The 72,089-nt window shown below is 34.7% G+C and overlaps 4 protein-coding genes across 4 annotated transcripts; 1 reads left to right on the top strand and 3 right to left on the bottom strand.

The window, feature by feature from the left end:
* Window positions 1-5,623: 5,623 nt before the first annotated feature.
* LOC145017910 (ubiquitin-conjugating enzyme E2 36-like) lies at window positions 5,624-7,807 on the bottom strand. Its single transcript, XM_078975861.1, has 8 exons — window positions 7,652-7,807; window positions 7,490-7,517; window positions 7,066-7,152; window positions 6,448-6,506; window positions 6,278-6,319; window positions 6,129-6,202; window positions 5,928-6,025; window positions 5,624-5,823 (listed from the first exon to the last, which is right to left on the bottom strand). The coding sequence occupies exons 1-8, from the start codon at window positions 7,685-7,687 to the stop codon at window positions 5,786-5,788; spliced, it is 462 nt and encodes a 153-aa protein (XP_078831987.1). The 5' UTR covers window positions 7,688-7,807; the 3' UTR covers window positions 5,624-5,785.
* Window positions 7,808-14,249: 6,442 nt separating this feature from the next.
* Window positions 14,250-17,059, bottom strand: LOC145014218 (AAA-ATPase At3g50940-like). The gene is made up of 3 exons (XM_078972590.1): window positions 16,907-17,059; window positions 16,322-16,473; window positions 14,250-15,650 (listed from the first exon to the last, which is right to left on the bottom strand). The coding sequence occupies exons 1-3, from the start codon at window positions 16,936-16,938 to the stop codon at window positions 14,389-14,391; spliced, it is 1,446 nt and encodes a 481-aa protein (XP_078828716.1). The 5' UTR covers window positions 16,939-17,059; the 3' UTR covers window positions 14,250-14,388.
* Window positions 17,060-20,531: 3,472 nt separating this feature from the next.
* Window positions 20,532-41,556, top strand: LOC145016880 (uncharacterized). The gene is made up of 18 exons (XM_078975050.1): window positions 20,532-20,613; window positions 20,755-20,915; window positions 21,044-21,252; window positions 21,331-21,451; window positions 21,521-21,700; window positions 21,786-21,854; window positions 21,938-22,143; window positions 22,207-22,222; window positions 22,284-22,431; window positions 27,586-27,747; window positions 27,886-28,143; window positions 28,240-28,675; window positions 28,807-29,735; window positions 29,851-30,193; window positions 30,469-30,929; window positions 31,196-32,523; window positions 41,385-41,414; window positions 41,521-41,556. Exons 1-18 carry the CDS (start codon window positions 20,532-20,534, stop codon window positions 41,554-41,556), a joined length of 5,175 nt encoding a protein of 1,724 aa, XP_078831176.1.
* A 22,579-nt stretch (window positions 41,557-64,135) lies between these two features.
* On the bottom strand, window positions 64,136-66,185 carry LOC145015207 (14-3-3 protein 9). The gene is made up of 7 exons (XM_078973653.1): window positions 66,047-66,185; window positions 65,208-65,514; window positions 65,039-65,126; window positions 64,841-64,950; window positions 64,611-64,759; window positions 64,465-64,511; window positions 64,136-64,315 (listed from the first exon to the last, which is right to left on the bottom strand). Exons 1-7 carry the CDS (start codon window positions 66,117-66,119, stop codon window positions 64,313-64,315), a joined length of 777 nt encoding a protein of 258 aa, XP_078829779.1. The 5' UTR covers window positions 66,120-66,185; the 3' UTR covers window positions 64,136-64,312.
* Between the last annotated feature and the right edge of the window lie 5,904 nt (window positions 66,186-72,089).

The following is a 72,089-nucleotide window of genomic DNA, read 5'->3' on the forward strand; positions in this document are numbered from 1 at the left end:
GTGCCATTTTAGGGCATAAGCTTCACATTTTATACGAAGGCAAGGTGAACAGTGTGAACGTGGCCTCTACGTTTCACATTCCAAAACGACGTCGTTTGAGTCCAAGACGTAAATACAATTTCGCCATGTCATCGATGATGTGTCAAATTGGGACGATGTGGCATGGTTACCAGGTATAATAAGTAAAAGAGACTAAATTGCTAGGTTGCAACACAGTTCGTTCTCTGATAAAACCAATAAAAAAGTTGAGTGATTAAAAGGGTTTGCCTAGAAAGCTCATAGATCGTATGTGTCATTTTCCCTTATTTATATATCACTAACATTCTATTTTTATTTTATTATTACAAGTTCGAAACACTAAATTTTCGTTTTTTTTAATTAATAGGGAATCATATTTTGAAAGTTTATCCAATTAATATTGTACTTTCATTGTTGGCTTCCTTTGACTATTTGGAGGTTTGTGTGGGACTGTCGGTACCTATGCAATAAGAATCTATGTTTTTCATATATGCTACCATGACAATTTGACATCATTTAGGTACAACTTTTTTTAGTGTTTCATGTAGTCCTTTGTATCCAACCATATAATTCCATGTGTCCCTTGTCAAGAACTTTTTTCTTTCTTTTCTTAAATCAATGCCTATAATACTTTACAAATGATATAAACTCTTTTCAAAGGAAACTTGATATATACTTAAAATAAAAAAAATAAAAAAATAAAAAATTGTTCCTTATGTCAAGAACTTTTTTCTTTCTTTTCTTAAATCAATGCCTATAATATTTTACAAATGATATAAACTCTTTTTAGAAGAAACTTGATATATACTTTGAGAAAAAAAAAAAAAAAAAAAAAACTTGTTCGTTATTTTACTTTTATAGTTCTATTATACAACAATAATTTTTAATCATTTATATTGTGATGATTTTGTAAGACATGAAATATATATGGTAGATAACATATATTTAAAACCCTGACATACTCAGTTCTTGTGGGCACGAAGACTCGTCTGCAGTGACTCTCGACCAGAGATATAACCTGATGTTTGTATCAGGAAATTAGTATAGTCGGTACGTGAAAATTTGTCTCAAAACTCTCATTAAGGAAATTTTCTTTAAAAAAAACAATAGTTTTTTGTTCACTACTCCTTACTTATAAGCAACACAACCAAATATGCAAAAATCTTTTTTCCTTTTGAAATCCAGGACCAAAAAGGCTAAAAAGTTGTTTGTAGTTCTGGTAGAATGATCATTGATCAAAGCAATTTTCATAACGAATAAAATGGAAAATATGATTCATTGAATGAGGATAGGAGTTGGTTTTAATTTAAACATGTTAACTTGCCCCACAATGTAGTAATGTGGGGTGTGCAAACATGTGTTTGCCATAAATTTTCAAACTCCCATTTATAATCGTAATGTACTTCACCCCCTTTATCAATTACAAAAAGGAGAAGAGGCCTCATATGAATGTATTAATAATTACTGGAAGCTACAAATGTATACAACTTTATTGATTGATATATTTTCATATTATGTATTAACTCATTTCTCATGCATTCAAATGTCATATACATATTTAGAACATAGTTTGGTACCTCAATACAGGTGCTTCCACTTACCCTTAGCTTTGATGGAGTCATAAAAAAATGCAAGATATATTTTCAACTTTATATCTGAAGTCTTTTATTTTATTTTTCCTTTTAGAAAAAGAGATTGATATTTTAAATATTAAAAGAAAAGCGTTGTGACCTGAGGTCTCCGTTAAATGCTAGACATAAATTCATGGATAAAATAAGTTAAGTTTTGTATCTATTTTCAGAAAAATCATTGTAATTTAAAAATATTTATTATTATTAATGTTATTAATTGCCATTATTGTTATTAGTTGTTGTTGCTATTATTATTATTATTACAATTGACAATAATTGTTCTGTTTTTGAACAACCAAATGGATTATATATAAAGAACACAATTGAAAAGGGATAGCTAATAAATGGTTTTGTATTTAAGTAACTCAACTACTGACTTTAAGTTTGTTATTTCTAATATCAAACCAATTAAAATAAATAAAACGATTTTATTATCAAATAGAGAATGTCTATGCAACCTTTTAGCACCAAAGACTTAATTATTATAATAACTCCACAACACCCAAATAGTGGTCCCAAAAAGGCATTCATCCTCGATCTTTTTAAACAAATACATTTCTGGAATCCATCACGAACATAAATCACCAATTGCCGTTTCTTTTAGGTTTCTTTTAATGGTTTGATTTTTCATTTACATATATCATTTTTTAAAAAAAAAAAAAAAAAAAAAAAAAACCGACTATTTTTTTGGGTTTCGTTATCCGTTTATGTTTTTTTGTGTTTTTATATGATTATTTGTTTTGTCAAGTTTCTCAATTTCTCGATTTCTCGATTTTATTTGTTTTGTTGTAAAAGTAATTGTTCGAATTTATAAAACTATTTGGTTTCGGTTTAATTTATTTTTTAGTTTGTGTGTTTTATCATTAAGCACATGTTTGTTGTTTCATTAAAGCAATTAAACACCGTCTTATTGACACATAGTGTATACAGTAAGTAAAGACATTTGACAAAAATGTAAATATACACTTTTATTTAGTATTCTACATGTTAAATTTTAGCTGCATAAAAAACTTAATGCTTGAATTTTTGAGCGTTTTATGACATAAGGTGAAGAAAATACATTATTTAATTAACATTTACTTGGTAAATTAACATTCGGGAAACTATGGTATGCAATTAACCTAAAATAAGATATCAAATCAATTTTTATTATATGGCGTATATGCAATGATTAAAGATATATTCAAGAAACATATTAAAAAGAAACACTATGATATATCTAACCTAATAAACTTACACATATCATGTATATTTTTGATGTGTTCGATAAAACTAGCTCGTATCTAATAGTTGGTTGTTGGTAACTAGTATCTGATATCTAACACTTGATAGTTGTAGTTTTTATTTTGTTATATAAGTGTTCAATAAAAATAACTGAAAACATTTAGAACAAGTAAAATTACATAAAAAGATGTCTTTGTTACATATAAAATACAAATATAATAATGAAAATTTAATTATATAAACTATTCTTTTTCAAAATTGGAAAGTTTTTCATAACTAAAAACTATTACAAAATAAAAATTGAGACAACATAAAATATATAGTAATAAAATCATTTATGTCAAGTATTCCATATTAAAATAATAATATAATTACAGACACATTTTGTATTATTAGATAATTTTTAAAGTCTTTCATTGTTTGTATCACCACAACGGACATCATGAAGTTCATTATTTGTTATGCAATCAGGATGTTCAACAAAATTAAATAAAAGAATTATGACAAACGTAGTTATACAAAGCAAATACGGCCGTAACAATATGACTTTGCACACTAAATAAGTAAATTTTACCATTTCGGTATCTTCCATCTATTCTTTAAAATTTCCCCTAAATCAAAACCATATGAAAAATCAATTTTAAAATCGAGTTCGCATTTTTTTTTCTATTCATATTTTGGGTTTAAACATTTCGGCATTTTTTATGTATTTATTTTTTTCTCATAACTTAAATTTTAAGTCTATGAACTAATATATATGTTAAATATAAAGTTTTGAAAATCGGACCGGAAATCAAATCAGTCATCTTACGGATTAATGGTTTAACTGGTCCAAGTTGGACCTGTCTCAGAAACCAAAAAACCGGATGATGCCATTATTGATTTTAATTATATAAAAAAATACAAAAATTGAAAAAAAAAATTAAAATTCCCAGTTTTATTGGTTCGCATGACGAATATTTTTTGACCTGAAAAGACCAAATTTGGTACCGGTTAAACTGGTCTAGTCCAGTTTTCAAAACATGGGTCGAATAGTATATCATATGACGTCCCACGATTGGAACCTAATGCTTAAGAAGTAGAATTTCAAATAGGAGGTCAAACATTCAAACTTTGATAAATCTAAAATACTCTAGTGTTCTACGATTAATCTCTCATGTAAAGCTTAGGGCATGCTCATATGATGGTACGCTTTAACATTTATTTACACCCATTGACTAAGTGCGATTTAACATTAAATGGTTGTGTTTGATATTTTTTGGTATTTGTATAAAGCTAAAGCCAAACAAAAATGTTTGACATGTTTTCTAAGTAACTATTACAACTTATAAAGTGAATTACATATTTGGGACAACAATAACTATTATGCGGTTCTGTTTCGTTTTTGGTCAAAACCGAACTAAAAACCGCAACTTCAATTTTTTGAAGTTTAGAAACCGCACCGTTCGAATTTTATACGGTTCGATGTTTTTTGTTTTTTTTTATTATTACTTTTTTTGCGGTTTTTTTTTAAAACTAAAACTCAGGTAACTTAATAAGTTACTTTGACTCGGATGAAGAGTACTAATCATTTCTTGAGAAATTTTATATAAAGATGAGGAACACCAAAACAATGTGGTACTCTTCAAAGATGCGGGTTAAAAGTCATAGACGTGACTCTCTTATATAAAATGTGAGAATGGTGAAAGTGTTATCTCAAAGATGATGTGAGATGTTCTTATAATATTAACAAAATTAAAACCCAAATGATATTTTGAAGATGAACCTATATCATCACCTTTTGGTTTGAAATCAAATGATATAACTACTCACCTTTTAATGTTTGAATATAATACTAATTAAACCTAATATTTATTTCACATGTACATTTGATAATATGAATTAATGTATTCATAAAAATAATATTATCATTACAAATACTCTTTGTATTTAAATGTTAAATAATATCATAAACATTATTTGTTCTTGTGAATATTATTAAATGTATACTTAAAAATATACAATTATTTTCTGAATTTATATTTATAAAAATCTTAATTGTTATGATTTCTTTATTCTTACAAATATCAAACATTTATATATATATATATATATATATATATATATATATATATATATATATATATATATATATATATATATATATATATATATATATATACACACACACACAGTGTGGTTCAGGTTTTTGCGGTGTTTACAAGAATAAAAACCACACCACACCTAACATTTTTTGTTTTTGCAAAAACTAAAAACCGCACATCGGTTTAGTTTATACATTTTTTTTAGGTTTTTCGGTTTGCGGTTCGGATTTTTACTCAACCTTAACCTTATGATCAAAATGCTTGTGTTAGATCTTTTTGAATTTTTTGCTTAAAGTTTAACCAAGCTTTTTGACGCATTTATAAAACAAGATATAAAACAAGATGTATCATAGTTGCTAGTTGAGTTAGATACGACAACTGAATTTTCAAATTCAATATTGTTGACATTTTATTATCAATTTCAGATTTGTTTGTATGCAACTTTCATTTTCTCACTTACAACTCCTACACCATTTGTTTCAGTAACCACAACAAAGAAATAACAGACGTTTGACATACATTCAACCTATTTAATAAAACTAATCTGTGTTGAATGATTCCAACCGAATGATTAAGAAAAGGTAGGGTTCTTAAACCGTTAAGAGGTTTTTGATTCGTTCAGAGGTTATCAAACATCGCATAAGTAACCAACCAATATCGAACAAATAAAAAATTACAATTTTCCTTTGTTCCACCCAATGAAAAATATAACATGAGAGTAATTTATCTCAAAATAAAATGAAACTTTTATCCCTAATAGAAATTGTGAATTAAAATATCTAATTATACATATTATTTTCTTAAGAGAAAAAAAACATGACACCTGTGTTAGGCTCCACTAGCATACATATGGGTCCATTCCTTTGCTGTGGGTTTTACAGATAAAATTATAATGTCATTTTCTTATTAAAAAAAAAAACAGAATATTTTAATTTTAATCAAATGTACAAAAAAGAAAAATACAAATTACCTGTTTCAACAGCTTCAGCTTCATTAGATTTCCAGTGTTTTGCTATGTTTTCAGATAATGGATCATCTGGGTTTGGAGCACTCAAAAGTGCTTGAATACTAAAACATAAATTTCAAAATTTCAAGAAACTAATTTATTTTATTATTTATTATTTATATTATCACCTAATTATGAAAAATCATGGATATTTAATAACTTTACCTTAAAAGTACAGTGCGAATTTGAAGAGCAGGGCTCCATTTATCTTTAAGTATATCAAGACATATTCGGCCAAGCTGTATAGAAAAAAATATAGTATTAAAAATAATAATTTAAACAATAAAATTAAAGAAATATGTGAGTAGACAAACCTTGTCAATGTTAGGGTGATATATCTTTGTGAGAAATCGAACCTGTTAGAAAGTTTATAACAAATAAAATACCAAAAAAGGTTAAATGTTGTAAAAGAATTATTCAAATAGGGATATGCTAAAAGATGTTTTTTTTTTTTTTTTAATAATTTAAATGTATATATTTGAACCTTGGGGGCAGCCATTGGATATTCTTCAGGCAAAAATAACTCCAATTTGAAGACTCCTCCTATAGAACAACAACCACAAGCAACATGAGAAAAAAAAAAAAAAAAAAAAAAAAAAACAAGTATTTTTAGTAAATAATGTAAGGTTATTGAATTAGAACATAGGAAATGATTTAATGCAATCTTGCTTCATAAGATAACATTACAAAAACTTAATAATCACTTCATTCCAAAAAACTAGCTTTAGTTTGATTTTGAAGGATAAAATTGACCACTTTTGAAGAATATATTTGTGTCTTATATCTTAAGTTTTTGAATCTTTTGATAACTACATTATTGTATTCACTCATGCAATACACAATCAATATAAGAGTTCTCTTTGAGAAGTAGATTAGTACTTTAAAATTGAATGAGAAGCATTTGGCAAGATTATATAGATCTGCAGTCTATGTTCAAGAGATGTGTGAATTCTTTCTTCACTGAGGAAGAAAGTAAACAGAATATAACTTATAAGCATAGTTTTGCAGAAAGATTGCTTACTTTAAACAAAAGAAGCAACAATAATAGCCCTATAAGTCAATATTACAAGAAGTCAAGAACAATAGAAGCAAGTTAATTTACCTTCATAAGGAGATTGTGATGGACCAAGGATCATGACATTGAAATAACGCATATTCTCTTCTGATGGTGATGCACTTATCCCAGGAGCTACACAGCAAATTCATGAACATCAAACCCAAATCCCTTCTTTTTATAAATGAGCCCTAATACAATATACAAGGGGGTAAATTCCTAGGATTTAAGATCATGATTAGCATCATTCTGCAACTTAGGCTAAATCCGTATTCCAATCGATCTTCACTCATTTCTGCAACTGTACCTTTACTCTCCTAACGATCTCGTTTTGTTAATATCTTGCATTACAATTAACAATACTCCACCAAAACAATTTTGTTAATCGCTAGAATGCTCAAACATAGTCGGATTGAAATTCCGAGTAACAAACACACAAAATTAACAACTAAATAACAGTGTTCAAGTTCACCTGGTTCGCTAAGCAACCGCTGTGTCTCCTGAACGAAAACAACAAAATCAGAAGCTCAGTTACTGCTTTCAATTTACGAAACTGATCGGATGAAAAAACAATAGAAAACGAGATATGCGAAATCAAGAAACCGCGATGAAAATCGCTTGTTGAGCACAGTACCTTGATGATTCTTCGAGGTAGATTGCTGTTCGCCATGGAAGGAGTAGAAGTTACGCTAAAGGAGCTTTTGGATTTTTGAGAAGAGAAATAGAGAGGGGTTTTAGAGAGAGAATGTGAATGGGGGTGCTTTTGGATCTTCACCTCCGTTTACGGGTCGGAAAAAAACCCGAATTAAAGAACTAAAATAAATTGGGAAATGGGGACCATTATATTATTAACTAATAAATATTGATAAATAATTATATAGAAAAGCAATAAATAATTAAATATATTTTTATAAGTATAAGATAATATGAATAAAAATTAAAATATTATTTTAAAAGCAACATGACATATAAAAATTATAATCAAATTATTACAAAAATATACCAAACAATATATAGACATGTATATGGATTATCTGGTTAAGGTTGGTTCATGTTTTTATTTTGAATTCAGTTTAATTTAATAAATAATATTAGAATAAGTTCGGAGGTAAGTGTTGTATTGTGTTTATTGTTGATTTTTTAACAATAAAATACACAGTAAACATAAAATCAATATTGTCAAAATCGGGATCTTATGTAAAATTATAATCGTAAGATCGGATCGGGATCGTAAGATCCTACCAAAATGAACGCATATTCAGTTTTTTATTGTTAGATACTAGTTGTGCAATATGCATTACAATTTGATGTTGATTAAGATGTCGATATGGAGTTAACGTTACCTTTTCAAACATAAACTATAATTTTTGTTGTTGTAAACTGTAAAAATTAGAAAAGAACAAGATCATTATGATCATATACAACTAAAGGCTTAAGATCACAAATGGAATATCATGAGTATGACCTACCCAAATCGAAATAAATCAGTGAAACTCTGTAAGGCTTCTTGCAAGCTGTAATATTCTATTTCAAGTTGAATAAATGAATTTTTGAGGTTCGACTATATAATAAAATAGAGATGTGAAATTAGATTGTTTTAATATCTCAAGATCCTAGCCGGGACTTTAAGATCTCACTATAGATCTTGCTTCACATAAATCCTAGTGAGATTTGAATTGATTTTGGCTTGTAAAATCTTAAAATCATTAGACCTTAAAATCAAAATCGGGATCTTAAAACTAATCTTTCAACACGTTTAATATGTCGAAACAGTTATTATAAAGTAAATTACATGAATCTAATCGTTCAAGTTATTTGGGTAGTGTGTATGTATTTTGTCTCTATTATTTTTTTCATTCAAACTGTCCTTATGTTGTATTATTGTTTTACGATTTTTGTTTATTTAACAAATATAAAATGACAGTTATATTTTTAATCTTTTTTACCTTTTTTTATTGGTGTTGATTTTTATAATAAGATTAATATATGAGACTCACTTTACACCTATCCTTATCTGATACATCACTTTTAATCGACATTCTCAAACATAAATAAATCATTCCATCTTATATTCATTTTTCTCACTCGCTATTTGATGGTTTAGAAACCACAAATCAAACTATTCGGTTCAAGTAGTCAAGAATCAAACTACTGATACATTTAAACCCAAAAAACTGTACTCAAAAATCAAACTCTGACAGTACTTTACTCTTGATTATATAATAGAATCATTTGACGAAAATTTATGAATAGCCTTTTATACACATTGAACAATGAAAATTACTTGAACGTTGAAATTTAAGTCTCAATCTTTAATATCATGTTTTTGACTTTTTTTAAGGAAGAAAATGGGAGGAAATGTATCTTTTTGATTTTTTTTTTAAAATTTTTTTAATTAAGGAGGGGAATGGAAGGAACCCAAGGTTCTTGGAATGGAAGGAACCCAAGGTTCTTGATTTTTTTCAAGGGGAAAGAAAAGAAAGAAAATGAAATGTGTTCTTGAAAGAGAATGAAAAGAAATTGAATGATTAGGCGAGAAAAGAAAATTCTTATTTTTCATCAAATCTTTCCTCCTATTTTTGGGATGATTATGGAAGAAATGAGGAGAACAAAAATGAATAAGTAAAAGAAACTTTTATTTCTTTCCCATCCATTTTTATTTATATATATATAAAAAAAACCTAATATGAAATAGAATACAATAATAGCCTAAATTATAATTTGAGTTTTTTTTAACATATCTAGTCATCGAAACATATCTTATTTATGTATTTGGTTAAGAAACAACTTGATTTTTCGGTTGTTTCATCGCTAACTAGGTGTGAGATCCGTGTATTATATGGGTTGATTTAAAAAATATTAAACATTAAATTAAAATGTAAACAAAAAGTATTTTTTTAATGTACAACTTTATAATAAGAAAAAAATAATCATATTTATTGCAATTTAATATTATATATATAATATTTAATACGTATCATTTTAATTTTAATAATTGAAATGTGACAACTGCCAATTCAGGTCATTCTTGGACTCATGCATCTTTATAATAACCATTCATGCACAACATGTCATGACCTAGTAGTATAAATTAGGTCAAAAATCTTGCATAAACTAGGATCCAACTAAGGTCTAGGACTAATATACTTGATACTTACAATTCTAGTAAGTTGCTTAGCTACAATAGGAAATGCCAATACTATAATTAGAATAAAGCTTCAAGCTTTGTTATAATTGAAATAGGGTATAAAACTCTAAAAATAAATTAAAACATTCTAATTATACTTCAACATGTTGTTGAATATCAATCAATGTTCCAAAAACTCTAAACAGCCAAAAATCCAAATTTATAAATCTTAAAGCTTAAAAACTTTATAAAATTTGGCTATAAACTTTCTAATATCAAATTTTATTAATCAAATTATGGATTATACCAATGAAATAGAAATATAAATTACAAGTATTAATCATAATTTATTAGTTAAAAACAAGATTTTTAAATAAATCAAAAATTGCTTAAAGAATCACTTTTATAAAAATTAGATTTTTATAAAAATTAGATTTTTATAAAAATTAAGGAGGGATTTTTTATAAAAATTTGAATTTAGGAGAGAGGAGGCTTTAATGCCTCAAAAATCTGGCCATCTCCCCTCTCCCCATGCACTCTCTTCCCAAAACTCATGATTAAACTCAAACCCACACTCCACCTCTTCTCTCTTCACTCTTCTCACTTCACTCTCTTCACACACTTCACCCTCTTCCTCTCTCTCTCTAAACTCACGAAATTTCTCTCATTTCTCTGCCAAATTTCAAGACTTTGAAGACCTTGAAGTGTTCTTACTTCTCTCAAGATCATAACCAAGGTAAACAACATCATCTTCTTCCATAGTTTGATGATTCTACTTCTTTTCCTTCTTAGTTTTCTCTTCTTTTAGGATTCTATGCCTTTCCATGGCTAGAAATCTTTATTCTCCCCTTGTGGTTTGTAGATTCTCACCATAACACAATGCATGTGTTTGAAATGGTGAAAATCCGGGATCAAACCCATGCAAGGAGTGAAAAAGATGCACATATGATCATGTGACATCAAAACATAATATTTCATGTTCTTCTCCATTTCTTGTGTGTTCATGCATGAACGAAAGCATTAAACCATTTCTAGTACATCTTGGATGCTCATTCATTCCATGCATGTGTTAGAAATCGGGCCTTACCAAGGACATGCATGATGTTCTTATTGAAATACCCTAAAAATGCACACAAGCAAACATGCAATCTGCCAGATTATTTTGTTCGACTTTGAACAGTCATAACTCAGTCATTTTTTAACCAAATCATGATATTCTTTTTGTATTGGTTAGTTCCACGAGTTAACTTTCAAACCCAACTGGTCTTACTGTAAAATATTAAATATCCGATTTTTGGCAGATTTTACAAAAAGGTTGCGCATACAGCTCTTTTTCTGTGATCACTATTTTTATCTTGCTTAAACAATGGTCTTAAACCCAACCATAAATCTTAGGAAAAATACCTTAGAAACTTAACATATCTAGTGAGTTATGGTTGAAATTTCGTGGCTTAAAACCTCACTGAATGGGCTACAAAAATTCATGAACCTCAGCCACATCTACACTTCATGCATTATTGCATGCAACTTTTCTTAAATTGTTTGGAATCATTACCCTTATTTCTCTTCTGAATACATTCTTAACATTTTTACTTTTGAAAGCCCTTGCATGCATGAGATAATCTGGAAAATTTCAAGAGCTTTTGTTATTTATTTGATTTATTAGAATTATTGCTAAAACCAAGGGCATAAATCATATAAAATACTTCCAGAGGTCAATAAATCCTAAATAAATTCATGGATGATACTTATGGGGAATAATGACCCCTCACCAAATTTCAGCAATTTTTGTTACTGTTTCATATGATTTCTAATTTTCTTTTATTTAGGACATGATAAATTACAAAACCACTTTTTAGGATGTGAAAATTTTATCTAACAATTTTCGCATACCTTACTTGTGATGGGTGACTCAAGAAAATAATTTCAAGATTTTTCATCATGTCTAGCTATTTTTCCCAATTTTTGGTAATTATAATGGCTTAAAAATGGGAAAAATAGTTCTGATTATCCAAAATTCATGAAAATTTGCCAGGATATCATATTATATAGTAGGAGGTTACATAAAAATTTTGAATATTTTTCTCCACTGTAAACTATTTTTCCCTTATTTTCTAAAGTTAATTGCACTAAAATTCACTTAAATATACATAAATACCCAAAACCAGTTTATACATTATGAAAACCACTTTTGATATTTTTCCCAAGATATTTATACTGTAAATGATGTTACAAAAATTTATGGTAATTTATTTTAACTGTTTAATAATATTTCTTTAATTAATGACTATTTAAAGGAATAAAACAAGGAAAAATACAAATAACCACTGAAAAATATATTTTATATTTTTCCCAGCCTATTTATGTATAATAACAATTAAATAAAAAGTTTGGGTAATTTTGGAAACTGTTTACTATTTATTTCAATTTTTATTGAAATAAATGCTCAAAAATTATAAAATATAATTAAACAGCTTGGAAATCCATTTTTATAATTTTCCCAGCTTAGTGTTGTGTATTAACAGTTAAATAAAAAGTTTGAGAATTTTTATCCCTCGAATACTATTTTTCGTGAATTTATGTTGTTATTGAGACTTAAAATTTGGAAAATTAACCTTCCAAGGTTGTAATTAATCGCACGACTTGTAAAATTTCAATACATCAGAAAAAGTGTAACAAAATGATATAAATCCAATACTAAAACATAAATTGGCATTTCCCTATATGTAGAGTTTAGTATATTAGCATTAGATATCGACATGGAAACTCACTAGTGCGTGTGTTTGGTGTCGTAGGATCCCGGTAGTAAGACGTTGGTGCATCCCGAAGTACCGCTTGTGTCTACACAAAACATCGTGAGTATTCACGCACTCCCCTATTTTCGTTTTTTTATGTTTTGGGGTGGAAAAGCATGTCCAGAAAAACTATTGTTTGCATGTTGTACTTAAATTGAATTGTATCAAACATGATTGCTATTGTATTGCTATGTTTCTTTATGTATGTCTATGCAACACGGAACATGAGAACTTATCGTACAAAGGCCCTTCCCTTATCTCTAACCATTAACTCTTTGAGCCAATGGTCGTTATGGATAGCGCTATTAGGAATTGACAACTCCTCACTCGCCCGAATCGCTGGAGTGCATGATACCATATTCATCTATGGAACGATAAGCATAGATCTCGATAGGGCTTCAGTCATAGGTTTGGTTGAGACTCATTGTTTGCTCATACACATACAAACGCGTTTCTCGTTATAGCAATAAACTTGTATTCATTAATAGCAATCAACTTGTTTATCATTGAAGCAATGTACTTGTATTTACAAAAAGCCTTATTGTACGCTCGATTTTATAAACTTGTGATACTCACCAACTATTTTCATAGTTGACGCTCGTTTTACATGCTTTTTCAGGAAATAATTAGTAAGTGGATGTAAAGATTCATCATCATAGAGCATGCTGCATCGTGTTGAAGCTATTATGAAGCTATATTTTGAACAATGTTATTTTGAAAAACTTGTATTTTGTTCTTTTGAAGCTATGGGTTGTAAACTTTTAAATACTGCTATGGTGATGTATCTTTATCTTTTGCAATGAAACCGTTATCGCTGTCATACCTTGCGTTTCCGCTTTAGCGGGGTGTGACATGAAACAAATGAAAAACTCACAAAGGGATAATATTTATTTTAAAAATACCACAAAATGATAAGTATAAAAAATCATGAGAAATTGACATGTGATCAAAAAAATATTCATTTATTATGGATAATGTTCTTTAACAAAGCAATAATAAACAATTTACATACTATATTAGTTAAAATCAACAAAATACAAACAATCATCCTTATATTTTTGCAAATATCTTTCATTGGTTTTTTTTATCAATATACTTTGCACATGATTTAATTTTACATTAACATAATACTTTGCACATGCTTTAATATCTTGTATCAAACCAATGTTTAATGAAATAATTCAAGAAAGTCAAATTGTTTTCAATTATATCGCCTAACCGACTTTTTTTTTTTTTTTTTTTTTTTTTTTTTTTTTTTTTTTTTTTTGTAAAATACAAGCTATGTATGAAAAATATAGAACAATACAGCAAATGAAAATTTGTTAGTATTTTACTATTTTATGACATTGTCCTTAAAAACTATTGTTTTTCTATGTGTTGTAAAACTAATAATCTACTATATTCACATAACATGGGATGTCGTAGTCCTTCATTGCAACGTGTCACATGTTACAACCTTGTTTTTTTCTCGAGGTAGGCAACAAGTTTCTCGAGCGACATAGTCACATCCTTTTTGTACTTCATAAGCTCTCCCGCAACTTCAGCAGGTGTGGCGTTTACACTTTGCAACAACTCTTCGACTCTTTTAAAGAGTCGATGATCTTCAAGCTCCAAATAGTTAAAAGCCAACTGTTTGAATGCTGAAAATGTGCAATAAGACATATGAATATGCATGTCCAATCGTCCTGGACGAAGTAATGTGGGGTCAAGTGCATTTATAGATTTGGTCGTGAAAATAAAGATTCGTTCTTCTCCACAACACGACCAAATCCCATCCATAAAGTTAAACAATCTCGAAAAAGTCTTGTCTCCTATTTGATTTATAAGTTGATCGAAATCTTCAAACACAAGTATCGATTTGCTAGGCATTTCTAACAAAATGTTTTTAAGTTGAGAGTCTGAATCAACCTCTGTAAGATCTATGTCGTAGATATTGTAGTTTAAATAATTAGCCATGCATGCAATCAAGCTGGATTTTCCTGTGCCAGAAGAACCGTAGATCAGATAACCTCGCTTCCATGCCTTACCGATTCGTCGATAGTATTCCTTTCCATTCTTGAAATTGTTTAAATCCTCCATAATCATCTTCTTTACCTCCGGCTCAATTGCTAGGGTTTTGAAGGTCATCGGGTTATCAATAATGACAGTTTTTGACTCATGATAATCGGCGTCGATCATATGAAGCTTTAATCCACTTTCTTCGGCTTTAATCTCATCAGATCGCTTCAAAATGAACGGCAAGTATGACTCTAGGATCTTGCATCTATGTCGATTGTGGAAAGTTAACTCGTAAGATTTCAATCCTGTTTGTACATTACCTACTTCGGTTTTTGTTGTAGATCTCCATTTAACTTGAATCCCATCGAATTCGTCGATGATTTCTTCATCTTCGTTCATGGTAATAGTCAATGCTTCCTTGTTTTTGCACACATTAACCTTTCGAATACATGATTCGTTCACTTTAGTGCCTAAGTAGGTTTCAACTGCTTGATACATTTCATCTGTGGTGTTGGATTGTGCTTGATATTCGTTTATGACAATTGTGAACTCGCTATCTTTGTTACGGATGATCTTTTTCATTTCGTGGATGTAGTAATCTTGATACTCTCGTGGGATGAATTCGTCTGCGAGGGTTCGTAGTTCTTTACCGACGGTTAGAACATCATTCGCGACACTTCGAGTCAGCATTGCAAAAGCAGCAAAAGAAGCAACTGTCACGAAAAGAAAGTGTTTAGTATCCAAATATTTGTGGATTAATGTTGGTGATTCTATCACCAAATATATTTTAGTGTAATGGACTTATCAAGTGTTTCAAGAATAATGTTTTTGTTATAATACAGGTTAGGAGGTGTGGGAGTACACACTTGTATTTACTAAACATTGTTAGTATCGAATCCTAATCTACTTTGTCAAGTCGGGGATCCCGCTCCTAGGTGAGCGAGCGGGGTTTTGGGCAGCACCCCGATTTTTTTTTTTAGAACAGTACAAGGACTAATTTGTCTTTCTTGAAAGATGCAAATTTAAGGACTAATTTCTCTTTCTGCAAGATGTAAACTGTTCTCGGTTATCCGTTGAGTGGAAATCCGGGAAAAAAACGATTCATTTGAAACACAGAAAACAGAAAAACGCTAGTTTCTTCATCTTCTTCTCAAAATTGATTCTGATTTTGTGCTTAAAATCAGAATTGTTACATCATGAATTATTTCAGTTTCGATTTCGTGACACCCAAGGCATATAGGGTCGAAATATCAAACAACGAAAGTGTTTACACGATTCCTGTTTGTTATCCAGATTTTCATATCTCTATTTTGAATTCCCCAACAATTAATATATGGGTTGACATTCGAACTTCGAAATCATAATAAGATTTGAAACGTCGTACCATATGAAGAGGCGCGATGACTAGCGTGGGGGATTTGGACCCAGTTTTTGTTGATGGGGCTCAGATTCGGGTTCGGATTTGACCCAAGTGAGTTTAATGGCATTGATGTCCCGAAAAACAATCGTGATGGGTTCGACACATGGGTGCACTCACTGCAATTGCAATGCATATATTTAGTTTAATTAGAAGTTAAGCTTTACTAATTACATTATAAGCTCTAAAACATCATCATCAACTTTCAACAAGAAACAAACACTAATCAAAACTTCAAATAGCACAAAACAACTCATAGCATCGTTTCAAGAACTCTATCATCTACAAATGACACCATGAGTACAACAAATTTCCTTTAACGAAATACGTAAAACACATGTTAAAAGATAGAAAATCTTCTCACTATTCCAAATTCGAACTCATGATCTTTGATCACCTTGATGTTATCCTGAATAACTACCTCTTGATGATCATCAATTGATTATACCAAACAACTATGTACCTTAAAACGTATAAGGACTTTATAACAATTAACGTACATGTAATTCAGTTGACAAAAATTGACAGGTAGTTCTAGAAAAAGTATCAAACCTGTTCAGCATCTTCATGTAAAAGAAAGCCATAGATCATAGATGAGATAACACCTTAAGTTCTTCTGTTTCTGTTATCTGTTTTAATTCTATTCTAAAAATAATAACTTTGCGTTCACTTATATAAAAAGGTGTCCGTAAAGGTTTAGTGCAAGTAAGAAAAAAGAACAGAAACAAAACTGAAAAAAACAGAAAGCATTTAAAGGTTGATTGCTTCCTCCTGAGAGAAAAGAAACCCATACGTAACAATTACTTTATAAGTTGTCAAATTCCCTTTTTTGGCACTTATACATCTTGTGTGTTTTAATCATCAATATACATATCGATTTCTAATATTGAGTTAAACGGGAAGCAATATTTTCATGAACATATTCTAAAATGTTAAGAATCTAGCTAGTAAGTAGTAAATCACGTCACGTTGCTTAAATATGATACGTAAGACCCGTCCGTGTTGTTTCACCAAAATGGACAAGTTTTTAGGATAAATTATTAGTTAAAATCATATATTAATGAATTATTGGATGAATTAATGAGGACCAAGAACAAGGAGAAGGTTACTGTCTTGCCGGATTGATAAGTTTGGTGTAGACACAACGAAGAGACTTCGCGTACACTTTCTTGTGTACGTGTGTGTAATAGAAGTCATCTTATGGTCACAATACGTCAACAAATATAGTATATGAACGACCCTTATCCTAATTCTAATAAATAAGTACAACTCGGCCACGTGGCATTCTTCAAGGCCCCCAAAATAGAGTTTTCTCGCTCATTTTATTAATCTTTATTTACATAAATACCATAGAATCTAAATGAAAGAATTCCGGAAAAATCCGCAAAGAAATCTTTTCAAAATATTAAACCAAAAATTTTAAATGAATAAAAGATATGGAAATACATTGAAAAAATATGTTAATCAATCTTCAGATTCGAAAAACACGCATTAATTTTGAAAGTTTGTTTATTTTGATTGCAAATTAAATCCCTAAAAATCTGCAATATTATTCTTTTTCAAACGTAATCTTCTTAATTCTTATTCTTATTTATTCAAACGTAAATAGCATTCATACGGTTATTTTCTTTTTACCATTCTGCTCCAGACGAATTCTGTTCCATAGTAATATTTGCAAACGTATTCTTCTTCATTCTTCTTGATTCTGCAAGGCTTCAAAAATTATAATATCAGGTTAGTGTATTAAAATATCAGCATTACTAATATTTCTAACCTCTTAATTGTCTGATTTATCAGTTTCTATCATTTTCTCATTTTATTAGTGATGTTCTTCTTCTTTTTGCTAATTCTTCTTAATCATGTTCTTCTTCTACCTTTTCAGTTTAAAAGACGTAAATGTTAATGAAAATGATAACAAAATACGGAATTAGTAATATAATTGAGAACTTGATATGAAATTATTTGATATGAATTATTGGTTTTTGTTTGGATTCCATTTTATTATAAACAGATTAATTGAATAAACGACCATTTAGCAGTACAAATTGAAGATGAATAAACGATCATTTAGCAGTACAAATTTAAGATATCTACATTACCATTAATAATTTTTATGTTATCTATTAGTGAGTTGCAGGGGCATTGTCGGTATAATTATTGTTTATATGTTAATTTTATATTTAAATATATCATGGTTGTAAAAATCGCTCGACGGTTGCTCGGCGGTTGACTGGAGTCAAGCGATTAATCGATTTGGCGGGGATTAATCGGAGACCCTAAATTACTAATAAAAATATTTTAAAATTTAATACATCCTAAGATAATTAGTATTTGCATATTTAAAATTTTGAAAATTTGAAACTTTTAAATATTTGGTATAATATTTGAAATTTTCAATATTTAAAAATTTAAAAATTTAAAATTTTGTTAATTTTTGTGTAATATTTGAAATTTTGAAAAATTTCCCGCCTAGGAGCGCCAAGGACCGCCGAGGACCGCCAAGGACCGCCGAAGACCGCCGAGACCGAGTATAACCAATTTCCGCCAAACACCCCTAATCGTAATTAGTTGCAGACCGCCAAGCGCCTAGGCGGCCGCCTAGACCGATATTTACAACACTGAAATATATCTACATGTTAAATATATTGTTTTGCTGTAATTGTTGAAGGTTGGTAATGAAAATTATAACAAAATACGAAATACGATTACGAAATTAGTAATAAAAATGAGAACTTGGTTTTCTTTAAAAAAAACTGTTCTTCAAAGCTTTAATTATTACAATATGTTTTTTTTGTTTTGCTGTTTCATTTACTTTGATTTGCTGTTAAGTTAAACCTAATTTATGATGTCAATTATTATTCTTATTCAGATGATGACGAAAAAACTAATGAACATGAAATGCTTCATTTTCTTTAAATAAAATTATTATTCTTATTCAGATCTAAAGCTGTTATTGTTAACTATAATATAATTTAATTGTTATTACTTTCTGTATTTACATATGAAGTTAGATGAATAAAGGACCATTTAGCAGTACAAATTAAAGATATCTACATTACAATTACTAATTTTTATGTTATCTATTAGTGAGTTGCAGGGGCATTGTCGGTATAATTATTGTTTATATGTTAAATTTATATTTAAATATATCTACATGTTAAATATATTGTTTTGCTGTCATTTTTAAAATACTATTTCATATGAATTATTTGATTTTGTCATGTGCTTATTTATGAATTTTTTGTTTTAGTTGTTAGTTTGGATGTTGTGTACATTGTTGAAGGTTGGTAATATTCCTTACAATTCTATATGGTTTAAATTTTCTTGCAGAAAATGAATATAGGAAATAAAGTTTACCTAAATAACATTGACCAGATAGATGAAAAATCATATATCAAAGTTCGGGTCCTTAAAATTTGGAACTTTATCAGAAATAATAAAGTTTGTTCAATGGAAATGATCCTGATGGACGAGGAGGTTTGTTGTATTTCATATATTTTTTATTCATCATTCAATATTACACATGTTTCAACAAAATAATAATTTTTAATTTTTTTTTAAACAAGGTACACAATACCATGCTCGTGTCTTCAATCAGAATTTCTCCAGATTTCGTCATCTCTTAAAGGAAGATGAAAGTTGTATAGTTATAAAACCAAATATGGCTGCTGTTACTAATGGTTTTAGTTATACAGGTCATAAACAGACCTTAACTTTGGATTGGAAAAGCATCCTAAAAAAATGTGATGATTTCTCGGGTCCGATCAATGGATTTATGTTTGTTGACTTTAATTCTATCATAGAACAAACATGCCAAAGAGAAACATTTTTTGGTTAGTTATTAAATTTTAATCAAATCATTTTTTATCATTTGTGTTTTTGGTTATACATTTTATTATTTAAATATTACGATTTTAATCGTATAGTTTATCTTGTGTTATCTTTTGTGTAGATGTTATTGGATAGATCGTGTCATTTAGGCCTCTTGAAACTTCAAATCTAGTAGCATCGAAGCATTATATAAAACTCACTCTTAGCAACCTAGAGTGAGATTATATTAAATTATTATTTATTTATTATCTTTAATTAATCAGAAATTAATATTAATATACGATTTTTTGGTTTATTTAGTTCTGTACATCTGAAGGTTACTATTTTTGGAAGTCAAGCATATCAAATGTCAGAATACCTACCAAATAACCCGACGGTTAATTGTGTTGTTATCGTGATGCAGTTTTTGAAGCTAAACATTTGGAATGGTTTGTATTCAATCTTTATATATATATATATATATATATATATATATATATATATATATATATATATATATATATATATATATATGTTTATAATTATTGTTTATTTATAATTTTTATTAATTGGGTATACATTTATTACAGGTATTGGTGAAGCCAAAAGTCATTTTGAAGTAACGAAAATGTTCATAAATTCTGATATTTATGAAATAAATGAATTTAAAAATAAGTTAATCGGTATAAGTGAAAAAAACATAACTACACTTCAAAGCTACTATTCTTCATATATACAGATGACTTTAAGGGCAATTTTCCATTAAAAACAATTTGTGAGATCACATAACCAATTAAGGTATATTGCATTTTTTGATATGTTTTACAAATATTTTTTTCATAATTTATTTTAATAACTTTTACATTTAATTTGATACAGGAAATGAAGTTTTTATTAGTTGCTTCAATTGTTAATATAAGGCAGAATCTACCATGGTATTATGAAGCATGCAAAAAATGTGGAAAAAAAATAATCCCTGTTCCCAAAGCCAATCATTCGTATACCGACCCTGAAAAAATTTCAGAAACTATGGTTGTCGGGTGTACAAATGCACAATGCAAAAAATCTGAAATTCAAACAGTTATAAAGTAAACACATATTTATTTCTATTAATTTTATCAATCTGTAAAACAACACTAACAATGACATAAATTTTTTTATTTTAGGTGTATAATTCCAATTAACGTACAAGATTGTACTGGAACCAATGGATTGACTCTTTTTGATAGGGAAGCAAAGAGGCTGTTAAATATAAGTGCATACGAGTTGAAAAAAATACATGATGCGGTATATTATTCATATCTTAAAATCAGAAAACATTTACTTTTTTTTAATTTATTTAAATATATCTTACAGGCCGGAGACAGTGATGGACTATTTCCAATGCAACTTAATGTGTTGAAAAACCGCAAGTTTGGTTTTCTTGTAGATATTACAGAATACAATGTCAACAACTATAATAATATCTACACAGTTCTCAGAGTTACAGAAGATATGTCTATTGTTTCTGAATTGGAAAGTAAAATAGAACTTATGGTATGTAAGTTTTTATTGTTGAACATTTATAATTCTTTACTTTTAAAATACATAACGATTAACATATTTCAATTTTATTTTTTAGAGTATTCAATCTGTCTCCTTAAATCAAGTTGCTTTGGAATCCGATGATGTTGTACAGCCTGTTCAAAAGGTTTTTCAATTCATTTTATTAACTTTTATTTATATTAGAGTTTTTTTGGAATTAAACATTTATTATTATTTAATTTAAATTAGGATGTGATCTCACAAATAGATGAAAGTTTTACACCCTCAACAGTTGATAAGTCAACCGCAACAAGTCCAAGCAAAATATCAAGTTCTTTAAAGCGCAACCTCCAAGAAATTTATGATGTTGATTCTGGAGATGATTTAAGTTGCACTAAGTCTAAAAGAAAGTCAACTGGAGAGGAAGCTCCACTCTTAATTTCAAAAATGGAGAAGTGAGATGGTATTGGTTATAACACGCATTTAATATATTTTGATTATTTGTTTTTGTTTTAAAGATATTTTGATTGCTTGGTATGATTTTTATTTTGGGATATTTAGGATGTTAACTATTATTGGTTTTGAATATTTTTAGATATTTTTTTGTTTTAAAATGGAGAAGTTAGTTGAATTTGGTTTAGAATTTTGTGTCCATGTGCTTCTGTTCTTCATTGCTTTGATTTTGTTATTACAATTTGTTTTGGTTTATAACTTTGGTGTTATATCTTTAACTTTGAATTTGGGTTTTTTTGACTTTGATTTATAGGATTTCGTTGAAATCGATTATTAGGTTTTCTCAAGGAAAGAGATGGATTGTGTTGGGGTTTAATTATACTCCTTGACCATGAAAAACAGATGCGATAAATTATACAAGGGCAAAACGGTCATTTTCATAAATTTTACAGTTTGGTTGTTATAGTTGATGGTTCAGCGACCAAAAGTGTTGGGAAACCATTAACATAACGACCAAAATTGTAAAAAGATTTATTTTTGGAGGTAAACTAGAAAGAAAAAAAAAAAACAGATAATCACAGGAATTTGATTTATTCATGTGATTTATCAAACCTGTTTAAATAATAAACAAAAAAAATACAAATTTCATTTTAAAGTTCCTAATACACTATATCCCATTTTTAGGAATCTATTCTCAAATTGCAATACTATAATCTGGAATTGATTATCTTTTAGTTTATTTTTCTAAATATATGTGTTATTGTCTATATGTACGTATCTGTTTATATCTGTTTTTGCGGATCATAATTTTTCTGTTTATATCTATTTTTGAAAAGTATGTTTACAGGTGATAATTAAATATATAAATCAATCAGTGGTTTACGATTTTCCTGTTTATATCCTAATTTTGTTTGTTAAATATACAAGTTATTTCTGTTTAGTTTATGATTTTTAGTTTTTTTCTCATTATATACCCTTAAGGGTATATCCGTAATTTATCATCATTTAGTTTAATTTTCTAAATATATGTGGTTGTCTATGTATGTGTATCTGTTTTTACGATTTTCGTGTTTATATCCTAATTTTGTTTGTTACATATACAGGTTATTTCTGTTTAGTTTTTGATTTTTAGTTTTTTTCTCATTATATACCATTAAGGGTATATTCGTAATTTATCATCTTTTAGTTTAATTTTATAAATATATGTGTTTGTCTATGTATGTGTATCTGTTTTTATATGTTTTTGTGAATCATGATATTTTTCAAAGTCATGAATTATTTTTTGGACAAACAAAATAGCCCAAATCTGGAATTACATGTCGATAGCATATTTAGTTAAAATTAGACAAAAGGGTAAATTAAATGTTTAAAATGGATAAAATTTTAAAAGTACAATGTCTTACTAAGATAAAGTTCAAAGTAAAATAATGTTTATGTTGCAACTATATCAAAAATAAATAAAATTTCCACACATTATTCAGTAACTTAAAATTAACAAATCAAATTTCCTAACTTGCCAGTTTTCAGGTAGAAAGGACAATCCACTTCTTTCTATTTGATCGATCAAGAAACAAGGTTCTGAATGACCCATTTTTTAAAAATCTCCTTCTGCAGCATGTGTAATGACTTATGAATAACTATTATTTTTCTCACGATAAATATGTTATTTTTAATAAATAATCAATAACCAATTGTAAACAAAATTTATACCTTTGATTCTCTTCAATTAATTCATACATTTTTGTAATGGTTGCAGCATATTTACTTATCTTCTATAAATAACGTATATTCAATTTACTATTTTTTAATATTCTATACTCCCTTTTTAGATGAAATTCGAATATTAAACTAATTTTTAGTTGTAATCTTTTATATTCCAAAAAATCAGGAACAAAATTTTATCTAATAAAGATCCAACAACAATAAAATCATAAAATCGTAATCTTTTTCCAATATATATATATATATATATATATATATATATATATATATATATATATATATATATATATATATATATATATAACTTTACCTCCAAACGTGAAATCCAAAATTTTGAAACTCCTCATTAGTCTTCTTAATGTTCAATTGCTTCTGCGATTATTTTTTCATTAAACTTACATCAAACTGCTTCATTAAAGTCCTGATCCTCATTCCAGTTCTACCTGCAAGATTTCCATATCCATATGTCAGGTTAGTATAATGAGTTTAGATCACTTTGTTTTCTCTATGAATTTATGGTTGAAATTTACAACAATAATCAATATGCTGGAATAGATGTTTTTATAACTCTAAAAAAAAAAAGCGGGAATAGATGTTTAAGATCAATAAGCAATTTATAATCATCACGATTTTCGTGTATCACACAATTTTACCTTCATTGTTTCCATGGAGATCTAGGGTTTTAACCCCTGATATCATCCGAACCCACGATTGGTTGAAATTGGGGAAACAGCAGATGTAAATCGAATAAACCCTAGGTTGGAAATGAGGATGATGAGTCATGATGCTCATTAGGGAAATAATTGATTGTGGCACAGGAAGAAGGAGATTCTACCTTCGTATCGTATTTTTCAATCCTGACGGAGACCAAATCGGACGATTACACGGTATCGTAGATCTCCATGATTTTCTAGGTTCCCTTTCATGCGTTGTTGATTGCGATCGATTTAGGGGGAATCGAGGACAATCATTGACTGCTAATCTTCGACGACCGTCTATGGAAGATTGGAGTCGTTCCAGACTTCTTTTGATGGAGTTATTTCTGCAACTACAACGTAAGATTTCGCTTCAAATCTTATTTTCGGACCCATATCTACAATCCGACTCATGTTAACTTTAATATTTTTATTTAAAGCCTCTTTTACACAATATAAACAAATATATAATATCTATTCTATACTATTTAGTATTTTAAAAATATTCAATTGACTAATTGTAGCACCTGGTTTCTGGTATGTAAATCTTATTCGAATATTGCCTATTTTAGCCTTGGACTCGGCGAGTCATAGGTCCGACTCGCCGAGTAGAGACGTGACTCAGGTCACGTTTTAAGTTGGCGACTCGACGAGTCCATATCCTGGACTCGGCGAGTTGCCGCTGTTGGATGAAACCCTAAGTTTTAGGGGTTTGCACCCTATTTAAACAACTTAACTGCCCCAAGCCAGCCCTCATTCACCCTTAGAGCCCTGTATCCCTCGTTCTAAGCTGTTCCTTGAGAGTTTGAGGCTATTGTGTGTGTTTTTGAAGGTTTTGAAGGAGGAAGGAAGTAGATCCAGAAGAAGGGAAGCCATCCAGGCAACTATTGTGTTCTTCCAGCAGTTCCCTTGAGGTATAACCCGTTTTCCCCATGATTCTATGCTTAAAACTTCATTTGGGTCTTTCTTGGTCAAATCCCCAAGCTTGTATGTGCATTATATGTCATAATAAGATGTTTGGCCTCTGGATCTAGGCAAGATTGAGCTCCAGGGGCTCAGATCTGTTAGCTTTATGGCCCCATGTTGCTTGTTAGCCCTAGATCTACCCTTTTAAGGCATTTTGAGCCCTAAAATCCATATTGGTGAATATCCACACGTAAAGTTGGAAACTTTACGTGTGATTTGTGTCCTAGAAGTCCAGATCTATGAATGGCATGGACTGGAATCGAGCAAATCGGTGTATTTGGTGGATGCATGGCGGCGACTCGGCGAGTCGTATATGTGACTCGGCGAGTCTGGTTGCGAGTCACCGAATTGGTCCCTTTATGATGTATCGAGTTTGAGCCGTGAGTCACAGGGGGTGACTCGGTGAGTTGGGAGCTGAACTCAACCATGTTAGGACTCGGCGAGTCAATGCCCTGACTCGGCGAGTCCAAGGCAATCTTCATAGATCAAGAACAGACTCGGCGAGTTGTTCATACAACTCGGCGAGTCTTAGCTTAAGTGTTCTTCGGATGAAGATGAACTCGACGAGTTGTTCATACAACTCGGCGAGTAGGATGAAGGGGTTGAATGTCAGTTTAGGAGATGAACTCGTCGAGTCATAGCCTAACTCGACGAGTAGAATCAGGGACCCAGGACAATTGTCTGGACAGGGACTCGGCGAGTTGGAGAGCCAACTCGGCGAGTCGGGCCAACTAAAAGTTGACTCTGATTTGACTTAGGGCTAGACCAGGGGTAAAATGGTCTTTTTACCCAAAGGACAGTTAGCAGTGTATGATTAAGTATATTGTGGGAATTACAGCTGGGGAGTTTCCGGAGCGGCAGCAGCAGTAGTAGGTGATCAATTCCCACACAGACCAGCACCTATTTCGAGGTGAGTTTCCTTTCCAGTAGGAACGGGTCTAAGGCACCAAGGCCGACCCGTGTAGACGAGATGTTAGTACTAGAGTGTGGGCCGAGCCCGTACCTCTGGGTTTAGTCAAGTATGAAATATGTGTTAATATGATAGAGTTGCTTATACTTGTTGTCTACGTGATACTTGTATGTTATGGGTTAGCGGTTGAGTGTGGGCAGGGCCCGTATCTCTCCGAGGTTGGAGTGTGGGCTAGGCCCGTATCTCCCCGATAGCGAAGTGTAGGCAGGGCCCGTATCTTCACAAGTGTGGGCGAGGCCCGTATCTCCCGGCTAGCGAAGTGTGGGCAGAGCCCGTATCTTCCCGAGTGTGGGCAAGGCCCGTAACTCCTAGCTGAACATTGTTTGTTATATGTATGCATGATATGGGGGAACTCACTAAGCTTTGTGCTTACAGTTTCAGTTTTGGTTTCAGGTACCTCCTCAGCTAGGGGAAAGGAGCCGGCACGGTAGCAGCATGTCACACACACACTCTCCGGTTTCCGCATTTACTAGCCTTTCTGGGATTGATACTCTGATATTCTGATTAGTTGTATGTTTTGGTTTTCAGACATGGTTCAGTTTATATTATGGTTGATCAAACGATGTTTTAATTATTAATATTTTCTAAAGTAACATTTTTAAACAAATTTTTTTGGATGTGAAAATTGGGTCGTTACACTAATTTGTTTAAAATATATTATAAAAGAGTAAATTAATATTTGCAAATTTTGTTACACATTTTAATAAACAAATTAATAAAGGTAACTTTTTAAATACATTTACTTTATTATCATTATTTATTTAATTCTAACTAACTTCAATTGTATTATATAAACATATTATGTACATAATTTCACATTTCATTTCCTAACATATGTCTTCTTATGCAGAAAACAACAGTAACATGTACCACATGCAAGCCTGAGAGAAAAGAAGACAAATAAAAATATATTTGGAAAATAAAAGATCGAAGAAAATAAAAACAACATCAAACGTTCCAAGTACATCATTACAGCATCTCTTCAAAAATACCATTAACTATAACCGTATTAGTATTTTATATTCCATCTTTTACTGTTATATAGTTGAATACATATATTTACAAGTTTTATAAGTTATTTCTATTTGCAGATCAATCAACCAACATTGTTCGTCAAACTCAAAATATCAATTCATTTACAACACCTGCAAAGCATAACACAACCATACAATACCGTCCTCCCTTTACAGATGTTAGAACTCCATTTTCTAACATTACAAATGTTATAAATCCGTTATCTAACATTACAAATGGTAATTATTTATGGTTTTTAAAATATACTATTATCCATTATGTATATAATCGGGATATATATATATATATATATATATATATATATATATATATATATATATATATATTTATTTAACTATTTTATTTTTTTTATTCAGATAACATTGGTTTCGATAAATATATCACTTCCAAGTTAGCAAAGAAAAGACAGTACCATGTACTTTCAAATGATATGACATCAAAAAATGCATCTACAGTAACAACTTCTTCATCATCAATCAAGTTAAATCCAGGATGTCATAAATTAAAAACGAAGACAAGACATTTATCCCCTATCCCATTGATTGATTTGACAGAAGATGTAGAAAATATACATCAAGTGAACAATGAAAATAGTATAGTTGGTATCTCAAATGGTAATCAAAAAATAAAATCCATTTTACATTTCAGATACTATGTTGTATATAATTATAAAATTCATTGATATTTTATTCAAAGCTTTTATTTTACAGAATATTTGGATCATGGTGATCAAGATGTTGTATGTCAAACATGTCGTGCAAAGTTATGGAGAAATGAATCCATTAGAGGTAAAGAAAATGGAAACACGGATTATTCATTATGTTGTGGTTACGGCAAAGTTCAACTTCCAGATTTAAAGAATGCACCCCCTACTTATGAAAGAATGTTTCGAAATATGGATTCAAAAAGCAAACACTTCATGAAAAACATTCGACGTTACAATTCAATGTTTTCTTTCACGTCGATGGGTGGTAAAATTGATTCTTCAATCAATAGAGGAAACGCTCCTTACATTTTCAGATTGGGTGGTCAAAATTATCATAGTATTGGAAGTCTTTTGCCAGCAAAAGGATCGGAACCAAAATTCTCTCAGTTATACATTTATGACACTGACAACGAAATTACAAATAGACAAAGATGTTTTCGGTATTTTCTCAAACGTCTTATTCATAATCTATTATTATTAATATATATATATATATATATATATATATATATATATATATATATATATATGTATATATTAATAATATTATGTATAAATTTATTTATTTTAGTGGTGAAAAGGATCAATCAACATCAACTGATAGTGATATTGTTAAAGATATTAAGGTGATGTTGGATTCAAATAATGTCTTGGTTAGATCTTATAGAATGGTAAGAGATACTTTTCAAAAAAATCCAGAAGTTGATATGAAATTACGACTTATCGGGAGAAGGGAGCAAGATGGAAGAACATATAACCTACCGACTGCTTCTGAGGTTGCTGCTTTAATAATTGGTGACATTTCGGATTCAATCGAAAAGAGGGATATCGTCGTTCAAACAAAAAATGGTTGTCTACAACGTATCAGTGAATTGCATCCTTCGTACCTTCCTCTCCAATATCCATTGCTATTTCCATATGGGGATGATGGTTATAGTGTTGACATTCTTCATAGAGGTGTGTCATTTACGACCAACAGCAAGCGTGCGAAATGTACAATGAGAGAATATTTCGCTTATAGGATTCAAGACAGAGATCATTCGTTCTCTCTCATACTTAATTCAAAAAGGTTGTTTCAACAATTTCTGGTAGATGCCTATACTATGATGGAAACGGAGAGAATGTACTACATACGTAGGCAACAACATGTTCTTAGATGTGATTCTTATGAAAATTTACGTAACCAAAAAGCTCAAGGAACGACTGATATCTCGAATGTCGGCCAACGTGTCATATTACCTTCATCCTTTACCGGAGGTGCACGCTATATGCTGCAAAACTATTTGGATGCCATGTCACTATGTAAATGGTTTGGATATCCTGATTTCTTCATAACCTTTACGTGTAATCCCAAATGGCCTGAGATTAAAAGGTTTCTTAAGGATACTTCACTTCAACCAGAAGATAGACCTGATATACTATGTAGGTTGTTTAAGATCAAGCTTGATGCATTCATTAAAGACTTAAGGGAGAATCAAATTTTCGGCAAAGTTCAAGCATGTAATTAAAACTATATTTTTAATTTTTTATAAAACATTGATCTTATTATTATATTTTAAATATGTTTTGATATCTAATCACATTCTCTTTTATTTTTTGTCAAATTCTTTTACAGATGTTTATACCATTGAATTTCAAAAAAGAGGTTTGCCGCATAGTCATATATGTCTATTCATGCATTCTGACAACAAGCTACCAACTGTTGAACTTATCGATCCAATAATTTCAGCAGAGGTACCAGACAGAATTGAAGATCCTGAATTATATTCACTTGTAAATGAGTTTATGATTCATGGTCCATGTGGAGCTGAAAATATGAATTGTCCATGCATGGTGGATAAAAAGTGCTCTAAAAACTTTCCAAAACAATTCAGTAATCATTCGTCTGTTGATCATAATGGTTTTCCGTTATATAGGCGAAGAAACGATGGTCATTTTGTAGAAAAATTAGGTGTAAGGTTGGATAATAGAAATGTTGTTCCATACAACAAATATCTACTGAAAAGATATCAGGCACATATTAATATTGAATGGTGCAATCAGGGATCTTCTATAAAGTATTTGTTTAAATACATAAATAAGGGTCCTGATAGAGCTACAGTTGTTGTTGTACCAACCAACAATGAATATGAAAATAATGATGCGGTCGATGAAATAGTTGAATATTACGATTGTAGATATTTATCAGCATGTGAAGCATCATGGCGAATTTTAGATATGATGTTCATTGCAGATATCCTTCTGTTGTCAGACTACCTTTTCATCTTCCTAATCAACAGCAGATTGTATATGACGAAGATGATGATATTGATGATGTTCTTGACAAACCTTCTGTTGCGGCTTCAAAGTTCACAGCTTGGATGGAGTGTAATGCAATCGACAGTGAAGCACGAAAACTCACATATGTTGAATTCCCTACAAAGTTTGTTTGGATATTAAATGGTCGGTTTTGGAAGCGTAGGAAAGTAGGAAAAGCCATCGGTAGAATTCATTCTGTTTCACCTAAACTAGGTGAAGCATATTTCTTAAGGATTCTTTTAAATAAAGTAAAAGGACCAACATCATTTGATGAAATTCGCACGTTAAATGGTCAAACACATTCTTCTTTTAGAGATGCCTGTTATGCACTCGGGCTATTAGATGATGACAAGGAATACATTGATGCAATTAAAGAAGCAAGTCATTCTGGATCTGGTTTTTATCTACGCTTTTTATTTGCTACATTGTTGATGTGTAATAGTATGTCTAAACCAGAGATCGTTTGGGAAAATACATGAGAATATTTGGCAAATGAAATTCTATATAGCCAACGACAAAGATTTAAGTCAGCAAGTATTACATTTTTTTCTTATTTTTTAAAATTAATTTCTTTTTATTTTTCAACACCCATTAAATAATTAGTAATGAAATTATTAAATATCGACCACATATTTTATTAATTATTTAATATTTTCGTGCAGAATTGTCTCTCGGAGTAGATGAACTTAAGAACTTAACTTTGTTCGAAATACAACAAATTTTACTTCGAAACAACTCTACTCTCAAAAACTTCAAAAACATGCCATACCCAGATATTGAATCTGTTTCTTCTTCAAACAATCGACTTATCACCGAGGAGCTAGATTACGACATTCCCGTGATAAAGAATGACTATGATCGTATGTTTCTTGCATTAACAAATGAGCAACGGAACATTTTCCTAAACATCAAGAGTGCTATTCAACAAAATAAAGGAGGTGTCTTCTTTGTTTACGGTTATGGTGGAACAGATAAAACTTTTTTATGGAAAACAATATCTGCAGCAATTAGATCTGAAGGAAATATTGTATTAAATGTTGCTTCAAGTGGTATTGCTTCCTTATTATTGCCCGGTGGTAGAACAGCGTACTCTCGATTTATAATTCCATTTGAGCTTACAGAGGATTCTTTTTGTAACATAAATCCAGACGGTGAGTTGGCAAGCTTAATAAGGAAAACCTCTTTAATAATTTGGGATGAAGCACCTATGGTCCATAAGCATGCATTTGAAGCTTTAGATCGAACTTTGAAGGATTTATTAAGGTGCGTAAATTCAACCATCTCAAATATTCCATTTGGAGAGAAAGTTATTGTCTTTGGAGGAGATTTTAGACAAATTCTACCTGTTGTGCCGGGTGGCAGTAGACAGAACATTGTAAATGCTTCTTTGAGTTCTTCATATTTATGGGAACATTGCAAAGTCCATAGATTAACAAAAAACATGAGGCTAACTGTTGGAAGGGATCAATCAGATATAGGAAAAATAAGAGATTTTGCAAATTGGTTGTTGGATATAGGAGAAGGAAAACTTGGTGGTCCGAACGATGGTGAAACGATTATCGATATTCCGGATGATATTCTCATTAATGATTCACATGATCCTATAGGTTCCTTAATTGAGTTTGTATATCCTTCAATTTTAGAGAACTATAGCGATATAAATTATTTCCAAGAAAGAGCGATACTTGCTCCAAAAAATGAAGTTGTCCAGGAAATAAACGGCCGTTTGCTTAAGAAGTTTCCAGGAGATCAAGTTGAATTTTTAAGTTCAGACTGCATATGTGAATCCGAATTTCTCCATGATCAATTTGATGCAAATCTATACTCTCCTGATGTATTAAATGGACTCAAAGTATCCGGTTTACCAAATCATAAGTTAGTTTTAAAAATTGGTGTTCCAGTAATGTTACTGAGAAATATTGATCAGAAAAACGGCTTATGTAATGGCACAAGACTACAGGTGTTATCATTGGGCAAACGTGTTATTGAGGCATGTATAATAACCGGAACTAATATTGGAAATCGGACTTTTATTCCAAGAATGTCTTTAACTCCATCAGAAAAAAAAAAAAAGATTCCCTTCAAATTCACAAGAAGACAGTTTCCTTTGGTTGTATGTTTTGCAATGACTATTAACAAAAGTCAAGGACAATCGTTGTCAAAGGTTGATTTGTTTTTGAAAGATCCAGTTCTTTCACATGGACAATTGTATGTTGCCTTATCTAGAGTTCAGAGCAGAGAGGGATTAAAATTATTAATTTTAGATAAAGATGGCAAACTCACAAATAAAACTTCCAATGTTGTTTATAAGGAAGTTTTTCAAAATCTGTAGCCAACTTTTTTGTAACGTCGTTTTATTCAATTTTAGCAAATCACACTTAATCCATCATATTACTGTGTTTTTTTTTTATAATTACGTATTGTTATATTTTATGTTAATTTCATTACATACATTGGTATTGTATCATCTGCATATGTCCAATAAGAATGATGAATAAAAAAAAATAGTTTTCAAAAATCTTCATTCCTAATTAAATACTTCCCATTTAGTTAGCAATTAAATAATTACAAATAAAAAAAAATTATTTAAATATTCAATATTACAATTTATAAGTTATCAGAATTATTGATATAATATTTTATTAAATAATTAATTTTTACATTCAATTCAAAAACAGCACCCGTGAGTTCCACGGGTTTGAACCTAGTTTTATAATTAACAAATCCCTTTACCACATGAAACTTTCTCCAATCACATACATACATGCATACAACACACACACACACACACATATATATATCTTTAAGTATGAACTAAATACACTAATAGTTATGTAATATTATATTTTTTGTGTCGTATCGTGTTGTCGTGTTTTAATTGGTTCGTTTTTGTGTTAATGAAAAAAAACACAACATCGTGTTGTGTCGTGTTCGTGTTATACAAAACCTTGTCGTGTCAGACAAAAACACAACACGAGTGCCCGATTTGACAACCCTATAAGAAACCTTTGCACCTTTGACTTCAGATCAAAAATGTTGATGGTAGTTGATGAGTTTCCCCGCAATCTGGGGTGAGGAGGTGGTGATGGTGGATGAGATCTGATATGGTAGTGGTACCACAATTGGCCACCATGAAATGTTTCATACATACAAGGTCTATGCCTGAAATTACACCAAACACATCAGATTTGACTATATCTAACCAAATCTATGATATTGGTACGTTTTTGCTTTAGATCTAAAAGGTTAATGACGGTTGGTGACTTTCCCAGCATCTTTGGTTTCAAATCTGAAAGGTTGAGTGAGGCGACACGATGTTTTCTGGTGATTTGGAGACGTTAGAGGTCGGAAAGTGGTCAGAAATGAAGCACAACTCACAAATCTGAAGTAATAGAAAGATGGTGTCGACGATGAGGGCATATATGAGTGTGGATGTTCTAGATCTAAAGCTAGTGACTCCAGATCTGAAGGTTGGCAGTCGGTTGTTCCAAGATCGACGTCGATAGCAAGATGTCACACCCCCGAACCAGACGGCGGAAACGTCCAAGGGTTCTTGTGACTTAAATTGAATACCATCACAATGAATATACATGAATCATAACATAAATCATCACCATGCATTAAAATAATACAACTGATATTGTTTACATCCAGTACTTTGTTTTTAAACATTACAAATTCATAACACAATTGTCTGATAGATATCATAAGCAAAACACACTGACATTACTTGGTACTTATTCTTCGGTTTACCTGTTACCTGAGAATACAAGTTAATTTTGAAAAACATCAACATATGAAATGTTGGTGAGTTCATAAGCAATGTTGTGATAAAATGATTTTGTGTAGTTTGTAAAACCCAGAAAATCTGATATTTTCTGAAAAGATCATTGTTTATAAAAAGTGTGGAGATCCGTAAATATATGCTTGTTGATTTTTAAAACATGTATAAATGTTGAACCTTAGTATTAATCGCGCAAGTGAAAATGTTGCACTTCCCAGGAAAACCCGATGTTTTCCCAATACATAAAATACAGTGAATTCTCAATTTGTTATACCGTCACAAGGAATGATTTTGATTTCTGGCGTGGCGTTGGATTAATTAGGGTTTGTGAGTCGTTATAATCATGCATTAGAAAATGATTAGTTTATAACTACAGGTTTCGAACGATCCTTAAAGGCATCGCCCGTTACTACTCACTTAATCCAACAACCATGATTACTTTTGATTAACGTCCTAAATCTGTTTATCTTGATTTCTCGTAAGCCTAACAAACGAGGAAAAGGGGAGTACAAAGTGTTGTTATTTCTGTGAGTTATTTAGGCTATCGGGAATGCGAAAGGCACGTTGGCCTAACTCGCATTTGATTTCTTGACCTTACTAGCAATACTAATTGGCCACTAGAGCCCAATAGCACATCAGAACCATTGAAGGTCCTTTTACATGAAATCGGGTCATAGGAGGCCCAATAGCACATAAGTATATTCCCTTTGGTCCCAAAGATCATATTAATGGGCTAGCAAGGCCCAACAAGCATGATTTGAAACTTCCAAGCCCAAAGTTTGTAAGTTTGCCCATAGTAGTTATCGCGTATTTATTTAGATGGTTTGGTTTAACGCTTGTTGTTTTTTATTGATTCGAGACCGAATCGTTTCGTTTGTAACGATATTTATTGTTGAAAGTGTATTTGTTTTCCGTTTCGTCGGTAGTCGTGGATCTCGCATTTTGTATTAATGAATTAATTTGTTTAAAAGTGGAATTTGACCTTTTCACTACCCTTGTTTTATAAAAATAACACTTTTGGTCCTTTTATATAAAATAATTTCATTTTTAGTCCTTAAAACCTTTTCTTGACACTTTTGTATCATTTATTTGATGAAAACACAGTTTTAACCCAAAATTTATTTTGTGGATAGTTCCAGCCCTTCCAGAATGGTGTTTCTCGGTTAGAACCCCATTTTTCACAACTTTTACCGTTTTGGTCCAAAATCTAAAAACTTTACATTTTTGGTCCTTTTTTATAGTGAAAAGCATTTTTGACTCTTAAAATGATTTTGTTATGATAATTACCCCCTGTTTTACAGAAAGTTTCATTTCAGCCCCTTTAGTTTATCATTTTTCGCATTTTGAGGCTTATTGGGCTGAAAAGCCCAAAATTAGCCCATTAAGCTAAAAATTACATTTTAAGTCCCTTGAAGATTATAATATTTAGAGAAGTGATTATAGAAACTGTTTTGACCCTTTTGACCTTCAAGAAATCGTGACTTGTCGATTTGTATCCCAAGTTTTGTATTTTTGACAATTTAAGCCCAAAAATGGGTTTTATGTTAGAATATGTTCATCATAACCTTATAAGCTATTACTCTTGACTTGTTTAGTGTAAAATAGCTTAGATTATGTTTGTTTCCTTTATCATGTCATAGATCTCGGGTTTACACCTTTTTTGGTAACATATTCATCACAAAAACACATGAAATCACACATATACATGCATAAAATCACACATAGCATACACATACACATAGATCTACACATTTTCTTGTATTCTCCCCCATAAAACTCATAAAAACCGAAAAGAAAGGGGTATGAAGCTCACCTTGAGTTGCAGTTTCGGTTTTGAAGAAGATTGAGAGAAGTTTGGTGCTATTTTCGGCCCTAGCAAGTTCCTTGGATGGATCTCGAACTTAGTGGGTTCTTAGATGATGATTTTGTGGAAGAATCTCTTTGAAAGCCTCTTAGATATTGAAAATATGGAGAGGAGTGGAGAGAATTTCCTAAAGAGAATTTTGAGTGAAGTATGTGTGTGTTTGTTTGGGTTCGACCGAGAGCAAAAGAGAGAGGAAGAGAAGAGATCTTTGATGGGATAGTTGCATGAAAACATGGGATAAATGCATGGAAGACCCATATGTAAAAATGAGGTGGCATGAAAAAGTCAACTCTCCTTCATTTGAGTAGTTGGGCCGAGAAAAAGGAGAGGGAAAAAAAAGATTTGGGCCCTTAATGCTTAAGCCCATATTATAATCCATTTAGGTGAATTTTCGGCCCAAATAAATCTAGGAATGATTTTTATGGCCCATTAGGGCTAATTAGGTTAGTTATGGCCCAATAAGGTCCATTAAAGTATTTTATTTCATTCTAGGCCCAATATGACCCAAAATATTAAAATAAATCAAAGTGGGTCTAATTAGAGCCCATTTAAGAGTTCTAAGCCCAAAGTAGTCAAATTGGAAGCTTATTGGTCCATTGGGCCCAATAAGGAAATCCTAGTCCAAAATAGACTTAAACAAGGATTTCTAGGGTTTTCTAATTCTTTGTTGACTATTTGAACGTTTTTATGAAGTGTTTGATTGAAGTTTTGTTGTTATTGAATAAGCATCCTACATGCTTTCACATTGTTGGTTCACATTTATTATCATTGTTCAATGTTTACTAGTCATCAATATTCCTAGTTGTGACACAAGAGGTTTTTGTGAGGGCGATGAAAGCATATCTGAAGGCAAATGTTCTAGATCTAAAGACAAGTGTTCTAGATCTGATTGGATTTGGACAAATATGGACTAAGAACACCACCTAAAATGAAAGAAAAAACCACCAAAATCCTTCAGACTTGCTGGAAGTCGTTGGAGAAGGACGTAACAATGGTGATAATAAGTTTATTCTGTGGCAGGAGACAGCAGCATGGCGGATATCGTAGGTGGAGATGGTGGATAGTTGTCGGAGGTTGATGACGGTGGTGTTGTACAATCACCAGAGTTAGATGGTGGTGGATGTTGTAGAAGAAAGAAGTGTTTGAAAGTTGAGAGAATTTGAAATCTTATGAGAGAGTGTTTAGTGAAAATGTTTAAATCTGATGTTAAATGATAAGAAAAAATATAGATTGACAAAAACACCTTTAATGGAGTGGTTCTTAAATGGTTTTTAACCTTTTGGGGTTCTCATTTGATCTTTTATATATATATATATATATATATATATATATATATATATATATATATATATATATATATATATATATATATATATATATATATATATATATAAACACACGATGAGTTTTCAATAGGGAACCATTATTAACAAAGAACCAAGAAACTAATCGTGAGTGTCGTAAATTATAATGACCAATGGCCAAAGAAATGGATGTACACTTGTATATTGGTTGCATATTGATACATGTGTGGAAGTGACAAATTATGAAAATGATAATGGTTACAAGGTGGATTTGGGAGGAGACCATGGAATGCATGCTACCTTTAATGTGGGAGATCTTTCACCTTATCTTGATGATGATGGACTTGATGAATTGAGGTCAATTCCTTTCAAAGGGGGAAGGGATGATCCATGCATGGATCATGAAAGCCCAAAATGTGATGGATTAGTGATTACTAGTGGGCTAGAAGGTGGTTTGGGCTCAATGGTTGGGTTGTGCATGGTAACCCACAAATTCAATTAAGGTTGCATGAAGACTAGGGCAACATTTTTAAGGCTTCATAAGTGCTAAAAACGTTACTATTTGCTTCATAAAGCCTCCTAGCCGTTTTTGACACTCTTTGGTGGATTAGGGTTACACTTTAATGCTTATAATGACTCCTTAATGCTTCTTATGGCTCCTTAAGCAAACATAGCCGTTTTTTTTTCATTCACAAGTCTCATGGACGTTTTTTTTGTGTTCTTTCAAGAGTTACCTTAATTTCTATTTACTAGTTTTAATGAATAATTGGTTGGTTGGCTTGTAACCACCAAATTTGTAATAAAGGCTTCATATAAAGCCAAATTATGCATGAAAAAAGTAATACACGAATTTTAATCAAAGAACCATTATTTTCACTTTGAATTATTGTTATAATTCTCAAGTTATCTTGTTGGGACGTGTTCTTGACTTGATACGAACTCAATCCAATAGGTCTTGGATTGTTTTCATCGGTATACAACTTAATAGGTCTTGAGTTGTTACTATACTAATCTATCTATTTCTTTCCATTCACATATCATTTGTGGTTGCTATTCTCTATTAATTTACCTAAACACTACCCTACTCACTAAATCAAGCCCATACACGCATCACATATATACCCGATTATACTATAAACCCCACATTATTAACAAAAAAAGTCACCTCTTTTTTTCGTTAAATTTTTTTAAGCAATGTTTTTTATCAAAAAAAAAATGAGTATACTGTTGTTCATGATTTTTCGTTCTCTTTCCATAAAGATCAATGTTTATATATATATATATATATATATATATATATATATATATATATATATATATATGTATATATATATATATATGTATATATATATATATATATATATAATCAAATGAGAACACCTAAAAGGTTGAGAACGTGAGAACAATTATATTCATTTGTGATTCCATGTATTCATTTACGGAGATATGATAAATTTTTACGCACAATCAACATTAATATGCTTTTTCTCTTCAACTGAAATTAAAATCGTAAAAAATTATCATTTCCCCACAAATAAATACATGGAATCACAAATGAATATACTTTGTTCTCGCGTTCTCAATATTTTTTGTGTTCTCATTTGATACTTTGTTCTCGCGTTCTCAATATTTTTTGTGTTCTCATTTGATCTTATATATATATATATATATATATATATATATATATATATATATATATATATATATATATATATACACACACACACATCAAAAAAACTCATTTAATTTTTTTTTCAATATTTAATTTTATTTTTATCCAAAAAAACTAATTATAGAAAAAATCTCAATTTTTTGTCCTCTATTAATAAACATCATCATCGACTAAAAAAACTCCATCGATTCACAATGTGAATCTAAACGTTCAAGTTTAACATTCACAACGTGAATCCGATTTACCATTTCTACTATTTCATCATTCAAAAATTAAGTGAAATTAACATATAAATCGAAATACATTTCCATATAGTTTTATAATATTTTAACGATTTAATTACTCGTAAATTAGTTTTGTAAAATCAACAAATGGATTTATTCATATTGTAAATCTGTGTAATGCCCGTGTTTCTAGTTTAGGCATTAATGATGATGTAATAGCCAAGGTTAACCTTTGTAACTCATTTTGAAATAATAAGCATGTATTATTTGAGTATTATATACTTAATTGTGTGACTTAAATTAATTAAGAATAAAAATAAGCGTAAAAATAAAATATTAGATATGCCCAATATCTATGAAGGAAGTTGTAGTGGTCGTGACAAGGATTTTGTATATATAAAAAATGTCGAAATCCGAATTATAACGAAGAAGTTATGACAAGTCGAAGTTTCGCGACAGAACCAACACGACGTTGTATAACATAAAATATGAATTTAAGATAGATCGATATCTAGCCTTAGTGATCTAAACGAAAGTTCTAGAATAAGTTAAACCAAAAGCGTGCATAAAAAGAACATCTAAATCTGACTACGTATGAGGAAGTTATGATTTTTCGAAGTTTCGACTTAGCGGTATGTAGCGCAAAGTTCGAATATGAGATCAAGTGGTTTCTAGCCGAAAGAATCTAAATGAGAATTGAAGATCTCGTCGATAGTAGTCCAACAGTAAAAAGACAGACGAAAACGGACGTCGGATGAAGAAGTTGCGAATTTCTAACGGAGTTTTCCTGTCCCGGCCTACTAAAAATAATATAATAAAAATAAAGTCAAAATTAGCCAGCGAAGTCTAAACGAAAGTTGTAGAGCATATTCCCACCTACGTGTGGATATAAAGAACATTGAAAACAAAGATCGTATGCGAAAGTTATGAATTTCTGAAGTTCGAGGCACGCACCCCAAAGCAGGAACGCCCTGCGTTCATTGAGAGGCCTCAGATCGGCCACATTGCTGCTGACTCAGAAGTCTTATCGGATAGGACCGGAACTCACTCCTATGTGCCATGTTCGGAGGAATGCCCCGCGTACATAGAGGGAACACCCTGCGTTCGGAGGGTCAGCCTCCCCTATAAACAGAATGCAAGGTCTCCGGGATTTGTTGCTCATTTCTTCTCTCTCACCCTTATTTCATCGATCTATGTGAAAATTATACCCTGAAGCCCCGGTATCATCCCGAGACCTGAAGCAAGTCTTGAAGCCCTGAAGATCCCGAGTAGTAAAGTTTCTTAGCCCAAACTCTGCCCACGAGAAAGTTAGAGCTTGGAGAGGGAAATCAAAATGATAGAGGTAGAAAGTTAGAGCTTGGAGAGGAAAATTGGAGTCGGAGATGATGAATACGACGGAGTTGTGCGAGGATTCACCTCCGATTTTTTTACCCCACATCTCCAAAGCTGTTGTTTACCCTAATGAAATCAACCCTATTTTTTGCCAAAATTTAAATTTATCGATTGTTTGTTGATGTTAATTAACCACTCTAATTTATTCTTGAAGTATCTTCCTACAGTTTTCCCAAGATACTCAATCATGAAGCATATTTACAAACATTAATGGAGAAACTGTATACCATTTCTTTTTTTGACCTAAAACACAAAATTTCTTGTTTACATGAGTATTTTGAGAGAGAGATAGAAAGTGAGAGAGAAGATTAGTTGGATTTTTCGTTAGTTAAGATGGAGTGATCGAAGATTCCTGTAATGGGGATTTTGTGCATCACTACCCTCATAATTCTTGAATTCAAACTGTTTTTTTTTTACTTAACAAGCTATAGTAACAAATAATGATTTTTTGGGGTTGACTGTGGTAAGGTTTCCAACTTTACCTAATATTTGTTCTTAGATGTATTTTTTCCTGCTTTCTTTGATTATTTTCAGGAAAAAATAGGCAATATCCTTAAGACTAATATTTGTTCTTACATGTATTTTTTCCTGCTTTCTTTGATTATTTTCAGTCAAAGAAACCATGGAGGGCTAATGGAGAGGTTAGACTTTCTTTTATATTTCAAAGTGTTCTTGATTATGACACATATAACCATTGTAATTTGCTTTTACTTGATACAAACTATCGATTGACAATGGCTTGAACAGGTTAGTGAACAAGCTTGGCAAACAGCTCTTTTGTGATGGAATTATAGAGTGAAATCATCTAAATTGTAAAATCATTGCTGCAACTATTTCCTCTAACCTAACATTTGATTACAAATTGTTGTTATATATATATATATATATATATATATATATATATATATATATATATATATAGATATATAGATATATATATATATATATAGTAAAATAAAGTATGAACTATTAGATGAAATTCCAAATGTAGACTCAACTTCTGTCGTATTGTATGACTATGTACTAGCAAGAAACTATCCGTTGAAATGAACTATTCGACACAAATAGTCTACCAAATGGACGCAATGCATAGCTCACATCTAAAGGAAACTAATCATCACTAATAAAATTATCTTCCGAAAGAAACTTATCGGCCGGCGTTAGCGCGGGTAAACGACTAGTAGAATATTACACATATTATCTAAGAGAAATTAAATATCCTCTTACTTTCCTTCCGACATATATTCGTACCCATTTGAAATGATGAGAGGTGTAGTAAAATATCATTAATATTATCCAAATATGACACATGTCTACGCATTGATGGGAGACAAACGAGTTGCAAATATGATGGTTGGATAAAGGATGTAGTCAGGGTTGTGGGGAGTATCAGTCAGGAATCAGAAAGTCTTTGTGATATGTATGCATTATATTTCTGGTTGTTCGCAAGTTGTTGATAGGGTATTGGTTTTCAAGTTGGGATTGGTAGGGAAGTCGCAAATCATAAAGTCATTTATGATTGTCTCAAGTGATTGTCCAGGTGGGGGTACACCCAAGTCTATAAGGGGGTTGGATGTAACACAAAAATTCTTGGATTGATCTTCTTTTCTCGACGAAGCAGTGGTTAGTGATGGCATAACATAGAGTCAATGGTTATTAAGGTTTTGGTACATCATATGGTTTGGTTTTGGGTGAAGATCGCAATCGGTGGGTTTTGAGGATCAGTTATGCATGTTTCTTTTAGTGTCTCCAGCCATGGATATGGGGAAAATTCATAATTAGATGCTCATTAGATATACGGAAGGATCTTCGAGAAGTATATGAGTGACCATATTCGAGTGGGTTTTTGGTGAAAGCTCGCATTGGGAATCGTGAGTATATCCATGCAAGGTCTATACTCAGAAAGATGTGTATCAAGAAATTTGGATGTCAAAGACCTTAGCTGTAGGGTTCAGGATTTAGTTTATGTGTTTGTGCTCATGGATGGTTCTACCTGTGTAAAGTTCGGGCAAGTGATGAGGTTTTAGTATTATAGTTGCAACATTCGGTTTGTCAGTTAAGGAAATCAGTATTTCATAGCCATTGTGTTCATGAAAATTGTTATCTTCGGGATGATACTTCTCTTGAAGGAATATCTAATCCCTTCTGGTCGAGCGGAGGGTTGTCCATAGCAGCAGTTGGCCTGCGATTCTATTTTCTAGTGGGAATCGCAGATAAGCAGGAGTCGAGTAAATAGTTCGATGGATACGTGTTATGGTTTTAGCATTGGTTCAGTATAGGCGGTCTGTCAGGGAGTCAGACCAGTTCGATACTTTAGGATTCAGATAAGTAGATTGGGTTTCTTCAAAGGATTGTGGAATTGCCTTCTTCGAGTGGAGTATTCTCCTGGGTTCAGTTGCCTTGGGAATATAATTGTATGATCAAGGTTGTGTTTATGCCCTCAAGTTGTCGGGCTTTCCGGGGATGATAAGGAATGATTTCAAGGACGAAAACAAATTTAAGTGGGGGTGAGTTATAACGCTCTGGTTTTCAGTAATTTTCAAATTCATCTCTTGGTTTTAAAGTGTGTCATTTTGGTCCTTGTTTTGGAAGGAAGTGGTCGCAAGAAGCTATAGTGGAAAAATTATAATTTTAGGAGAAGTTATGGTACACTAAGCGTACATGTACGTATGCTAAGCGTACTAGGGTGTGCCATAGTATGTTGGGCCTACACATATGTATGCTGAGCATACTCTTGTCCGAAAGAAACCCTAAGTTTTAGGGTTTGTGGGGGTATTTAAGCCCCTTTTATGGATCATTTAGCCTCATCTTTTCATCCTCCAACCCCTTGAGTCATTTTTAACAAACCCTAACCCCATAAGATAGTATCTTGAGGTAAACGTGTGTTCTTTGTGTGGGTAGTGAAGAACGAGTTGCATCAAGGAGAGTAGTAGTTGAAGCAAGCTTTTGGATCTTGGATCATCACCTTCTTGGGAAGCTCCAGAAGGTAAAAAGTTACTACCTTTATGCTTTGTTTGCTTGGATCTTATTTTGGTAGCTTTATGATGTTCTTTTTGTCCTAAAAGTCCCATTGTTATGAATGTATGGTTTTGGTCGTTTTAGGTTGTCCTTTCAGAGCCTAGGAAGGGTTCTAAGCCATAAAAATGAGGTCCCTTTAGCTAGTTTGGCTCCATGCTTCTTGTAGAAGGTATTAATGGATTAAGACCATGTATTAAGGACTTTTTGGACCTCTAAAGTCATTAAGTTAGAGACTTTATGACCCTGGAGTTCATTTAGATCATGGATATGAAGTTTTCGCTTAAGTGCTTAAGCCACTAAGCACTTAGGAAGAAATTGAGTCTTGCAAGGGTACACCCCGTGTAGGGAGGTGTATACCCCACGTGTAACAGCCTGGATTTCCAAGTATCTTTTATTCGCATATTTTTGGTGTTTTGTGAGGGGACTCGGCGAGTTGGAGCTCGAACTAGCCGAGTAGGGTCGCGGTTCTAGACGCGGGTTCGCGCCTGGACTCGGCGAGTCCAAGGGATGGACTCGACGAGTCCGCGTTGTTTGATGAAACCCTAATTTTCCGGTCCTAAGCTCTATTTAAAGGATCTTATGGCCCTTCATTGCGGCCACCTTGATCCTTGAGAGCACCAAAGTAGCTGAGAGCTCCTGTGAGTGAGATAAGAGGCTATTGTTCACCAAATTTGTGTGTTTTTGCAAGAAAGGAAGGGGAAAGTCAAGCTAGAAGAGTTGGGAGCTTGGATCTACTTCCATTTCGCCAAGGGAAGCTTCTTGAGGTATCTTTCAGAGCTTATTTCCGTGTTTATGTTGATATGGTCAAATCTAGGGTTTCTTCTTGCCTTATTTGCTTTGTAATTGAAGTGTGAGAGGTCCCATGGAGATATGGTACCTAGATCTGGACCTTAGCAGGTCCAGAAAGTCCCAAATGATATGCTTTATGTCCTTCCTTTTGGGTTGGAGGCTAGGGTTGCCATATTAGTGGTCATTTCTCCAAAAAGAACCTTGTAAGTGTTGCATGGTGGCCAAGACTGTGACTTTACGTGATAAATGAGCTTAGGAGGGCCAGATCTATGAGTTTATGGAGCGGATCTGACCTCAGAAGCCAGTTTGAGTCGATGCATGGCATGGACTCGCCGAGTCTGAAGAATAGACTCGGTGAGTAGCATGAAGATTTTCCTTAACCACTTAGTAAGTGGTCCTGCCAAGTTATGGTTGACTCAGTGAGTCACGGGGAGTTAGAGAGGGATTGACAGGTGGACTGAGTCAAGTTGGAACTCGCCGAGTTGTCCTTGCGACTCGGCGAGTTGAGTCGCGGTGGCCCTGCGATTCATGACCAGGTGGAACTCGTCGAGTCAGGGGAGTACTCGACGTGTCAAAGGGAAATCCTTGCGAGTTGGTGAAAACGCTTAGACTTGCCGAGTTGCTCTAGTGCACTCGCCGAGTCCGGTCAAATTGACCAGTGACTGTTGACCAGAGTTGACCTGTGTTGACTTGATAGGGATGGTCAACCTTAGTGGTACAAGTATTAATTAGAGATATATGATGTTATAGGAGGATTATAGCTCGGGGGTTCGAGCACGAGTGATTTCCAGGGTTCACGAGTTATCGAGATATACGAGGTGAGTCTTCTCACTATACTGTAACCGGAAGGGTTTGACTGTGTGACCGGAAGGTCGAATATGATATGAGATATATGCATTATGTGTGATAAGTTAATCGTTATATGTGCCATGTATGATATGCGTGATATGGGCCGGAAGGCGTTGTAAAATGGACCGTAAGGTTGACGTGGGTAGGACCGGAAGGTTTACCCAGTCGGGACGGAAGTCCCCTGAGACACATGGACCGGAAGGTCAGGGCCTGGAAAGGCGTATGTGTGTAGGTTGTATTTTGGGGAACTCACTAAGCATTTATGCTTACAGTTGTTGTGTTATGTGTTTCAGGTACTAGCGAGGACCGTGGGAAGGCGCCGGCATGATCGTACACACACTTGGGGGAAACTATTTTTGTGATCTTTGTTATGTAATCGGTCGTGACAATATTGTTTACATTGGAATCTAAATTATTACTCGATGTTTTTGATGTTTGTAAAAAAATGAAAATTTGGTTTTAAAATTTACTTCGTTACAAGTTGGTATCAAAGCCTTGGTTTGAGGGATTCGGGTACACCTTCGGGCGTAACTGAACTCAAACCGGGGATTTGAGAAAATTTTAATTAATAAATCAATAAAATTTGATAAGTGATTTTTGAAACAACCAAAGAAGAAGGAGTGTGTACGGTCAGCCAGTGCCCGAACGGTAAAATCCCCAAAATACTCTTACAATATGTGTTATGAGATATGATATGATATGATACGCATGCTAGTAGACTAGGTATTCATATTAGGACTAGAGTGGCCTGATTTGTGATGCCTTAGTCTAGGGAAGCCTGCTTCTATGAGGTGCTTTGAGAGCGAGTGGGTAACTATTGCATGGCAAGAATAGAGTACTCAGGATCCGGGGTTTGGGGAGGAGGACTTGGGGTGAATACTGACGCGGTGTAGTTGGTAGTATTGGGCCCGTACTACTAAAGACACCGGGTCAGTGGGCAACCCAAGTAAGAATCCCTGGGTATCGGAGACTGAGCAGGACTGCGTTATCGAGTGTGATTATGCTCGATAGAGTCTATGATATTTTTATGTTGTATTTCAAAGTCATCATGGTTGGACCACGCCACAGACCTGGTACGAGTAGTGTGACTGATGAGGAGCTTCGTCAGATGATTCATGAGGAGGTAGTTGCAGCGATCCGGGCTGAGATTTCGGAGATGTTTGGGTCTATTAAGACCACGCTGATGGAGACATTTGAAGAGCGGTACGCCGCGTTGACTGAGGCCGCAGCCGCTGCAGCTGTGGCCGCTGCCAGACCACAGGGAGGTGACTCGTTGCTGTTCCGGGAGTTCAGCAACACGAAGCCACCTGAGTTTGACAGGAAGCAGGATCCAATCGTTGCGATGAGATGGATTGCTGATATCGAGGGATGCTTCTACACTTGTTCATGTCCGGAGCATCTGAGGGTACGGTTCGCCTTGAACCAGCTCTGCCTGGGAGAAAAGGATTGGTGGAAGTTCGTGACGGCGAGCTTCACTCTGGCAGAGGTTTCAGCTGTGACTTGGGAGAGGTTTACTGCTATGTTTAGAGACGAGTACGTTCCCCAGGTGGAGAGGGAACGGTTGGTTCAGGAGTTTTTGACCCTCAAGCAGGGTAATGATTCTGTCACGGTGATCACGCGGAAGTTTCATGAGAGGGCGATGTTCTGCCCCGAGCAGGTGTCCACGAAGCAGGCTCGGATGAGTCGGCATTTGGGAGTGCTGAGGAGGGATATCTGGGAGTTCGTATCGAACTCGTCATATCATACTTTTGTTGAGCTTCAGGCGAACGCCAGGAAGCGTGAGATCGAGTTGGAGACCCAGGCCAGGGAGGAGGCCGAGTCTCAACGGGTGGATCGGCGGCCGACTCAGTCTCAGCCGGCAGCCAAGCGGACCAAGTCCGCCGATTCGAGATCCGGAGGTCAGAAGGGCCGCACTTACGGAAAGTGCGGCAAGGGTCACGAGGGGGCATGTCGATCGGGTGCTTGCTACAAGTGTGGCAAGGAGGGGCACATTGCTAGGGATTGACCCAAAGGATTCATGGTTTGCTTTCATTGCAACCAGACCGGCCATCAGAAGGCCGAGTGCCCCCAGCTTCGCCAGGGATCTACGCCTGCTGCCAGGGTTACCGAGATTCGGCCAGTGAAGGCCGAGGCTCCGAAGGCTCGTGGGAGAGCTTTCCAGTTGACTGTGGAGGAGGTCCGCGTGGCGCATGATGTCGTAGCCGGTATGTATTCTTTCATGTATTTACCTTTATGCTGAGATATTGTGCTTATATTATGATATGCGTAAGTACTTTTCTTGTGAATTCTGTACTTGCTTTGGTATTATTTGACTCGGGTGCGAGTCGGTCTTTTGTATCGTTGGCTTTTAGCCAGCACATCGATATTGATCGGGAGGTGATGAGTCGACCCCTGCGAGTTTCTATAGCAAATGAGAAAGCAGTATACGCCACTGAGGTGATTCGAGGATGCGTGCTCGAGATTTTTGGGGTCAAGTTCCCTATAGACTTGGTTCCTATAGTTATGGGGGATGTCTGCGTTATCATGGGCATGGACTGGTTGAGTAAGTTTGGGGCAGTCATTGACTGCGAGAGACAGCTGGTGACGATTCGAGACCCCAATGGGGGAGTGCTTACGGTTTATGGCAAAGGGACCCGGTGTGGGTCGGCGTTTTGTTCGGCTGCCAGGGCAAGGCAAAGTTTGCAGTAGGGCTGCAATGGATTCATAACCTACGTGATGGATACTCGAGTGGCCACGGGGAGGCCCAATTCGATTGATGACGTTCCTGTTGTATGCGAGTTTTCGGATGTATTCCCCGAAGAGTTACCGGGTGTGCCTATGGAGAGGCAAGTGGAGTTTCGTATCGATTTGGTTCCGGGAGCGGCACCCATTGCCAAGGCGCCTTATCGTCTCGCTCCACCGGAAATGCAGGAGTTATCCTTGCAGCTTCAGAAGCTGTTGGGAAAGGGGTTCATTCGACCAAGTAGCTCACCTTGGGGAGCGCCGATTTTGTTCGTCAAGAAAAAGGATGGTTCACACCGGATGTGTATCAATTACCGGGAGTTGAACAAGTTGACGGTTAAGAACCGGTATCCGTTACCTAGGATCGACGATCTGTTCGATCAGTTGCAGGGGGCATCTTGGTTCTCCAAGATAGACTTGAGGTCGGGGTATCATCAGATGAGGGTTCGAGAGGAAGATATCCAGAAGACTGCTTTCAAAACTCGTTATGGACATTATGAGTTTGTGGTGATGCCTTTTGGGCTCACCAATGCCCCGGCTGCGTTCATGGATCTTATGAACCGGGTGTGCCGGCCGATGCTGGATCGGTCGGTGATCGTATTCATCGATGATATTTTGGTGTATTCGAGGTCTAGGGATCAGCATGAGGAACATTTGAGGGAGATTCTTGGGGTATTGAGATCAGAGAGGTTGTATGCCAAATTCTCCAAGTGTGATTTCTGGTTACGAGAGGTCCAGTTCCTCGGGCATCTTGTTAACCAGAAAGGGATATTGGTCGACCCGGCCAAGATTGAGGCGGTATTGAGGTGGGAGGTGCCGAGATCGCCCACTGAGATCAGGAGTTTTCTGGGTTTGGCTGGATATTATCGCAGGTTTATCAAGGATTTCTCCAAGATTGCTGTGCCACTTACTAGGATGACCCGGAAGGGTGCTGTGTTTTCATAGGGACCGGAGCAGCAGTCATCATTTGAGACGCTTCGTTAGAAATTGTGCGAGGCTCCGGTGCTCGCACTCCCGGAAGGGATCGAGGATTTCGTGGTGTACTGTGATTCATCTATATCGGGTTTGGGGGCGGTGCTTATGCAGAGGGGTCATGTGATAGCGTATGCTTTGAGGCACTTGAAGCCTCATGAGTCGAGATATCCCACCCACGACCTGGAATTGGGGGCTGTGGTGTTTGCCCCCAAGATCTACCAGCATTATCTTTATGGGGTTCGGTGTACCATCTACACGAACCACAAGATCCTGAAGTACTTGATGGATCAGCCAAATCTGAATATGCGACAGAGGAGGTGGTTGGATGTGGTGAAGGATTACGATTGTGAGATCCTATACCACCCAGGCAAGGCTAATGTGGTAGCCGACGCGTTGAGCCGTAGGACGGAAAGTGCCCCGATCCGAGATATTTGTTTGAGGTTGACGGTAATGACCCCAATTTTGGATACTATTTGAGGAGCTCAGGCTGAGGCTGTGAAACCAGAAAACCAGAAGAGGGAGCGGGTTGTAGGTCAGGTATCAGGATTCATCACGGATGGCCGAGGGCTTATGACTTTTCAGGGTCGGATTTGGGTACCTTTTGTGGGTGGTGTGCGTGACATTTTGATGGAGGAAGCGCATCGATCGAAATTCTCGATTCATCCAGGGGCTAGGAAAATGTATTTGGGCCTAAGGAAGGAGTATTGGTGGCCCTGTATGAAAAGGGATGTTGCATGGTTTGTTGAGAGATGCTTGACTTGTTAGCAGGTCAAGGCCGAGCACCAGCGACCACACGGTAAATTGTAGCCGCTAGATATTCCCGAATGGAAGTGGGAACAGATTGCCATGGATTTTATCACCAAATTGCCGCGGACTGCGAGGGGAGTCGATGCGATTTGGATGATCATAGATAGATTGACGAAGAGCGCTCATTTTCTGGCCATCAGCGAGAGCTCTTCTGCGGAGAAGTTGGCGGAATTATACGTGAGGGAAGTGGTATCGCGGCATGGGGTGCCGATCTCGATTGTTTCTGATCGTGATGTGCGTTTCACTTCTAGGTTCTGGAAGAATTTCCATGAGGAATTGGGTACTAGACTGCATTTTAGTACCGCATATCATCCCCAGACAAACGGTCAGAGTGAGCGGACGATTCAGATGCTTGAGGATATGCTCCAAGCATGCGTTTTGGATTTCGGAGGGAGCTGGGACACCTATCTACCTTTAGTAGAGTTTTCGTATAAAAACAACCATCATTCGAGCATTGGTATTCCACCCTTTGAGCTGTTGTATGGACGGAGGTGTCGCACCCCCATCTGCTGGGGTGAGGTGGAGCAGCGGGTGATGGGTAGCACGGAGATCGTACTCCATACGACCGAGCAGATTCAGCAGGTCAGGAAGAGGTTGTTGACCGCTCAGAGCCGACAGAAGAGTTATGCAAACAGACGTCGGTCCGAGCTTGAGTTTCAGTTTGGCGATCTTGTACTCCTGAAGGTCTCTCCTTGGAAAGGAGTGATTCGATTCAGGAAGAGGGGCAAGTTGGGGCCCCGATACATTGGTCCTTTCCGTGTGATCACGAGGGTAGGCTGGGTAGCCTACCGTTTGGATTTGCCAGCAGAGTTGGGGCAGATTCACGACACTTTTCATGTGTCGCAGCTGAGGAAGTGAATAGCCGACGAATCGGCAGTGGTTCCATTAGAGGATATTCCGGTAGATGCGAGCCTGAATTATGCCGAGAGACCAGTGGCCATCAGAGATCGGAAGATCAAGGTTTTGAGGAACAAGGAGGTACCCCTGGTGTTGGTCCAGTGGTAGCATCGGAAGGATTCAGAGATGACCTGGGAGCCGGAGCGTGAGATGTGTGAGCAGCATCCGGAGCTATTTGCAAAGCGAGACTTCGAGGGCGAAGTCTAGTTCTAGTAGGGGAGAATTGTAACAGCCCGGATTTCCAGGTATCTTTTATTCGCATATTTTTGGTGTTTTGTGAGGGGACTCGGCGAGTTGGAGCTCGAACTCGCCGAGTAGGGTCGCGGTTCTAGACGCGGGTTCGCGCCTGGACTCGGCGAGTCCGCGCTGTTTGATGAAACCCTAATTTTCCGGTCCTAAGCTCTATTTAAAGGATCTTATGGCCCTTCATTGCGGCCACCTTGATCCTTGAGAGCACCAAAGTAGCTGAGAGCTCCTGTGAGTGAGATAAGAGGCTATTGTTCACCAAATTTGTGTGTTTTTGCAAGAAAGGAAGGGGAAAGTCAAGCTAGAAGAGTTAGGAGCTTGGATCTACTTCCATTTCACTAAGGGAAGCTTCTTGAGGTATCTTTCAGAGCTTATTTCCGTGTTTATGTTGATATGGTCAAATCTAGGGTTTCTTCTTGCCTTATTTGCTTTGTAATTGAAGTGTGAGAGGTCCCATGGAGATATGGTACCTAGATCTGGACCTTAGCAGGTCCAGAAAGTCCCAAATGATATGCTTTATGTCCTTCCTTTTGGGTTAGAGGCTAGGGTTGCCATATTAGTGGTCATTTCTCCAAAAAGAACCTTGTAAGTGTTGCATGGTGGCCAAGACTGTGACTTTACGTGATAAATGAGCTTAAGAGGGCCAGATCTATGAGTTTATGGAGCGGATCTGACCTCAGAAGCAAGTTTGAGTCGATGCATGGCATGGACTCGCCGAGTCTGAAAAATAGACTCGGCCAGTAGCATGAAGATTTTCCTTAACCACTTAGTAAGTGGTCCTGCCGAGTTATGGTTGACTCAGTGAGTCACGGGGAGTTAGAGAGGGATTGACAGGTGGACTGAGTCGAGCTGGAACTCGCCGAGTTGTCCTTGCGACTCGGCGAGTTGAGTCGCGGTGGCCCTGCGATTCATGACCAGGTGGAACTCGTCGAGTCAGGGGAGTACTCGACGTGTCAAAGGGAAATCCTTGCGAGTTGGTGAAAACGCTTAGACTCGCCGAGTCGCTCTAGTGCACTCACCGAGTCCGGTCAAATTGACCAGTGACTGTTGACCAGAGTTGACCAGTGTTGACTTGATAGGGATGGTCAAACTTAGTGGTACAAGTATTAATTAGAGATATATGATGTTATAGGAGGATTATAGCTCGGGGGTTCGAGCACGAGTGATTTCCAGGGTTCGCGAGTTATCGAGATATACGAGGTGAGTCTTCTCACTATACTGTACCCGGAAGGGTTTGACTGTGTGACCGGAAGGTCGAATATGATATGAGATATATGCATTATGTGTGATAAGTTAATCGTTATATGTGCCATGTATGATATGCGTGATATGGGCCGGAGGGCATTATGTTATGGGCCGGAAGGCGTTGTAAAATGGACCGTAAGGTTGACGTGGGTAGGACCGGAAGGTTTACCCAGTCGAGACGGAAGTCCCCTGAGACACATGGACCGGAAGGTCAGGGCCTGGAAAGGCTTATGTGTGTAGGTTGTATTTTGGGGAACTCACTAAGCATTTATGCTTACAGTTGTTGTGTTATGTGTTTCAGGTACTAGCGAGGACCGTGGGAAGGCGCCGGCATGATCGTACACACACTCGGGGGAAACTATTTTTGTGATCTTTGTTACGTAATTGGTCGTGACAATATTGTTTACATTGGAATCTAAATTATTACTCGATGTTTTTGATGTTTGTAAAAAAATGAAAAATTGGTTTTAAAATTTACGTCGTTACACCGCGTACCCAATCTGCTCCCCTGATGATGAATTCTGCACAGCCTCATGTACGCTGAGTGTACCTTCACAGTACACCCTGCATACGTGACAATTTTGGGCCTCTTTGTTTTGGGCGTCGGTTTTGGACTCAGATTCTCTTGGGCCATGTTGGGCCACCTAGATTTTATGTTTTGGGATTTTGTTCTGAGAGACTTTCATGGGTGAAGGCTCACGAAATGAATTGGGCCCGATTTGGAAAATTAGGCCATATTTGGTCCTTAGATGTTTGTTTTGGATTTTGAGCCTTTAGTCATATAGTTTGGGCCTTAGCTTTGGGCCAAGCTTGAGAAGAGTAAAAAGATATTTTACCCTGACTCATAGCGTGAGTCAGGGGCAAGATGTTGATGGCTTATCTTTGTGGTATTTGATAGTGCGTGGATCATAACGAATCTGCAGTCAGAGATTATTCGTGGGATCAGTTCTGATGAGGTGTTGTCTTGATATTGGCGGTTCGGGGATTTGGCAGCCAGCAGCCAGGGATCGTCTTTATGTTCTGCAGTGCGAGGTGAGTTTTCTGTTTTCCTCATTGTATCTTCGGGTCAAAGGCACCAAGGTCGGCTCAATGGTTTGATAACTTGATATTGGTGATATGTTGGGTATGAAATTGATATGCATGCTAGATTGCTAGTTTTGATATGCTAGTCTAGTTGATCAGTAGTACTACCTATGATTCTGTTTGCATGTTTACCTGTATATGTTTGTTATCGTTCAGCATATTGTGTTGGGTTGAAGTTATATTGCTTTGTGTTGTAGCCTAAAAACCCTAGAGCATTCCAGCTATCAGCTGAGGGCCGGGTTGGGCATGCCAGATTCATACTGAGGGCTCAGTAGAATTCCATATACGAACTAAGTACTGAGGGCTTCAGAGTATTGGAGAAATCCAGATATGAGCTGAGGGTCAGGTAGGGCATGCCAGACTCATACTGAGGGCTCAGTAGCATTCCAGATACGATTTGTGGACCAGTTGGTATGTTAGACTCGTACTGAGGTCTGAACATTAGTATTCTAGTCCGATGAATGATTAAGTTGGGAGCAAGTCAGGCATAAGTTATGGGCCCCGAGGGCAAGCCAAACTTATGTTGTAGCTCAAGAGCAGGCCATATATAAGTTGTGGGCCTGATAGGCAGGCTAGAATCATACTGTGGGCTCGGGGGTAATCCAGTCTTTTAGTTATGGACCCAGTACATGTTGTTGTTATTTATGTGCTGTCTGGTTGTGCAGTGGTATTTTGGGGGAATTCACTAAGCTTCGTATTTACAATTTGTTTATGGTTTCAGGTTCTTCAGATGATTTGTGGCAAGGCGAAGGCATGACCGTACACATCCTCGGTTTTACAACAGATTGGATCTTAGGAGACTCTGATTTTAAATCATGTTTGGGAGACAATATTTTTGTAAACACTTTTTTTAATAAACGAGTTGTTTTAAAAGGTTTAAACTTATTGAAATTTTTCTGATGTTACAATTTAGACATGTCTTTCATTCATCATTGGATTTCACTTACAAAATGTCTGTCATTTAGAAAAGTCTTTTACATTTCGCCAAAAAAACAAATATAAAAATAAAAACAGAAAATCTACATATTAATAAGCTTCTTAACCACGAACCACCATTGTTTCAAATCCACCCATCACCCAAGCTTAAGAACAAAATGGAGCACAACCACTAGCAACAAGAGCATACCCACCATCATGCCACCCATCGTAACACCAACAAATTTAAACTTTTGATCATGGTCATCCAACTTGTGCTGGAGACTGATGTGGTCGATCATGCACACGATATAGTCCTGTCCGAGCTGCTACTTCAAACGTTGCATTTCAGATTAGTTTTCTGAAATCTTCTGACTACAATCACAGAAGATTGAGTAGAGCACATTGTAGTTGACGTCCTCACCCGAATTTAAAGAATCAGGTGAAGGTGGTGGAGCCGACATTGTTGCTTTTTAAGGGTTCTTCGAGATGATTGCTTTCCTGAATATAGTAAACAAGTTTGAGGGTTGTTTTACTTCAAACCCCACGTGGGTGTGTCCCCTTTTAATTCGATACGTATGTCTGGGACTCAATCGAATCAACAGTGTAAGGTTAGTAGGGTGTTGGCGGAAATTAAAGACATTAATTACTCTTTGCATGTGTCATTGAGTGTGTCATTGAATCAACTCGGTATTGACTCAAACAGTTAACTCACATGCTTACTTGGCAAGTGACGAGGCAGGTTAACTTGCTAAAATAGGTAACATGACTTTTCCAATCGGTAAAACACAAGTATATGCCCTTAAATGCAAAAAATAATCACGATGGATCATTTAAACCATTATACATAACTTTGTTGAGCTAGTGATAATAACCCAATTAACAATTGGAACTCTTTAGTTGAAATTTTATAAACAAAGCTATCCAAATGGAAGGCAGCTACGTTGTCATTTGGTGGGAGGTTAACCCTTTGTAATCAGTATTGGGAGCTTGGGTACATACATTTTTTCATTATACAAATCTCCAGTAAAGATCATTAAGATTTTGGAAAAATTGAGAGGTCGGTTCTTCTGGGGAGGTTCAAGCTAAAAACATAAAATGTCTTGGATTGCATGGAATAAAATTTTACCACAGTACAAAGACGGGGGGCTAAACATTGGTAGTCTACAGGCCCAAAATCGAACGCTATTAGATAAATGGTGGTGGAGATTCAATTCTCTAAAACATGAATTATGGAAAGAGGTGATCAAAGCATATACGGTATGGATGACGATTTTTCAACACCATCAAAATCAAAAAGAAAAGGCGGTTATTTGGGAACCATTGTAAATCTACCTTTGGCCTTCTTGAAAGATAAATTTGGATTTTCAAAGTCATTTCTCACAAGACAGTAGCAATAACGGTCTAAGATAGAACCTTGAGCAGTTTGGAGTATACACAGTTTCTTCGTTGAGATGTTACATTGGCAATCAAACTCTTCCAAAATCAACTAAGGCGCATGGGAATGGGACAATCTAGTTCCAAAGAAACTTAATATTTTGGCATGGCAGGTTTGCCATGGCAATCTGCCAACTGGATCGAACCTGTCAAAATTTGGTATTGGATCCAACACTCTGTGCAACTTGTGTAATCAGGAACCAGAAACGGAAGAACATTTCTTCCTCAAATGTTCAGTCACAGTAAAGGTTTGGAACACAATCAGAAATTGGTGGCATATATTACCTAGATCCTTCAATTCTTTGTCCGAGTTGTTAAAGATAAAGGACAACTTGTCAAACAATAAGAAGATGGGGAAGCGAAATGAAACAATCATGTTAGTTTTCCTTTGGGTCGTATGGCAGTTTAGAAACCTTAAAAGCATGCAAGTCAGATGAAATTATATTTAGTTTTGCTGAATGAAATCCAGTCACTATTGTATCTATGGTGTAACTCCAGAACCAAGGGTAATAAGTTTAGATGGTTGAAATGGTGTTGTGATCCAATCTTCGAATGTAATCGATGATTTCAAAGAATCGGGGGTTTGGGGTTTTCCATCTATTTGTTGGTGTTTTTGGTGGTATGTATGAGTGCAATATGTGTGTGTTTGGTGTGTGTTTCAATTTCACAAGATAACCATAAATTTAAGGGGAGTTGCTCTTTTGACATTTTTTAGCATGGTGGTGCTTGTTTTGTTCTTGGGATAATATGGGGAAGAATATACATTAGGTGTGTTGGTGTTTTTTTTTTTTTTTTTTAATTTCCTTTCACATGTCTAAAGGTAAAACAATTACTCTTGGTTGTGGTGCCTAGAGTTATGACAGAAGCTACTGTGTCACTACTTCATGTTGGTGGGGGGGGGATTGAGTAGGTGATGCCTTTTATGGCACACATGGAATCCAAAAAGTGAAGCCGATGCTCTTATGCTCAAAAGGGTGGATATGAAGAATCACAAAGGTTAAATGGAAAATAAACATATATGCAGTCAATTATTATAAAGAATATCTCAAAAGGTAAATATCTACCAAATCTAATCGCTCAAAAGGTAAATATCTACCAAATCTAATCGGGTCATGCCTACTTACGCCAAAGGAGTATTATGTGACAGAGGAACACCTCACATCGCGATTACTAGACTCGAACTAGATGTATTATTCGTTCAATTTTTAAAACCTCACATCGGAACCAATTGAGTTATATCTCTCATTTTGTGTCTATTTCAAACCCGATATTTAAAGTACTATATTATATCTTTATAATCATATATGATATCTTATATCTATGAAATAAATATTGACGTGTTAGTAATTAACCAACTTCCTTGTAAAAAGATATATAAATAAATATTGATTTTTGTAAATATATTCTTTAAAATGAAGATAGACTAATTTTATGCGTGATTTACTCTTTAATTTATTAAGTTCTTCATTTGTATTTTCCTTTAATTAAGATGGATTATTTGGCTTTTTAATATCATTACAAAAGCTATTATAACTTTAATAATCAATTTATAATGTTTGTATATTTAAATATATGTTCAACTACTTTTGGCCGATTTTAATCTTCAATTCTTTATATATGTATATTTTACATTTTCGCCACCAATATAAGAGTCCGTTTAAGTTGACTACATCGACAAGCAAACTCTACGTTAACTACATCGACAAGCAAACTCTATTTTTGCCAAAACTTTTAATTGTAAGTTTGGAAAATAATGAAATGAATCAAAACCACAACCCATCTCCATCCAAAGATACCAAAGATACTAATTTTAGGGAAAAAAACTTGGTCTTTTGGTTATCCTTTTGGAACCCATCACCATTGTCGGTTTTTTAAGGAAATGCTTTTCAATCAAATGACATTGTAAAACCTACCATTGCATTGCGTATCCACCACTACAAAATCATGATGATTGTCTCATATTTTATAGGATTCAATAATTGATTGTGAGTTGTGATGTTGAGAGGAGGCCAAAAAGAAAGCTTGATTTTGTATTGAACAAACCCAAAAGATTATAGCATACCAAAGAGACTTTGGCATAGCAATATTGGGGGTAGTGGCGGATCCAGAACAAAATATCAAAGATAACACATAAATTTTAGGGATAGCATACCAGAAAATTTGCACTACACCAAAAAAAATAAAAAAAATCAGTGTACCAAAAAATTTGAGAGCCAGTACGGGCGATCCCAGGCTCCAACTAAGGCCCACCACTGATCGGAGGTTGACAAATAGATGTCCTCCAACCAAAGGTTAATGGTTCAAATAAAATAGTGGTTTTGTGTTAGCTATTTTGAAAAAATATTATTTTTTAAAAGGGGAATAAACATAATTAAATAAGAGAAAGACTAAAAAAATACAAAAACGATCCCTATATTATTGATATTTACACTTCTCTCTCTCTCTCTCTCTCTCTCTCTATATATATATATATATATATATATATATATATATATATATATATATATATATATATATATATATATATATATATATATATAACTCAAGTCGGGGATAACATGTTAAGTTTGAGAGCCAGGACTTTGAAATTGTCGAACATATGAGTTTCGGTGAATATGTTGACCAACTAGTCAATCGTGGATATAGAAAGGAGAAGAAGAAGAAGAATCGTCTTACGAACCTCGTGTTGAACAAAATGACAATCAATATATTTGTGTTTGTTTGTTCAAGAAAAATCTACTTGTGTTTGTCGTGCTCACGGAAAACATCATTGTGAGTAACCCGAACAATACTTTGATTGTCACGCTCATAGAGAAGTAGGAGATGAATAGAGAGCCCCAATGATAAATGGAAGCCAACAAGCACGAATCAACTCTTGAGTAGTGTAGCTAAAGCTTGATATATGCTAGTTGTCAAGAATTGTTTCTTACGATACCAAGATATACAATAGCCTGCATGGAAGAAACTATTCATGTTAAGTCTCCATCCTAAATGGTGTTAGGTTGTCCTTGAAGGATTTCGGATGAAGTCAAAGAAAAATTGAGACTATGAACCAATGTCCTCTTAAGATAGTGTAGGACGTGTATTAGTGTCATGTAATTAGGGTTGCAAACCAGTCGAGTCGAGCCGAGCCCGAGCCTGAACATAGTCAGGCTTAGACTCGTTTAAGTTATACGAGGTTTTGGCTCGAGCTCGACTCGATTCAAGCTTTCTTGTAATGAGCTTGCCTCGAGCTCGTAAAGAATTATACAAGCTCGGCATGGGCTCGATTTTTGCTCGTTTTTTCAACATGCCTAAGTAAGCTTAAATTTGGTTCAAGTTTGTTAACAAACTCGTTTATTAATATTCTAATTCCCCAAATAGTTTATATTTTAATATATAAAAATAATAATAAATTATATTATATATAGACTTGTTTAGGCTCGCGAGCCTAATCAAGCTTAGTGACATGGGCTCGAGCTCGTTTAATAAACGAGCTTAATATTAAGTTCGAGTTCGGTTCGGGCTCGTTTAAAATCGATTTCAAGTCGATCTTTAACGAACCAATTATGAATAGTTTGACTCGTTTGCACCCCTACATATAATGATCACAACAAGGGTTGGCCAAGAATCAATTAAACATTTGCACCATTTTCATGTATATGTTTGTCATGTTTCTTATTGTATTTCATTGCATTTGTATATATATATATATCATATAACTCAAATTTCACGACACAATAGTATTTGCACATATTTTCAGGGATTCAATGTGTTATTTTATGTTTGTTGACATGAATTTGATGCATGTCAAATGGAAGGTAGGAAAAAAAAAAGGAACAAATGACGGGTATGAGTGCTAGAGACTGGAAAATGAAGAAATGGATAATATTGGACAATAATAGGATGGCAAAAAGGTGAAGAAAACAAAGTTGTGTACTTTCTTATTAGTTACATTGTAGTTTTCGAGTTCTACATGTCCTAACAAGCTAAACCACTATGTTGATTGGATTGGTTTGATGATTTAACTATGTACAGGATTGTTTCGTGAGATTGTTACATATATTTAAAACACTTAAATTTGCATGATTTTCACTGTCACATCCAAAAATTTTACATCAAATTTAAACTTTTCCGATCTTAAATAAAACCAAATAGTATTTGTTTACAAAATGTTTTCAAATCATTATTCATCAGAGTGTCCCAATAACCGGATCATAAGGATGAGGAACGGTATGGTCACGCCTTCGCCTTGCTATGATCTTCTGAAGTATCTGAAATAATAAACTGAAAACTGTAAGTCCAAGGGCTTAGTGAGCTACCCCCAAAATCCCAATACCACACTGATAATACCATCTCAGTAACAGACAATCAACAACATGCATATTGGGCCATCGTCCTGACTTGACCGCCCTGCAGGGCTACAGTCTATCTGAATCTGTCCCAAGCCTTCGGCATGACTGGACCGCCACGTGGGCCTACAGTCTCCTCTGACCGCTCATAGTGTGTGTTGGTCTTCAGCACAAAGGAGGACCGCCTCAACCCAAGCAACAAACAAATAACTCATGTGCGCATAGCTAACATATACTAGCTTATACAACATCAAACATATTTATTTCACTGACCATCAATCATAGCAATCTCTCATAACTAGAGCACCAACCTAGTAGGTCACTAACATACCCATCCCTACGGATCATAAGAGCATAGCATACTGTCTATCCTGATTCAGACCTAACATGTCATAACCACATGCAGCATACATAACAATAACAACTAAAGGGTCAGCCTTGGTGCCTTAGACCCTATTGATATAATGAGGATAACTCACATTGCAGATGTCGACTCGGTAGATGAACCCCAACCCTCGAATCATTGTCAAAAACCCCACCACCTATTACCATAATATAATCATGCCCATAAGTTCCCAACCTTTCAAGGTACCCCAAAGCCAACTAATCAAACCCTGGTCCAATTCAGAGTCATCAGTCAAGGTCAACAGTCCATGTCAACCCTAACTCGCCAAGTACCCCCGACTACTCGTCGAGTTCCTTAAAGTACTTGTCCACTCACCGAGTCACCGGAGTGACTCATTGAGGTCCTTCAGTTTACGATCGAAACCCTAAGGCCACTCGTCGGATTCCTTCTTGCAACTCGACGGTTACACACGCATACATAAATTGGCGAAACCTCAATCGACTCGCCGATTTGTTCATACAACTCGTCGAGTTCTATGGCAATCTTCATCGGACTCTTCGAGTTATTCATCCAACTTGTCGGGTCCAGGTCTATCTTCATATGACTCGACGAGTCGACCTTGCGACTCGCCGAGTTCCTTCAGTCCTTAAGCCATACAGACTCTTTTAAGTCATGCAATGGCTCCAAATTACAGATCCAAGCTTCTAAGGCATGCATTTCACGTAAAGTCGCAAACTTTACGTGCATGCATGGCTAAAAAGGTTCTTAATGTCAAATCCAAGCTCACAATGGGGGTTTCATACTCAAGGAGGCTTCATACATGACCAAGCTCGGAGCTTTATGACTCTAGAACCCAAGGAGGGTCCAGATCTTAAGTTACAACTTTAGATCTAGCGCATATCCTACACTATCATCTCAATCCAACCATAAAAACCCTATATCTCAACCAAATGAGGTCTAGAAGGAAAATGAAGTAAAGGTGACGACTTGATACCTCCAAATGATGCTAACTGAGGTAGATTTCTGATTCCCACGCCTTCCTTGCTCCTAGTCTCTTGCCCTCCAAGTTCTTCCTTTCCAAAAACCTCCATTCTAAAGCTTAAGACAGATAAGGATGAAGCATCACACGAATTAGGGTTTTCTGAGCTCTCGAGGGACTATAAATAGGCCAAAAGAGGCTTATGATTCCTTAAATAGGGTGCAAAACCCCGGGATCTAGGGTTTCTTCTGCCAACTCCTACTCGTCGAGTTTTTCATGGACTCGGCGAGTAGGCCACTAAATACGCGATCCCACCCCGCTGCTACTCGACGAGTAGGGCAACCAACTCGTCGAGTAGATCTTAAAACCAAATAAACTTTCATTTAAATCAATACCTAAGAATCGGGGCGTTACATCCACTTTCATGATTTGATTGTTTTAATTTTCATGCAATTCGGTTAGGGTCATGATGATAATTACTAATCAATTTAGAATCCCTAATTGTTCTTTTAATTGGTTTAGAGGGCTCCATATGGGAAACGCCCACCTTCGATTTGTAAGGTGACATTACATAAACGTCGTGACCACGCCAAAACACTCCCCCCCCCCTCTCTACTATTTCATGTTCGTCTTTTATCTTCGTTTTTGTTGCCATCAGTTGCCTCCATAACGAAGTTTAATGCCATTTTCTTCTATCTTCACCTTTTCTTCTTTCTATACTGATGTGGCTTTTTGAACGGGGTTACCCATACAGAAGAGCCTTAAACAATAAGTAATACATTCAATTTTGTGGTAGACAAAGTCATATTATGAAATCATGTTATGCATTTAATAGGTAATACACTCAATTTTGTAGTAGGCAGAGGTATATTTTAAAAGGAAAATGACTTAAAATAACAACCAATAACCCAAAATTTATTCTTTAGGTCATTAAACTTTTAATTATATCCAATAAAAAATTTATCGATTTTTACCGATAAAAATGGCAAGATCACAAAAGAATACAACGTTAATAATGGCTATCAATTGAGATTTGAGTAAAACGATTACTAGAAGCTTTTGGTTACATCTGACACGCACAATAATAGTGTTCGTTGTCATTTTAATCAATAAAAATCGTAATCGTTAGTATTTTAAAACCAAAATAAAAAATTAATTTCTTTATTAGATACAATTAAAAATTAGTAACCTAAGAACAAATTTTATGTTATTGGTAACCATTTTATCATTTTCCGTATTATGAAATCATGTCATGCAACTATGTCTAGAAACATGGCTAAAAATGGGAAAAAAAAATCATTCAACATTATAAACTCTTCACTTTAATCTCAATCCAAAAGCTTACTTTTTTTAACTTTGGAAAAATAACTCTTAAGGGTAATTAACTTTTGTGTTTGTACTTATTTGGTCCATTATTTTTTTTTGTATTTAATATACCATCGAACTTGTTGTTTGCGTTCACCAAAACCCTTTTGACTGGCTTTTGACCTGTGATAGTCGGTCAAAAGGTTATGGTGAACACGAACAACAAGTTTGATGGTATATTGAGGACAAAAAAATAAGGAAAGGGACCAAATGAGAACAAATGCAACAGTTGGTTACCCTTCTGATTCATTTTCCTTTTACTCATTTACAGCAAATCTCACGACATCCCCTCCTGATATTAATAACTTTATGAGATTCATTATTGTTTCTCTTCAAAACATAACCAACGAAAGAACATTATTCATACATGTACAACTTTGTAATGCACTTGAATATTTATTAGGAAAATCTTGACTAAGCAGACGCATTTCATAACTACATTTACATTAACAATCAAATGATGTATCGTATCATGGATTCTAAACAAGTCTACACACGAGTTGAATCACAAGTGCTGTGATTTTTTAGTTTACTTAGCTTTAAGATCGAATTAATGAGATAAGATACAACATCAATATGTACAATATCATGCTGCTTTTGTAGATATATCACCATAATATACCTTCAGATAAACGTTTATGCTGATAAATATACCTCTCATACACAGTTATATCCTTTTACAGAGAGGTGTTGATAGCTAACCACAATAAACATAACGCAGACCATGTTTTAACAAGATTACCCCTTTGAAACGCTCTTCAAATACATTATAGCCAAAAGATATTGCAATCTTTGATAATTTTGCAACTTTAATTTCATTTAAATTTTCGGGAAAAATGACTCAGGAGGGTAAATAACTGTTGAGTTCGTTCTCATTTGGTAACTTTCCTTTTTTTGTACTCAATATACCATCGAACTTGTTCTTTGTATTCACCATAACCCTTTAATCGGCTATCACAGATCAAAAGAGTTATGGTGAACGCAAACAACAAGTTCGATGGTATATTGAATAAAAATAAAAATAAAAATAAAAAATAAAAAATAAAAAAATGAACCAAATGAATACAAACTTAAAACTTAATTACCCTCAAGAATCATTTTTCTTTTTAACTTTTTGTAGCTTTTACCTTTTGGTTTTTATCTAATTTCACATATTCAAAAGCTAAACTTTTTTTAGAACACTTCAGCAAAATTAAAAACAACTAACTACCAGTTAATTTAGCCAAATTCACATGAGTCTTTCATTAAAGTTCATGTCAATCTTTTGATACTAATTCAACCATTTCCTAATTAATCAGACATCATAATTTAATTTAATTTACCAGAGTTTGCAAATCATCGAAGACACAAACTAAACCATTAAAGATAAAACAACAATCAATCTTAATAGATAAATATCTAAATGAATAAACGACTCAAAAACCATTTAAAAACACAACCTAAAAATAAAATAAAAAAACAATTCTTCAAATTCAAGCTTACAGAATAAAATTACATCATACTTTCTTTTCTTAATCCCATCACCAATCCATGAATTTACTGCACATAATTGGCAAAATATATATATATATATATATATATATATATATATATATATATATATATATATATATATATATATCAATTTACATTTTAAAAAATTATTTTAATTAAAAAGGAGACTATTTAAATGGTTAAGGCTTGCTTACCTCAGCATCTTCAGCACCAGATTTGGTGATTTCCATTTTTTGGTCATCTACAGATATACAAATACACATGTGTGTTACGATTTATAAAAGTTTTTTTTTTTTTTTTTTTCTAATTTTTAAGAAAATGAAAATTATTTCAAAATTACCTCCATCTTCAGGAATATCAGAAGTCCACAAAGTGAGATTGTCTCTCAGAAGCTGCATAATTAAAGTGCTGTCTTTGTAGGATTCCTCACTCAGGGAATCAAGCTCTGATATAGCTTCATCAAAAGCTTGTTTCGCCAGGTGGCATGCCCTGATTCATTATAAAAAACAAAAAACTCAAAACCCTAAATTCAATATTCAAATAAAAGTTTAAAGAAAAATAACAACATACCTTTCAGGAGAGTTCATAATCTCATAATAAAACACTGAAAAGTTCAAAGCCAAACCCAATCGAATAGGATGAGTTGGAGATAAATCAGCTTCTGAAGTAGTTGAAGCCAACTACAATCATCAAAAAAATATATAAATAAATAAATAAATAATTAATTAATTAAGTATTAAGAAAACAGGATATAGATTATTAGATTACTTGATAAGCCTTCAAAGATTGATCAGCTGCTTCTTTCTTATCATTACCAGATTTGAACTCTGCAAGATACCTATAATAATCACCTTTCCTGTAATCAAATCAAAAACATTAAAACAATTAACAAATGAATTGAATTTATTGGTTATATGTTTATTATATTTATGCTTACATTTTGTAGTAGAAAACGGTGGATTCACCAGCAGAAGAAGATGGAATGAGATGTTCATCAATCACAACCATGATATCACTACAAATGTCAGATAACTCAGTTTCAACTTTTTGTCTGTATTCCTTAATCCGTTTTACATTCACTTCATTGCCTCTTGATTCCTCTTTTTGTTCAATTGAAGACAAAATTCTCCATGATGCCCTTCGTGACCCCACAACGTTCTTGTACCCAACTGAGAGTAAGTTCCTTTCTTCAACAGTCAGTTCCACATCCAACTTTGCTACCTTCTTCATAGCATCCACCATTTCTGTATAAAAACCATTAACAAGGTTAGATGCAAGAAAAAAGGTAGAAATTAGAACTTGGATTAACTTCTATATGTTCAAGATGTATGATTATATAATTTAGCACAAACAATTGATTAGATTCTTTATCTGATAGCGATTCGTGTTTTTTTCTCTAAACTCGTATGAATATATATCGATTTTAAGCTGGTGACAGGTTATGATTAAGATAGCAATGCTTCGCTACTTTATTATATGTCGCTTTTAAACCACTGAGCACTAGATGCTAGTTTCTCTACCTTATCGATGTACTTTTGAACAGATCTAATGAGAATACTTAGGAGTTAAGCCCTCCAATGTAGGATACAGAACTTGCTTATAGATTGTGTAGCCTAATTAAAATCTCAAATCATCAACCAAATTTGCTGAGAATCGAAACTTCCCCAATTAGATTTCGAAGTAGGCAGGAAGTATACATCAGATTTAGATGACAAAATACGGAATCGAGATTAAAACAACGGATCTAGAAAAAGAAAGAACAAGAAAGGTTATCACCGTCGTAGCGTTCGGCTTGCTCGGCAAGCTTGGCGACATAGATGAAGTTTTCACGTTCAGTTGAAGAAGCCATGGCCGCCGATCTCAAGCACACCGACTAATTTCTCTCTCTACTTTGTCGAAATGAGTGGAAAGCGGAGAGATTCTCGGTGGACTGGTTTTTTATGTGTGTAATAAATTTGGGGGAAATTCATCTTGACCACAAAACTTTACCTTTTTTCTATTTCAGGCACGAATCCTTTAGAAATATAAATATGGCCACGAATCCTAAAGAGGCTGAATGCTTCTATTGCCATGAAAAGACGTACTGGAAGCGAAACTGCCAAAAGTACTTGCAAGATGTTAAGGATGGGAAAGTGAAACTCAACAATACAGGTATTTACATTATATTGTCTAATAACTCACCATATTATAATTCTTGGATCCTTGATACAGGTTGTGGTATTCACATATGTTCTGATTTGCAGGACTAAGAAGAAGTGAGAATGTGGAGTATGGAAAGATAAACTTGATCATGGGGAATAGGAAAGTTTCACTTGTCTTCAAGATTGGAGTTTATTCTTTGTTGCTACGTAGTGGGTTAAGATTAGATTTGAATAAATGTTGTTACTCGTCTGAAATGACGAGAAATATTATTTCCTTTCACGGTTTGTACAAACAAGGATTTACTTTTTCATTTGATAATGAATGTGGTGGTATTAATGCTTTCTATAATAATGTTCTTTATTTTAAAGCAGTGCCTTGTGATGGTGTATATAAAATTGTGTCGGTTGTAGATAACCTAGGAAATAATGTGTTGTGTATTGATTCTTCCGCTAGCTTGGATTAAGCATCATTATAACATTATCGTCTTGGACATGTTAGCAAGAAACGTATAGGCCAACTTCAAAAGGATGGAGTCTTTGAGTCATTTGACCTAAAGTCGGATGATAGTTGTGAATCTTGTTTACTTGGAAAAATGACAAAGTCACCCTTCACTGGTACCTATACTAAGGGTGAAGGTTTGTTGGATCTCGTACACACAGATATGTGTGGACCCTTCAGAACCGCCACAAGGGATGCTAACCGCTTCTATGTGAATTTTGTTGATGATTATAGTAGATATGGCTATGTGTACTTAATCAAGCATAAATCAGAAACCTTTGAAAAGTTCAAAGAGTTTAAACAGGAAGTGGAGAATTAGCTGGGCAAGAACATTAAGATGTTTCGATCTGATTGAGGTGGTGAGTATCTTAGTACAGAGTTCCTTGACTATCTTAAGGAATGTGGGATTGTTTCATAATTGACACCTCCCATTACACCACAGCTTAATGGTGTGACTGAGAGGTGTAATCGAACCTTGTTGAACATGGTTTGTTCCATGATGAGTCGAGCTTCGCTACCAATCTCATTTTGGGGGTATGCCTTAGAGACTGCCGCCCATATCCTTAATTTAGTCCCTACCAAAAAGGTTTCCAAAACACCTCACGAGATGTGGACTGGGAAAGTTCCTAATTTGGACCACATCATGATTTGGGGTTGTGAGGCTTTCGTGAGGTGCGAGACTCACGATAAGCTCGAACCTCGGAGTGAGCGGTGTATTTTCATCAGTTACCCACAGAAATCCTTTGGTTACCTCTTCTATAGACCCAGTGATAATGTGGTCTTTGTGGCAAGGATGGGATTCTTTCGCAAGAGAGAGTTCATAAGCCAAGAAAATAGTGAGAGGCAAATTGAACTTGAAGAAATTCAAGAGTCAAGTGGTGAAGGAACCTCAAACCCTAGCGGTCAACCTGAGGAGGAAACTCCTGTTGATCCAACTGACGAGTCTGTACCTCTAAGGCGTTCCACGAGAGTTAGGAATGCACCTGAGCATTACTATGGTTTCCATATTAGTGCGGAAGGTGATACACTTATCAGTGATAGTACACTGGTAAGTTTGGATGAACCTAACAACTACACGGAAGCCATGGCAGGCCCCGAGTCTGCTAAATGGAAAGAGGCTATGGATAGCGAGATATAGTCCATATATGACAATCAAGTTTGGAACTTGGTTGACAATGTACCATGCCGTAAGACAGTCGGGTGCAAATGGATCTTCAAGAAGAAGACCGATATGGATGGGAATGTACACGCTTATACAACGTGACTGGTTGCAAAGGGATTCTCTCAAACTCTGGGAGTTGACTATGATGAGACCTTTTCACCACTAGTAAAGATTAAGTCTATTAGAGTTATGCTAGCCATTTTTTCATTTCATGACTATGAAATATGGCAAATGGATGTCAAAACCGCTTTCCTTAATGGAAAGTTGGCAGAAGATGTTTACATGAGTCAGCCAGAGGGTTTTTTCAGTACAAAGTACCCTAATAAAGTGTGTAAGCTTGATAAATTCATCTATAGATTGAAACAAGCACCTCGCAGATGGAATCTTTGTTTCGATGAGCAAGTCAAAGAGTTTGGTTTTTTTGAGGAACGAAGATGAGTCCTGTGTATATGTCAAGGCTAGTGGGAGTATAGTTAGTTTTTTGGTATTCTATGTTGATGACATATTACTAATAGGAAATGACATCCCAACTCTGCAGGAGGTGAAGTCCTGGCTTGGGAAGTGTTTCTCTATGAAGGACATTAGAGAAGCTCTCTATATCCTATGGATAAGGATTTTGAGAAACAAGAGTAAGAGACTAATTAGACTTAGTCAAAGTACCTACTTGGATAAGGTGCTGAATAGGTTCAGCATGTAGGATTCCAAGAAAGGAGAGTTACCGATCCAGAGTAATGCCAGACTGAGTAAGACTCAGAGCCCGAGTATAGAGGCTGAGATAGCTGAGATGAGTTGAGTATCGTATGCTTCCGCTGTAGGCTTGATCATGTATGCTATGACTTGTACTCGTCCTGATGTAGCCTTTGCTTTGAGCATGGTCAGCAGATACCAGGGGAACCCTGGCAATGCTCAGTGGACTGCGGTAAAGAACATTCTCAAGTACCTGCGGAGGACTATGGACTGGGTCCTTACCCTCGGTGGGAGTGATGACTTGAGAGTAGTAGGGTATAGTGATGCTAGCTTCCAGAATGATATGGATAATTTCCGCTCTCATTCAGCCTAGGTCTTTACCTTAAATAGAGGAGTAACTACTTGGAAAAGTTCCATGCAAGAGACAGTGGCTGATTCAACATGCGAATCATAGGACATAGCAGCAAGCGAGGCAGCAAAGGAAGCGATATGGCTGAAAAACTTCATTGGAGATCCTGGAGTAGTACCGGCTTTAAAGGAGCCTATGGAGATTTTCTGGGATAGTGAAAGTGCAGTTGCCTTAGCCAAGGAACCAAGGGATCATGGGAGATCCATACACATCGACAGAAAATACTATTTCAGTAGACATCAAATAGAAGAAGGACTCCTCGTGACAAAGAGGGTCTCATCGGATGAGAACCCAACAATCCCCTCATGAAGGGACTGAGTAGGGTTAAGCATCTTCAGCATGCAAGGCACATTGGGCAAAAGGATGATATTAGTTTTAGAAATTAGATAACTTTTGAAATTTGTAAAGTGTAATTAACATTTCATGATTAAATAAAAGTTGTTATTTATTTATAAGTAAAGTGTTACTATCTTCTATTAATCGTTTACTATCATTTCAATTTTGCATTTTTTGACTTCTAGAATAATTATGTTATGGTATATCATATTATTTAAACCATACACAGTCAATCATACTTTCGAAGTAGGTAATGAGGCAAGACTGTCATGAATGGGCCTACACTTTGTCTGGGACAAAGGGGTTGCAGTGTTCATGAGTACTCCTAGAATAGTGATTCGAGTATTGGATTCAACCCACACTCACTTGTATCACTTCATGGAATTTATCTCGAGTGATCGTGAGACGGTAATATCATATAAGTCTTCAAACCTAGAGATATGAGTTATTGACTATGAGTTAGTTATACATTGATTGTACGAAAACGCATTGGTAACTCGATGTTATAAACGTGTTTTTGTGTGTGATTCAACAAGTAGTTAGTACAAGTATATGAGTCGAAGTTTATCTGCTCCTTCTAGTCCTTGGAGGATTAGAAGCGATATATGGTCCCCTCGATGATTTTGTGTTGACCTATGTATCGGGCCCGGTCAGAACCAAATTGATGTGTTCAATTTAGTTTTATGTCAAACAAATTGGAAATCGGAAAAAAAATGTTGGACAATAAGTACGACATTATTCCATGTATTTGTTCGGTTGATATTTTGAGAGCGGAGGATTATATGATCACTTATCATAAATGGAAGGTTATCTTAGTTTCGTGAGACTTTGAAAGAGCTACGATTGTTTATCGGTTCCTGAAGACATACTTTCAGTTATAGTTATTAGACTTATCCAAGTGGGAGACTATTGGATAAGGTGTCTAAGTCCATAAATATTTCTTGTATGTACTTGACCCGATTGACATGGTCCATTTGAGTTGCATGGCATCATGATAATTGGATAGACAAAATGAGAAAATGACACTTATGATTTGTTAATATATTATAAGTTATAATATATTAATATGAAATCATATTATTTAATTAGTATTGATCAAGAATTAATTTAGAATTAATTTTGTGATCAAATAGAGACACCCGGGAGTATGCCATAATCCCTCAAACTAAGACTCTGATAACAACTTGAAACGTCCCAAAATTTAAGACTAAAAATTCGACTTTTAATTTAATAAAACCATTATCCAAGACAACATCATCAAAACCATAGTGAATCAAAGTGTATCAATAACATCAAAATATATCAGAGTAATATAAAATGTGGAGCGATGTGGTGTGTGCACTGCAATCATCTTGGGCTCTTCCCCTTCGAACCAGAAGTACTTGAAACATAAATTGAAAATCGTAAGCACAAAGTTTAGTGAGTTCCCAAAAAATACCAAATACCAGACATATCAACATATAATGGGCCCCTCCCGTCAAGGGGTCCCACCTGGCATCGAGCCCCGCTCGGTAAATAGATTTGTCAATCATTGGGCCCTGCCTGATATACATATAAACATATAAACACATAACACATGCAATAATCACAAATATACATAGCATATAGAATGGTCATCGGGTCTTGCCCGACATTGGGCCCCGCCCGATAAGCATACGAGCACATAACACATTCAAGACTCACGTAGACATCTAGCATCCAAATATAACAAAACCATGGGTTGAATAGGGTTGTGAACGAACCGAACGAACACGAATGGGGCTTGTTCATGTTCTTCTGTTTAAGTTAACCGAACAAATGAACAAACACGAATGGTTAAACGAACAAGTTTTCTTGTTCATGTTCGTTCGTTTAACAACTTACATTATTCTTGTTCGTTCATTTATGTTCATGAACACGCTAAACGAACATAAACAAACGAACATAAACGAACAAAGATAAACAAACATATATGAACATAAATGAACATATAATATAGTAATGTAATCAAACACAATCAAGCATATATGAAGATAAAAGGATCTTATATGAACGAACATAAACAAACATAAACGAAAAACATAAACGAATGTTCACGAACATAATTGAACGAACGAGACCATTGTTCATGTTCGTTCATTTAACTAAACGAACGAGATTTTGTGTTTATGTTTGTTCATTTATTAAATAAACGAACTTCCCACCGAACGGTTCACGAACAATTCATTGAACGTTTAGTTCGTTTACAGCCCTAGGGCGACATTGGTGCTTTCGACCCGCTAAACACAATGAGGAAACTCACCTCACAATCTGAAAGTATAGCTGCTCGGATCACTACTCTAAAATCTATCTCTACCGGTCACCTATACAATTAACAGGAACCCATATCTTAAACTATAAATCAAATTACCCAAAATTCTCTTAGGTCAACCCTGGTCAAAGTTAATGTCAAAGTCAATGGTCAAGGTCCAAAAGTCAATATTTCTTCACAACGGAGTACGCCGTACGTACCAAGAGAGTACGCCCAACATACTCTAATGTTGACCAAAAGCGGGGTACTAACCACGTACGCGCAGCGTACCGCTAGGTACTCCCACCATACGTAG

Source organism: Lactuca saligna, chromosome 9 (assembly GCF_052625555.1).
Source record: "Lactuca saligna cultivar CGN05327 chromosome 9, ASM5262555v1, whole genome shotgun sequence".
Classification (NCBI taxonomy): Eukaryota; Viridiplantae; Streptophyta; class Magnoliopsida; order Asterales; family Asteraceae; genus Lactuca; species Lactuca saligna.

What these genes read in the sequence shown, in the direction of transcription:
- LOC145015207 (XM_078973653.1), bottom strand. Translation starts at nt 66,119, where the DNA reads ATGGCTTCTTCAACTGAACGTGAAAACTTCATCTATGTCGCCAAGCTT. An exon ending in GCAAGCCGAACGCTACGACG is followed by an intron (nt 65,515 to 66,046) that starts GTGATAACCTTT and finishes GTTTTTATACAG; the next exon opens with AAATGGTGGATGCTATGAAG. An exon ending in TGATATTCCTGAAGATGGAG is followed by an intron (nt 64,512 to 64,610) that starts GTAATTTTGAAA and finishes GTATATCTGTAG; the next exon opens with ATGACCAAAAAATGGAAATC.
- LOC145017910 (XM_078975861.1), bottom strand. Translation starts at nt 7,687, where the DNA reads ATGGCGAACAGCAATCTACCTCGAAGAATCATCAAG. An exon ending in GCGGTTGCTTAGCGAACCAG is followed by an intron (nt 7,153 to 7,489) that starts GTGAACTTGAAC and finishes TTTGCTGTGTAG; the next exon opens with CTCCTGGGATAAGTGCATCA. An exon ending in ATCCAATGGCTGCCCCCAAG is followed by an intron (nt 6,320 to 6,447) that starts GTTCAAATATAT and finishes ACTTTCTAACAG; the next exon opens with GTTCGATTTCTCACAAAGAT.
- LOC145014218 (XM_078972590.1), bottom strand. Translation starts at nt 16,938, where the DNA reads ATGGCTTTCTTTTACATGAAGATGCTGAACAG. An exon ending in TACATGAAGATGCTGAACAG is followed by an intron (nt 16,474 to 16,906) that starts GTTTGATACTTT and finishes TTGCAATTGCAG; the next exon opens with TGAGTGCACCCATGTGTCGA. An exon ending in TCATCGCGCCTCTTCATATG is followed by an intron (nt 15,651 to 16,321) that starts GTACGACGTTTC and finishes TTTTCGTGACAG; the next exon opens with TTGCTTCTTTTGCTGCTTTT.
- LOC145016880 (XM_078975050.1), top strand. Translation starts at nt 20,532, where the DNA reads ATGTCAGAATACCTACCAAATAACCCGACGGTTAATTGTGTTGTTATC. An exon ending in ATATACAGATGACTTTAAGG is followed by an intron (nt 20,916 to 21,043) that starts GCAATTTTCCAT and finishes AATTTGATACAG; the next exon opens with GAAATGAAGTTTTTATTAGT. An exon ending in TGGGCAAACGTGTTATTGAG is followed by an intron (nt 32,524 to 41,384) that starts GCATGTATAATA and finishes GATTATTTTCAG; the next exon opens with TCAAAGAAACCATGGAGGGC.